This window comes from Vulpes lagopus, chromosome 10, assembly GCF_018345385.1.
Source record: "Vulpes lagopus strain Blue_001 chromosome 10, ASM1834538v1, whole genome shotgun sequence".
Classification (NCBI taxonomy): Eukaryota; Metazoa; Chordata; class Mammalia; order Carnivora; family Canidae; genus Vulpes; species Vulpes lagopus.
Window position 1 is genome coordinate 841,467 of NC_054833.1, and position 72,089 is coordinate 913,555.

At 38.4% G+C, this 72,089-nt stretch overlaps 3 protein-coding genes and 2 pseudogenes across 3 annotated transcripts; 1 reads left to right on the plus strand and 4 right to left on the minus strand.

Moving 5' to 3' along the window:
• Window positions 1-1,591: 1,591 nt before the first annotated feature.
• Window positions 1,592-4,702, minus strand: LOC121499859 (olfactory receptor 1F12). The gene is given in 8 exon segments (XM_041771075.1): window positions 1,592-1,709; window positions 2,148-2,221; window positions 2,223-2,377; window positions 2,380-2,609; window positions 2,611-2,673; window positions 2,675-2,974; window positions 3,351-3,468; window positions 4,687-4,702. Coding segments are annotated over 8 exon segments (1,074 nt in total).
• Window positions 4,703-23,223: 18,521 nt separating this feature from the next.
• On the plus strand, window positions 23,224-24,183 carry LOC121499860 (putative olfactory receptor 2B8). The gene has a single exon (XM_041771076.1). The coding sequence runs from the start codon at window positions 23,224-23,226 to the stop codon at window positions 24,181-24,183; it is 960 nt and encodes a 319-aa protein (XP_041627010.1).
• Window positions 24,184-24,795: 612 nt separating this feature from the next.
• Window positions 24,796-25,759, minus strand: LOC121499861 (annotated as a pseudogene).
• Window positions 25,760-44,304: 18,545 nt separating this feature from the next.
• Window positions 44,305-45,282, minus strand: LOC121499862 (putative olfactory receptor 2B8). Its single transcript, XM_041771078.1, has one exon. The coding sequence runs from the start codon at window positions 45,280-45,282 to the stop codon at window positions 44,305-44,307; it is 978 nt and encodes a 325-aa protein (XP_041627012.1).
• Window positions 45,283-56,674: 11,392 nt separating this feature from the next.
• Window positions 56,675-57,572, minus strand: LOC121500080 (annotated as a pseudogene).
• Window positions 57,573-72,089: the final 14,517 nt, after the last annotated feature.

The following is a 72,089-nucleotide window of genomic DNA, read 5'->3' on the forward strand; positions in this document are numbered from 1 at the left end:
TCTCTTAAATAAAATATCCATTTTTTGGATTTATTTTTTAAAGTTTCCTTCCTGTTATCCGATTCATTAATTTCTGTCGGAGTCCTTCAGTTTATTTTGCTATCCTTTTCTAATTTTTCAGGTGGATCTTTAATTATGAGATTTCTCTACATTCCATTTATTAATTTTTTCTTTATTCTACATTCCATTTAGATGTTTATGACTGAGAATTCTCCTCACACATTGCTGTTCCCATGCTTGCTTACACATGGTGCTTTGGTTATCTATCTTTGATTATTCCAGATATTCTCAAATATTTACATTTCCTCTGTGAACTCTAGGAGGACAGGCCTGTGGGGGTTCTCTATTCTGTACTCCCCATGGTATGTTTTTGTGCGATCTGAGCCATCTGGGAGTTCTTAACACTGCATTCAAATGTTGATTTCATATTTTTACTATGATTTTCAGGCCTGTGATTAAGTTACCTAAGAGAATGAAAACATTTCAAGTGGAGGACTCTAGGTTTGACCAGTCAGATACAGCTTCTCTGCAGTTTGAATCAAGGATAGTGATACACAAACAGTAGCTGTGGACCAGGCCAGCTTAGGCATCCAGTGTCTGTGAAGGCAGCATCAGTGAGTCAAGTTGAACACAGACTGTTTAATGACAGTGATGTTGGTCAACTCATAGGATCTTTACACATGTTGATTTGATTGTGGTCTGGATGGGAGTCTTGGAGGCTGGTTCTCCAATGCTGCAGCAATTTTATGAACTATCCAACTTTTACTAAATTCTTTTATAATTAAGCAGCATTTATTTCTTTTTCTTTGCAACTAAGATATCTGATGCATACAAATATCTTTAAAGAGATAACCAATTTGGATTTCATTGTTCCATTATTGCCATTGCTTCTCTATCCCACCACGTGTTACTTACATTGGTCCTTAGAAGCTCCCAGAAAAGTTTTCTGATCTGTCTCCTAAGAAAAAAGTAAAAAAAAAACCACAAGGGTAACTTGTAATCATAAACAAAACAAACAAACATATTTATAGCAGGATGTTTTAAAAAAATATCTTTTTATCTCTATTTCTGCCTGTCAGTTACTACCTATAAGAAAATGAGCAGGGCACCTGGGTGGCTCAGTGGTTGAGCATCTGCCTTTGGCTTAGGTCGTGATCCCGGGGTCCGGGGATTGAATCCTATACCAGGCTTCCCTCAAGGAGCCTGCTTCTCCCTCTGCCTATGTCTCTGCCTTCCTCTCTCTGTCTCTCATATCCTCTCTCACTGTTTTTCATGCATGACAACATGGTTATGTCACTCCTGTCTACTCTAGGAGGACAGGCCTGCAAGGGTTCTCTATTCTGTACTCCCTATGGTATGTTTCTGTGTTGATCTGAGCCACCTGGGAGTTCTTAACAATGCACTCAAATGTTGATTTCGTTTTTTTTACTATGATTTTCAGGCCTGTGACTAAGTAGCAAATTTAGGTTATCACCAAGTTTATTTAGGTATTTTGTGACATCTATGTAACATCTTTGTAACTGTGGCTAGAATGAAAATGATGAGCTAATAAGAATTTGCCTCCTGTTGAACTCCTTTCAGTCAGTACAAATCACTGGGAGAAGGTTTTGGTCTGGCACACAGCCTTCTTTAATGCCCCCGTCAGCTCACTGTTCGTTAGACTGTATATGAAGGGATTCAACATAGGGGCTATGACCATGAAGACCATGTTGTGCCCAAGATCGCGAATCCGAGAAACCGCCAAGGAGCTGACACCGATGCAATCACACGAGGGTTTATTACAAGCTGGAGCCTGGGACCAAGTATACCTGACGCAGCGAAGCAGGGACTTGGACCCCGAGACTAAGAGGCTTAGCAACTTTATAGGGGCCAGTGGCCAATGGGATACACAGAAAGTTGCACAGTCATGCTGGTCCGCTGAGCCGGATTTCCAGTTACGGTTTGCCCTGGTCTCTGACCAGGGCGGGGCAGTGTCCCTGAGCCGGATTTCCGATTAGGGTGTGTCCTGGTCTTTGATTAGGGCCGGGCAGTGCCCTAAGTAATAAGCAAGTCAGCACAGGCAAGTGCAGCCCAAAATATAGTCAGTCCTGCTCTGCTTGTCCAGGGGTAGGGGATTTTGTTAAATTTCCCGGGTCCCACAGACCAGTGATGTGGCTGAGTCTTTTTCAGATGAATGGTTGGATGAGGGGCTCATATAGACTCCTGTGATTGCTCCGTAGAAAAAGAATGACCAAGGCAAGGTGAGATCCACAGGTGAAAAAAGCCCTGAGTTTTCCTTGGGCAGAAGGGATTTTCATCACAGAGGAGATGATGAAGCTATAGGATGTCAGGACACACCCTGAAGGTACCACAAAGATCAATCCCACTGCAGCCAGAACATGAACTGATTGACACTGGTGTTAGAACAGGAGAGGGGGAGGAGAGAGTTGATATCACAGAAGGAATGGTGGGTGATGTTAGAGCAGAAGTGCAGACAGGTGAGCATAAGGGTGTGTAAGAAGGGATACAAAGTGGCAAAGAACCCAGGCACAGCCACCAGAGAGGCACAAAGGTGCTGAGTCATAATGGTGGAGTAACACAAAGGGTGACAGATGGCCACATAAGGGTCAGGCTGTCACTGTGAGAAGGAATTTGTCCATGTTAGCAAACATTATACAGAAATACATCTGGATAGCCAGGATAGGAGATGGTCTGAGTCTGTGCTTGGATGTTCAGCAGCATCTTGGGGACTGTAGATGAAGGAAGGCAGAGGTCTACCACAGACAGATTGGCAAGGAAGAAATACATGGGTGTGTGGAGGTGGCAGTCTGAGACAATAGCTAGCAAGATGAACAAGTTTCCAGACAGCCCTGTTAAGTAGAGACACAGGAAAAGTATGAAAAGGAGAGCCTGTCACTCTGGCCAGCTTGAGAAGCCCAAGAGAAGAAAGTCAGAGACACTGATTTGATTTCCTTTTTCTATTGCTTGGAAATACCTGCATGAAAACGAAGAGTTGAAATATTTTTGACAGAAAAAAATTTTTCCTTTTTATTTTTTTGTCCATTCACCTAATCTTGTCCCAATTACTAAATATTTTCTTTTCTTAAAGACTTTATTTATTCATGAGAGACACAAAGAGAGAGAGAGAGGCAGAGACACAAGCAGGCTCCATGCAGGGATCCTGATGTGGGACTCGGTCCTGGGTCTCCAGGATCAGGCCTTGGGCTAAGAGTGGTGCTAACCCACTGAACCACCCAGGCTGCCCTTCCTTTAGGCCATCCTACCTCCTCCTGATACTCTCTTGTAAGCTTCACTGACTGTGGGTATGTCTTTCCGTTTCATCAGCTGATTTTTTATTTATCCTCCCTTACTGGAACAGCACCTCACCAGGACTTTCAAGGGACCTCCAAACCTCTCCCCTCTTCCTACCAGTGATATCAATAGTGGCTCTTATACATTCTGCACTTTGTGTGGCTGCCTGGCTGCCAGCTGTGCATTGGAACACATCTGTGAGTCTGACATACTAACTGACTCTAAGCCAAACTATGAGATTTATTTTTACTTTTTAAAAATATTTTATTTATTTGAGAGACCGCAAGAGCAGGGGGCAGGGGGAATGCAAGAAACAGACTTCCTGATGAGCAGGGAGCCTGACTCCAGACTCAATCCCAGGACCATGACCTGACCTGAAGGCAGATACTTAACTGACTGAGTCACCCAGGTGTCCCAAATCTTACTTGAGATTTAAGTGAGAAAATTACTCCAGATGTTTATCTAATATCCTATGAAGCATCCTTCTTGGAAACTGGTCAGACATTTGCCATTTTGGATTTATAAGAAGAAGATAAACCATCTTAGCTTTTTATGATTCAAAAGAAAAATACAGTAACACGCCTGACAAGTGTAAAAAGTTAAGCATCCCCCAAATAGTTTACACGAAGACTATGAGCAACATAGGAAAATACTTACAAATAAGTCAAAAAGTTATATAACAGGTGTAATTATATAATAATACATGTAGATAAAACTAAAAGAACTCAGAGAAAATTATGTCAAAGTAGGGGCAAATTTACAAAATTCCCTTTTAATGGTTTTGTATTATTTTAACCATAACTACAAAAAAAGGGGTTCATGTTTATAAGGTATCATGATTACTTTGGGTGCTGCATATCTTGGAGTTGTAGAAAACACAATGCAATGAAGAGTTCCTGAAACTTGGATTAGGATGTGTATGAAAAATACTATCATGGAAAACAATGAAGAGGACAAAATTCACATACACAGAAGAGATAGTTGCTCATGAATGAAAGGCTCCCTGAGAGATAGAAAAGGTCTTGGAGAATGTGGGCTCTGGTTGGCCCAGTTGGAACCAGACTCTATCACTTGTGGGCTGGGTGACCAAGGCACTTAATCACCCTGAATCTTAGTTCTCCCTTGTAGGATGATGGCATTTGCCTTAAAAGTTGTTGTGAAAGTGAAACGAGTCAACATGTGCAAAACTCTCAGCAAATAATGATTACTTAATAAATGCCAATTGCTGGTGGTAGGTCAGGTTTCTTTCGCAGTCTCCACAGCAGCTGTTTTAAATCTTCCCTTCTCAAACCTCAAGCATGTGCCTTCACATTACTTCTCTTATGTTCACAGAGAAAACAGAACCATGGTCAGATGGATGTGTTCAACTTCCTGCCACCAATGCGGGAAACTTACCTGCGCCTCCACTCATCCTTCCTTCTTTCCTTTCCTCCTGTTCCACGTCTCCAGAGCTTTAGCTACTCCTTTTTATTTTCCCAAATAGGTAAATTCTACCCCCAATGTGGGGCTCAAACTCACAACTCTAAGATCAAGAGTCACCTACTCTACTGACTGAGCCAGCCAGATACCCCCACTCTTCTTTCTGTAACCTAAATGTTCTCCTGTTGTGTAGGACCCTGACTTTCAGCTAAAGTCTCTCTCACCTTTGGCTCCCCTTCCCTATCTGTGTTTACTTCTGGGTATCCCCCTGATTTTCTCCCCACTGCACAACCCCTCACAGACTTCATTTCCTCATACCCATATGCCAATCTGCTGTTGCCCCTGCTGCCCCCAATGAATTGCTTTTTGAAGTCTTGAAAAACCCTATGTTCACTTCTTAGACCTTATATTTTTAGACCTCCTAGAATTTTTTCCTTGAGAAACCCTTTCTTGGATTTATTTTCAGATTTCCTCAAATCTATCTGGCCATTCTTTTTCAGCTGCTTTAGCAAAATTCACTTCTTTTGACAGCCTGTAAAATGCAGGCATTCTGCTGTTTTGTTTTTGTTTGTTTGTGTCTCATGGTTGCTTTTCTTTTCATCCTACACATATTCTTGTATGATGCTATTCACTCCCATGGCTTTTATTCTATTCTGTTCATATGCCAGTCTCACCTAAATTATTTCTGTAGTACAATTCTCTCTCTTCAGACTCATATTTCCAGTGCTCTTTAGATATTTCTACTTGGAAGTCACAGACATCCTATGTCTAATACTTTGCAAACTGATATTCTCCCTGCTCACAGACTGTTCCTCCCTCCATGTGCCCTTTATCAATGAAGAGCGCCACAATTTGTCCAGTCATTCAAGAAAAGGAAACTTGTGAGTCAGCCCAGGACTTCTCTCTCCCCTTTACGTGTACATCCAATCAATTGTTAAGCCCTACTGATGTTATTTTTTGAGACTCAGAATATTATTACTAAACAAATAGGTTTTTAACATCTACCACAACTAAAACACTGTTTTAGGCATTGGGAAATAGCAATGAATAAGAGAGGCATGGTCTCTACCCTTGAGGAGCTTTAAATCAAAGCCAGAAACTTCAGAGTTATCCTAGATTCATCCAGTTTATGACCAAGCCATATTGATATTCTGAATTTTCTCAACCTATACTGATTTTCTTTGTTCTTAATTATACTATGTCAGACTCTCATTATCTCTCGTGCAGATACTTGCAATAATCTTCATAATGGTCTTCCTTCGTACAGTCTTCCCCCTTCAATCCTCCTTCATACTTACTAAAGAATGATTCTTCTAAAACAAGAATTTCCCTCCTTCCCTTCTTAAAAATTTCCAATAGTTTTCAATTGCCTGCAACCCAAATTCCCAGTGCTTTATCATGGCACACAAGGTTCTTCATTACCTCTTTCTTACCTGTCTAGTCTTATCTCTTGCTGTGACTAATTTCCCACCCTTAGAATTTCATGACACACACTGAAACTTTGTCTCTCTAGCTTTTCTCACTTTGAAATCCTCTGACCACCTTACTTAAAGCTTCCCTCAAGACATTCTCTGTTGCATAGTCCTGCTTTTTGTCTTCATATTACTTACCACCTGGAATTTTCTTGTTTCCTATAAAGTAATTTATTTGTATTCTAAAATGCATCAATAAAGCATAAGGCCTACAAGAGCAGGAAACTTGTCTTTTTTTTTTAAGCCACTGTATGTGTGGAATATGCCTGACAATACAGCAGACATACTGATCAACATGTATTTGTTGAATAAATGAACATACCTCTAAGAGACTCAGGAAGCTTTTTCTTAGATAGCAGTGTCTTCAATGTATACTTTATAGTGATGTTTATTCTAGGCTATATAGCATTTGAGAATACATATATAAATATGTGTAAATATTTATATATTTACTTTTGTTTTGCTTTCATGATTCTTCCTTGCTTGCAAAGTTATTTTGGAGAACACATAGACTGAATCTTATTCATCTTTGCATAGGGAAACCCAGTTTTCCAAACAATGATTTATATATGCCTATGAAGACAGACTGATTTTTTGAATGGAGTGAGCTTCATGCCAGAGTATTCAAGGCAACACCATCTGGGATTCTATTCTTGGTTCTCCACCTAGCCCCTTGTCTTGTATCTTAGCCAAGGCAGTGGAGAGTCTGGTGACAGAAACTAAAGGAAATAGAGGTAGTCTGTTGGGCTATTTTTTCAGTGATTGAATAACAGAAGTGTGAAAGGCATTCTACACACTAATGTGAATGAGCCCTGGGTTCTTTGGATGCAAAATGCCATGCCTTTCTCCACCCTTCGCATATGTGGTACGATGCCTCTCTGCCTTAACAATTGCTGAAACCCCCAAGAGAAAATAGCCCCTGTAGCCTTCTCTCTTCATCCATCAGAGTCCTGCCCTGTCACTCCAGGAGCTTTGCAGATGGTTGGGGAGTGGCTAGGTGAAGCAGCTTAGTTTTTCAACAGAGGAGAAAGAAAAATTTAGAATTTGGGCTATTGCCATGTTCTCCTACATGGACTGAATAACGGAGGAAACCAGCTTGCAGAGAGGGAAGAATAATATAGATGCTTTTTCAGGAAAAGGGGGGAGTCACATAGTGCTCTACTTCAACTCTGACTCATTTTTTAATTGCTTTGTCCATCTAAAAGGATATCCTCTATTTATTTTCCTTCTCACCTTTGCACCTTGAACCTTCCTGACCTAGCAACTCTTCTAAACTTAATTCTGAAGACACAGATTCCTTCTCTTTTTTCCTAGCTTGAGCCAAGTTCATACCAATTAACATTTCGGTCCTAATTTACCCAACTCTTTCAACTACAGATACATATCTTTCGAGTATTCTTTCATTTTGACCCATCCCTATTGTTTTTTTAAGATTTTATTTTTTAAAGATTTTACTTATCTTTTTGAGAGAGAGAGAGAGAGAGAACATGAGCAGGGGAAGGGGCAGAGGGAGAAGCAGCCTCCCCGCTGAGCAGGGATTCCCCGACGCGGGGCTTGATTCCATGACCCAGAGATCATGACCTGAGACCCATGAGTCTCAGGCAGATGCTTAACCAACTTAGCCACACAGGTGCCCCAATCCAAGCCTATCGTTAACTGTTATCCTAAGCTTTTTGTATGATTCTGTTAAAGAACTGATCTGAATATTGAAACATTCATTTACAGAGAATGTACAATTCCAGAAAACAAATATTCTGGAGGCAGCAGAGTTTTTCAATAATCTATAGGAGATTATCCTCAGCTATCTATCAATCACTTTTCACTATTGGAAACTTGATAAAACAGTGGAAAGTAGGTGAAATCAGCTGAGTAAATTCTGTAATTGTGTAAAAATAATCAAATTTTCACCAAGGTAGGAAAAACTATAAATACAAGGCTTACCACTATCAAGTATTCTATGCCACACTAAATGTTCTCATAATTTTCTATTTCTTATAACACCTCTGTAGTATAGGTCACATATCCTCATTATATAGACACTGAGTGTTAGCAGAGCCAGGACCTGAATTAATTGATTTTAAATCTAGTCCACTTTTCACTAAGCCACAACGGAATCTATAAATTTTACACCTTCACAGAGAGGGCTCCCGTTTATTAATCAAATCGTTCAGCCCACAGCTGGTATTAGGCACCTACCATATGTTAGACAATGCCTGATGGCCTTGAGTAGAACCTGAATTTGTCTTATTTATCTAAATAGACTTGCTTCCTCCATTTTTCTCAAATCTGCTCACTTTCTACCACACTTACCAGATGCTCATATCAGGAATCTTCTGAGAAGAGACTTTAGCTTCTAAGTCTCAAAGGTAATGGGGAAAAAAAAAAAAAAAGGAATATTGCTCCTCCTCCAGGATGTACAAGGATGGCAGTTGGAATGCTTCTTGGGGCAGGTATAAGTGGTACAATGAGAGCTAGAATGGTATAGTGAGAGCTAGAGTGACCTCAGGACTCCCCAGTGCTAGAGTTTATAGCTTCTTTGCAGTGCTTGGGAACCAAATCTTATCAGGCTCTCTCAATTCCAGTAACAATTACTTTATCCCCTTTGTGGGTTTACCAATTGTAAACCTAGGGATGATGTACCTGGCAGATAATCCTCCAGAGAGATTCAAAGAATTAAAATATCTGGAAATTGTTCCCACAGGTTCACAGGAAGAGTTGTAACATATCTCCCCCTTCACCTTCCAAGAAGTCCCAAAACAACAAATATCAAACATTATACCAAAAACATATAACCTTTTCCAGCATGGGTTGACTTATTCTTTGTCTTCCTTTATTGCAGCACTCTCAACACCACCATCCTTGGGCTTCTGTATGCTTGATTTATCAATGTTGCCTGAGATAAGAGGGCCCATTTTTTTGGCAAAGGAGATGAGACAATTGGCGCATGATCAGGATTTGCTAGTTTTAACATGTACTCCATCCCACAAAACACTCAGCCCAATATAGCAGTGAAATGGCCTTGTAAAGCCTCAGCTAATATGTCAGGTTGGGGATAACACCCAGAAGTTTGGGGATGCTATATTCCAGGATGTTGTATACACATGGAAAAATGACCATATATGGTAGTAAGTCCTCAGTGCTACAACCTATCTGTCTAGATGCCAAAGAGTGTGTGTCTGTTAACATTTTTCTATATAACAAAACTTAGAACTTAAAGTTTTAAAACTTAGAAGCTTAAAACTTAGAAGCTTAAAACATCATTATTTATCTCACAATTATGTGGGTCCACAGTTTGGGCTAGGCTCAGCTGGGCAAGTTATTCTGATCTTGGTTAAACTCACTCAAATGCCTGCAGTTATCAACTGGGTTCATTTAGGGCTCATTTAGTGTTCTAGCATGGCCACAGCTGGGATGACCCCTGTCTGTTCGATGTGATCTCTCATCCTCCAGAAGTGTGGCCTGGGTTATTCGTTCATATGGTAGGGGCAGATTTCCAAGAAAGTAGAACCGTGAAAGGCGTCTTAAAGTCTAGGCTTGAAACTGGCACAGTGTTATTTCTACTGCATACTGTTAGCCAGTGAAAGTCACAAGACCAACCCAGTTTCAAAGGATGGGTAAAGACTCTACATACTGGTGGAGGAGCTTCAAAGTCACATTGCAAAAAGACATAGATTCGGGGAGAAGGGCAAAATTGTGGGCAGTTTTGCAATCAACCAAGGATGGAAGTAGGAAATATATATATTTTACCATTTCCATATCATTTCAAATGATATACTTTTATTTTCATTTATTTATTTTAAAAAAGATTTTTATTTATTTATGAGAGAGAGAGAGAATGAGCAGACAGAGAGAGGCAGGTGGAGAGGGGGAAGCAGACTCCCTTCTGAGCAGTGACTTGGAGGTCCATCCCAGGATCCTGAGATCATGACCTGACCTGAGCCAAAGGTAGGCTTAACCAACTAAGGCACCCAGACGCCCCCACAAGGCATTTAATTAGACATCAGTCAAGCTTTTGATATATATTTCCTAGCATGTGCCTCCTTATTGTTACTTCACTTTTTATATTGAAAAAAGCCATTCCAATTAACAATTTTATTTCATATATACAAACACTTATTTGTATCCCTGATGAAACCCTTCATTTCTTCTTTAGTATTTACATTACCTTCTATCTTCTTCTGGAATAAATAGCTATCAATTTTTGATTTTTTATTATCTAATTAATTAATCACTCAAAGAAATATGTGTTGGATATCCATTATGTGCAGAGCACTGAGGGAAGGTCTGGGAAGATAAAGATAACCTACCTCTCTTTCCTCCTTCCAGTAAAATCCAGAACTTCTCTTTGGGTTGAATTTGTCACCAGTAATTATTGTTATTGTTATTTTACATTTAAACATTTTTAAATTCAATTTGCCTACATATAGTATAACACCAAGTGCTCATCCCATCATGTACCCTCCTCAGTGCCTGTCACCTAATTACCCCATCCCCCCACCCACCTCCTCTTCTGAAACTCTTTGTTTCCCAGAATTAGGAGTCTCTCATTATTTGTCTCCCTCTAATTTTTCCCACTCAGTTCCCCTCCTCTTCCTTATAATCCCTTTCACTATTTCTTATATTCCATGTATGAGTAAAACCATATGATGATTATCCTCTGATTGACTTATTTCACTCAGCATAATACCCTCCAGTTCAACCATCCACATTGAAGCAAATGGTGGGTATTTGTCTCTTCTGATAGCTGAGTAATATTCCATTGTATGTATGTATGTATGTATGTATGTATCTATCTATCTATCTATCTATCATCTATCTATATATCTATACCACATCTTTATCCATTCATCTGTAGAAGGATATCATGGCTCCTTCCACAGTTTGGCTGTTGTGGACATTGCTGCTATGAACATTGGGGTGGCATTTCACTACGTCAGTATCTTTGGGGTAAATACCCAGGAGTGTAATTGCTGAGTTGTAGGGTAGCTCTATTTTTAGAGGAAAAATAGAACCTCCACACTTTTCCAGAATGGCTGTACCAGTTTGCATTCCCAACAGTGCAAGAAGATTCTCCCTTCTCCACATCCTGTCCAACATTTGTTGTTTCCTATCTTGTTAATTTTCCCCATTCTCACTGGTGTGAGGTGGTATCTCATTGTGGTTTTGATTGGTATTTCCCTGGTGGCAAGTGATGTGGAGCATTTTTTCATGTGCTTGTTGGCGACATGTATGTCTTCTTTGATGAAATTTCTGTTCATATCTTCTGCCCATTTCATGATCAGATTTTTTTGTTTCTTTGGTGTTTAGTTTGATAAGTTCTTTATAGGTCTTGGGTACTAGCCCTTTGTCTGATATGTCATTTGCAAATATCTTCTCCCATTCTGTAGGTTGTCTTTTAGTTTTGTTGACTGCTTTCTTTTACTGTGCTGAAGCTTTTTATCTTGATTAAGTCCCAATAGTTCATTTTTGCTTTTGTTTCACTTGCCTTCATAGATGTATCTTGCAAGAAGTTGCTCTAGCCTGTGTTCTTCTCTAGAATTTTGATGGATTCTTGTCTCAGATATAGACTCTCAACCATTTTCAGCTTATCTTGTGTATGGTGTCAGAGTATGGTCTAGTTTTATTCTTCCTCATGTGGCTGTCCAATTTTCCCAGCACCATTTATTGAAGAGACTGTCCTTTTTCCAGTGGCTATTCTTTCCTGCTTTGTCGAATATTAGTTGACCATAGATTTGAGGGCCCATTTCTGGGTTCTGTATTCTGTTCCATTGATCTATGTGTCTGTTTTTGTGCCAGTACCATTGTCACCAGTAATTATTCAGTTTTTGTTTGTTTCAAGTAATCTCTGTGTTCACTGTAGGGCTTGAACTCATGACCCTGAAATCAGGAGTTGCATGCTTTACCAGCTGAGCCAGCCAGGTGCCCCAGTTTTGTTTTTTTTTTTTTAACCCTTGTTGTCTTTATGGTGGTTTAGCAATTCCAGTCCAACATACCACATGGAACCAGGCTGACTGGTTCAAATTTGTTCCTTTTAATGAGACTTTGTTCTGTTTGACTTTTGACAGTCATTTTGTGTTTTATTTTTTTCATTTTTATCTTTTAAAGATTTTATTTATTTGAGAGAGAGAGAGACAGTGAGAGTCAGCATATGTAGGGGGAAATGGCAAAGGCAAAGGGGGAAGCAGACTCTCTGCTGAGCCTGAAATCTGATGCAGTCTTGATCTCGGGACCTGGAGATCATGATGTGAGTCTAAGGTGGATGCTTAATTGGCCGAGACACCCAGATGCCTCGAAATGCACAGTTTTAAATGATAGTGCCAAAATGTGGACTTAGACATACGGACTCCAAAATTATGTTCTTTCTATGGGACTTTGGAATATATTTTTTTAAAGATTTATTTATTTATTTATTCAGAGAGAGCAAGAGAGAGGCAGAGACACAAGCAGGCTCCATGCAGGAAGCCCGACGTGGGACTTGATCCCAGGTCTCCAGGGTCACACCCCGGGCTGCACGCAGTGCTAAACCACTGCGCCACTGGGGCTGCCCACTTTGGAATATTTTTAATTGCTTTAATAAGCCCTAGTCTTACCAGGTGGAGACTAAAGTCACCAAAAGACAGTGACCAACTGCTCTTACTGTCTTAGCTTGCTGAGTGTTCAAAGATCTCCTTATTGTGATTAACAAGCTTAATGTTTATAATTTATAAGATTAAGGTGTTAATAATGAGAATTTAATTACACAAGAATTATAGGGTTGGTCCCTAAATGACCAAAGGTAAAAGAATTTTAATATATGAAAATAGAAATTGGTTCAAAGTATTTTTTCTTGTCAACATTCAGCAGCCTGAACAGGAATTTGTTCATGTCAAAAATATTCAAAGAAGACATTGTAAACCAAATTTTGGAAGCTTCCTAATGCACGTATTTTGTGTGCATGAACATGATTATGTGTTTGGGAGTGGGAGGGCATGGATGAAGGAAATGTAGCAAGTGTTCTTTGACTTCTTTCCGCACATTTGGACTTACAGTGCTGTCAGTTATATCCTCATCACAGTCACTATACCTAGTTGGCTTAGGTTCCATAAAATTCCCACAAAGATGAAATAGTTTGGGAGGATCCTTCAGGAACCCCACAGGTGCAGTGGATTGTCCAGCTTTAGGCTTGGAGAATGTTTCCATGAAAGCCTCAGAGTTACACCTTGTGCAGAAGAGGGTGAAGGGCTGTGTGGTGTGTTGAAAAAGGAATGAGCAGGTTTGTTACAACTGACTCTGGGTGGAAATGGAGATGAACATATGCAAGATGTCCTACCTTTTGTGTAAGATGAGCATGTGTGTGAAAGTCCTTTCTAGATGAGAACTCTCAATATGGAATAATTACACAAGATGCTTGCTCTGTGGTCTGGCACTATGTTTTACTTCATATGTAATGACTTCAACCCATTCTGAGCTTTTTGAACTTTGAGGTTTGTATTGCTCATCATTTTATTGTATTTTCTCATTTTCCTTCTGTTTTCACTTTTAGGGAGTATTCTCTGTTCTCTGTGTCACTGGCATCTTTGTATGTATGTCCTGTCTCCTTCAGCTTCTCTTATTTGTCCTTCTAGATTTGTCTTCTCTGTCTTTTCCCACTTAGTCTCTTTATCCATTTATCTAGTGGTAACCACAGATACCGACCCAGGGCCAGGGTAGGGGCGGTACTGTCTCTTAGTAGGAAGGCTGGGCTGTTCCCACTGTTTCCCTCAGATGGAGGACAAGTAGTCAGGAAGAGGATCAGACTGCTGGGAGCAATTCAGAGACCAGAAATAGCCCCTTGGAGGATATGCTGAGCAAGTTGGCAAGGTGGCAAGTTGGATCTTTCAGATGAAAGACTTTCCTCACAATTCCAGCTTTGCAGAAAGGATGGTATCCAGGCTCCTGCTGGAGAAGCATTACTGCTCCTACTTTTTACAATTATGTTACTTTTCTATAATATCTTATTTCAACTGGTATTCCTTTTAGTCCACCTGTCTGATTCCTTACAAATCCCTAGTAATATTTCTTTTTTGCCTAAACTTAGCTTTTCCAGATATGTTTGTTTGTTTATTTATTTATTTATTTGACAGAGAGAAAGAGAGAGAGAGAGAGATAGAGCATGAGTGGAGAGAGGGAGAAGCACACTCCCTGCTAAGCAGGGAACCCCATGTGAGGCTTGTTCCCAGGACGCTGAGATCATGACCTGAGCTGAAGGCAGATGCTTCACCAACTGAGCCACTCTGGTGTCCCCAAAAGTGATTTTATCAGCTTTCATTCTTTCAAAAAATACTACTCATAATTAATATTATTTTTATATAGTCTCTTTATTTTCTGCTTTCCTATTGTTATATGTATAACACGGGGTACAACGCTATCATATAAAAATATGTTCAGTTTGATAAAAAATGGAAAAGTGAATGGTCCTGATATTAATACCCTTGTCAACTACAACCTGGATAGAACCTCAGACTCTACTCAGCTGCATACCTTCCTCTCTATTTTGATCTTGACTTTGTTATAATCAGCCTTTGATACCATTTTTAGTTTTTAATATAACTTTTTTTTACTGTAACTATAGTCTTAACACCCATATTTGAATTCATAAAAAATAGTTTGTCTTACCTGTTTTTGAGTTTTATGTAAAGGGAAAGATTACTTTGTAACTTTGCATCATTTGCTCAGTACTTTGTGTGAAAAGCAGTTTCTACCCCTTAGCTGAAATTGTTTGTTGTTGTTTTTAAGTAGGCATCACACCCCAGGGTGGAGCCCAACACAGGGCTTGAACTCATGACCCTGAGATCAAGAACTGAGCTGAGTTTAAGAGTCAGATGCTAAACAAAATGAGCCACCCAGGTGCCCCTGTTTAGCTGTAGTTTTATTCATATTGTTATAGAGTGTTCTTTTGTAAGAACAGGCCACAGTTTATCCAGTTTACTGTTGATGAGCGTTTAGATTGTTTCTAGTTTCCATAAATACAAGCAGTGCTATGGTGGAGCATTCTTATATGTGTATCTTGGTGTAGGTGGTAGAGCAGTATCCTAGATAATATTGCATCTAGGAATTTAAGTGGGGGTCAGCATCGCTAGATAATGCCTCACTATTATCAAAATGATTTAAGCATGTAAGTCTGCCAGTGAGCATGGCCTGGGATGCAAAGCATTAATAGCAGGTCTGTGATTTCCTCCCTCTTTAGGACACCCAGAGTGTACTGTCTTTGCCAGTTCTCCCTGTAATTATGAGGATGGGATCTACCTGGTATGGGAATAACTGAGAAAATTCAAATATAAGAATGTTATTTTTTAAAAAGAATTTATTTACTTATTCATGAGAGACAGAGAGAGGCAGAGACATAGGCAGAGGGAGAAGCAGATCCTTCCCTGCAAGGATCCTGATGTAGGACTCGATCCCAGGACCCTGGGGTCATGACCTGAGCCAAAGGCAGATGTTCAACCACTGGGCCACCCAGGTGCCCCCAGAATTTTTTAACAGGAAGTAGTTTATCTCTTTTGGCTAAACATGAGATAACTGAAACTGTTACTTACAGAACTAGGAGAAACAGCCACAAACAACTCAACAACTTCTTTCCATTTTTCAGTAGTAATTATTTTAACCATCCTGGTAAAGTCAAAATGATTTGGAACTTAATACAAAGACGGTTGAAATTAAATAAACCATGCATGATTTAATAAAAATGTGGATAATTTTAAAAATTTATTTGAGTACATCATTAAAACCTGTGGATAGGGGATGCCTGGGTGGCTCAACGGTTTGGCACCTGCCTTTGGCCAATGGTGTCATCCTGGAGACCTGGGATAGAATCCCACATCGGGCTCCCTGCATGGAGCCTGCTTCTCTCTGCCTGTGTCTCTGCCTCTCTCTCTGTATCTCTCATGAGTAAATAAGTAAAATCTTTAAAAAAAAATAAAAATAAAACCTGTGGATATAAACTGAAGAGTGTTTTAAAGGATTTGAGATTTTTTTTCCTTTGCTGCATTAGAAGTTCGGTAGAATTTGGTTGTCCTCCTTTATATTCATAAAGATAGAATGAATATAGATATATTCTAAAGATTAGAATGTGCCTACTAGCTCCGTGATCCCATATAAATTGGTTATGACTGAAATTAAGAATTTGTTTTCATATTTACATTAAAAATTAAGTAACTTGGGATGCCCGGGTGGCTCAGCAGTTGAGCGTTTGCCTTTGGCTCAGGGTGTGATCCTGGAGTCCCGGGATCGAGTCCCACATCGGGCTTCCCGCATGGACACTGCTTCTCCCTCTGCCTATGTCTCTGACTCTCTCTCTCTGGGTCTCTCATGAATAAATAAATATAATTTAAAAATTAAGTAACTGAATGGATACTTACTTATATATTTATATGCAAATATTTTAGGCAAATGTGACCAAAAAGTCTTAAGTATTTTAAAAAACATGTAGGTAATTCACAGATGAGAGCTAAGGTAGCTGGAGATGTCTCCCTCTAGCTGGAGGGAGGTATTTGTCCTCTGTCAAATTTATGAAATAACAGAAGAGATAGATGGCATTGTCCTTGATTATCTTCCTCCTTGAGGATTGCCATCTCTGGACAAGCTCAGTGACGGGCTCATTAACTCTGTGGGGCATCTGTTCCTCAGAGATCTCAGCCAGGGAAACACATTGGGTTCTGTGCCAGCCCAGCCACAGCTGAGTGTCACAGCACCCTCTCCTGTGCTCAGAAGGCACTGTCATCAGGCAGGTCTTGTATTTAGGAAACCACCTTAGAGTTTGCAGTTGGCTCCATCTCCTACCTTCTAGAGGCAAATGCAGATCTCTGGTATCACATGAAGACATGTGAGGTCATCATGAGAAAGCATCCTTTTGCTTAGGAATAATGTATGGATAACCCAGTGCTGGTATAGTCAACCTTTGCATTTACTGCATACAACTGATCCTGTATGTCCAAGTGCCAATCCTCAGTACTGTCTTTAGATAGTGACTTGGAATGAAGGTAGAGAAATTGCTTAGAATCTTCAGAGAAGGGATCCCTGGGTGGCGCAGCGGTTTAGCGCCTGCCTTTGGCCCAGGGCACGATCCTGGAGACCCGGGATCGAATCCCACGTCGGGCTCCCAGTGCATGGAGCCTGCTTCTCCCTCAGCCTGTGTCTCTGCCCCTCTCTCTCTCTCTCTCTCTCTCTGTGTGACTATCATAAATAAATTAAAAAAAAAAAGAATCTTCAGAGAAGGCGAATAAAGGTGAGTGAAATGCAATTTGGAAGTTAGTTTCTTATCAGTTGGGATTATTCTTGAAAAGCTGTATTGGTTTGCATATATGGTCCATTTTCTGGAGAAACAGACTACGGAAGTTCATTAAATATAAGAACTAAATTTAATTGTACATTATAGACTCCACCAAGTCATTCTCAGACATTTTATTCTACCGTAGTATATTCATTATACCTGTGTATGCACATGTGGAAAATAGTTTAATTATGCATATTTAATGGTAATAAAATATGGCCTTCGGTAATAGAATGAGAGAGTATGCGTATCCTTCCATGCTTTCCCACTGGTTTTTATTGTTGTGAAATTAGACAATGTTTATTCTCTATACTTAAAACTCATTGTCAGTATTCATAGTTTCTAAATGATCATTTTTTTTCCTTATAAGTTACCAAAATACCTAAATGTACAGAATACCTAAAATGTACAGAATTTTAATACCTAAATACCTAAATGTTTAATGTAATGTAAATACCTAATTGTTTAAATACCTAAATGTTTTTATTTAATTTAAATTTATTTAATTTAAAATTAAATACATTTTAATACCTAAATTTAATACCTAAAATGTACAGAAATTTAATACCTAAAATGTACAGAATTTTAAAAAGGCTATGTCAGAAATAGAAGACGGTAGTTCGGGGATCCCTGGGTGGCTCAGCGGTTTCGCGCCTGCCTTTGGTCTAGGGCGCAGTCCTGGAGTCCGGGGATGGAGTCCCATGTCAGGCTCCCGGCATGGAGCCTGCTTCTCCCTCTGCCTGTGTCTCTGCCTCTCTCTCTCTATGTCTATCATAAATAAATAAAAATTAAAATTAAAAAAAAAAGAGGGTAGTTCCACTTTGTGAATATTGTGTCAATGCATCTTTATTTTGACATTAGTGTTAATAAGAAATGATATTTTGTGTGAGTATAAATATCAATCTGAAGAAGACAAGGTAGGAAGAAACCTGAATGTTTAATTTTTCTTAAAGATTTTTTTTAAAATTTATTTATTCATGAGACAGAGAGAGAGGGAGAGGCAGAGACACAGGCAGAGGGAGAGGCAGGCTCCATGCAGGGAGCCTGATGTGGGACTCGATCCCGGGACTCCAGGATCATGCCCTGGGCCAAAGGCAGACGCTAAACGGGTGAGCCACCCAGGGATTACCACCTGAATGTTTAATTAATGATAATTTAGGCAACTGACAAGTTGTGTGTGTGTGTGTGTGTGTGTGTGTGTGTGTGTGTGTGTGTGTGTGTGACTGCCCCGAAGTGATGTGTAAAGTACACTGGGTTCCATCCTTCTATCCTTGCACAAGATCATGAAGAACTCTTGTATGAATGCTGTTGGGGCCCTGCACAGATGCTCTTTATCTGGCTGGTGCTCTGATACTCACCCTATTTGTTAGGAATATGGGCTGCAAGGTTCATAGCCAATCTTTCTTCAGAGATTTGCCCTCAGCTGAAAGGGAGCCACTTTGCCAGGGGGTCTCAGGAGCGGGGTGGAGGCAGCTCACACCAGTGACAGACTGATGGGGTAGACAAAAGGCTGCCAATGCCAACGCAGGACTAAATCTGATGCAATTCATGCTCCTCTTGTGCTGTCCATACAAGCATAAGTAGCCAGAGGAAGTCACTTAAATTTAATTAATTAAAATTAAATCAAATGTAAAATTCTGTTTCTCACCTAATATATCTTAAGTATTCAGGTAGAGACATGTGGAAAGTGGCTATTATATCAGTGAGGACAGAGTATTTCTACCAGCACAGATGGATACTTGCACTGGAGAGTCTGCTCCAGCTTCTTATGGGATCAGGCTCAGGCCATAGTCCACTTGAGACCACATCCTTGCTTAGCAACACTCTCTGCTCTGTTTTGCTTCCCTCATCCCCTTTATCCTGAGAGCATTCCCTGAACAAACAACATGCAGTGGAATTCCTACTTGATCGCCTTCTCCCGTAGAACCTGGTCAAAAGACTGTCCAAGTTCATTAGATCTGCCATTTCCAGTGTTGTGATAGCTGTATTCCCCCTCATTAGCTCATCCTGCATTGTCCCTGGGGACCTGTTCTGATATATCTGGGGTCAGCTCAGACCTAGGAGACAGAAACATTATTAAAGCAATAGGGATTCATTCCTACCAACAACATTATTTCAGGATTCATTCAGGAACTGGATAGGGCAGAGTTTGTATATCAAATATGTGAGTGAATGTTATATATTTGAAATATCTTCAATACAGATGTTATCTTGAGATCTCTGGTCTTTGTAGTTTGCATGTGTAGTTTGCATACTGAAAATCTGGTTTTATTGAAATATGTATTCTTCCATTAAAATTTTTAGACTTATATGTGAGCATTGAGCACTTAGTTAATTGCTTTATTACCTCATGTATGCCACTACTAAGCATTTTTACCTCTTTCATTTGATGTCTCTTTTCTTTCTTTTTTTATTTATTAAGATTTTATTTATTTTTTATTTATTAAGATTTTATTTATTTGAGAGAGCAAGTGAGAGAGCATGAGAGAGGGGGAGAGGTAGAGGGAGAGCAAGAAGCAGTCTGCTCTCTGAGCAGTGAGCCCGATGTGGGGCTTGATCCTAGGACCCCTAGATTGTGACCTGAGCTGAAGGCAGATGCTTAACTGACCGAGCCACCCAGGTGTCCATGATGCCCCTTCTCTTGATTATTGTATAAATGTATTTTTGAGAGATGTCATTTCCCATTATATTCTTTTTTGATGGTAAATATTACATAGAATACCATCTTCTTTAGTTTGTAGAATCTACTTATTGTTATTTTACCTAATAACATATTTTCTCTTTCTATGTATAACTTGTAGTTTTTTCAAGTATTTATTTTTTTGTATGCAAAGTAATAATTTATGTGTGGATTTTTAACTGGATTTTCTATACCATATCATATCATGATAGTTACTAGGGACACCATGCTGTGTTCCTGTACCTAGGATGGATGTGTCCAATATTTCCAGCCAGAATCATTTCCACAGTTTGTTTAAGAAGCATTAATCTCTCTTACTGGATTCAGTGGTTTGGTGTTTACCTACACATAGATGATGGTTATTAGTCTAATTACACAATCCTTTAAATTTGATAAGAAAATGAAACAAAATTTCTTATTAACCTTAGTCTAAACATATTCTTTCTCTTGGAAGATTGTGTTCTGTGGTGGTGCGCACAGATTAGAGAGGGATGGATGCTGAGTAGGGGATGAGGAAGAGAATAGAGTGACCCAGATCAGCAGAACATGCTCTTGAGAATCGATGGGATAATACAATGCATGGCCTATTGTTTCCCATATCCAGTGTTACTAAAGGATAATAATTTTCCTGAATGGAATGAGAAAAAAAAAAAAGTAAGATGGTGGACTATGAAATGAGTATTCTAGTTCCCTCCCAGTGTGCTCTGCAGGATGGTACTGGGAGCAATTGTAACATTTGGAGACAATCACATTCCTTTTTCTCTTTTGGCATGCATCTCCTTTGCCTGTTATTTTATTTTTCAACTTAAAATCTTATTGATTATTATACCTGTAAGATAGGTAGTCATTTAGCAGTCTTTTATATATATATATGTACACACACACACACACACACACACACACACACACATATAATCCTGTAAAGCAGCAAAATCATTTGTAGAGGTTCGTGTCCAGGGTTTTATCTTATCTCATCTGCTTTCTTAGTCCTTATTGAGTTGTTAATGTTAAAATATACCATTATTTTATTCTAATGGTCCATTATTATATTGGTGTTTTCCTTGGATGAGTTAGCATTTTATGTTTGCTCTCCTTCACTTTGGTAAGTACATCCTTTATAAGGCACATTTAAAAAGTTGCCAGCAATTTATTTCAAATCATTTATCTGTATTTGTGCATGTGTGCAGGAGATTGAATCATGGTTTGTTTTTGTTTGCTCCTATGAGCAGGTGTGAGTCAGGGGATGCTCTTCTGTTGCACATTTACACTGTCTCAAATACCTTTATAATTAATTCTTTTTTTAAAATATTTTATTTTTTCATGAGAGACACAGAAAGAGAGAGAGGCAGAGACATAGGCAAAGGGAGAGGCAGACTCCATGCTAGGAGCCTGATGTGGGACTCCATTCTGGGACTCCAGGATCATGCTCTGAGCCAAAGGCAGGCACTCAATTGCTGAGCCATCCAGGCATCCCACCTTTATATTTAATTCTATCAAGGAAATACTTGTGTATAAATGTTTTTTCTTGTGGGTATCACTGATCACAACCTTATAGAAAGGTTGTAGAATACAGAATATATAATTTCTCTATTCAGATTTTATTACATTTATTTATGCCAGGTTTGTACCAGTTTCTTTCATACATCCATGGGTTTACATCCAAACCCGATATTCAGATTTTAAAAGTCTTAGAAGAATTAAAAATATACTGTATGCCTAACCATTTGAACAAGAGAGAACTGAAATGCTCATTTTCTGATGCCTCTTTGGTTGGTGTATAACTATGCTTCTTTAGTACTAAGCAGCTGGATGATGATGGTCATCAGACTCGCCTGTGTTTGAATTAGTTATAACTAGTTCATACTATCTCTGCAAGATAGCTCTAGGGAGGTGATAGGCTAATGTTGATAGATGAGATTCTGTATAATATGAAAATATCCTTTTCTTTATGCATTTCCTTGTAGTACTTTAAGGTTTCCATTACAGTGCTTTGACTTGTCTTTGCTTTAAGAATGTTTCTTACTCTCTATGTATTTATCTATTTAATTATTTTATGATAGAGAGTGATGTAAAGCATTGCACATTGTACATAGATTATACAACTGGATTACTTTTTAAGTGTTTATTCTGACTAGAATGTTGATAGTGAATAATCCTTCCTCTTTCAGGATTTCATGAGCTCTACGTGGTAATGTGTGAAACAGAAATCTGCAGAAGGAAGAGGAAAGTCTTGGCCACTGGATTTTAAGGTTCTGAATCCAGCAGATATGAAGGACCAATGAATTTTTGGAGTTTCTGTTAAATTAGTATGGTAATTTTAAGCATCTTTAGGGAAAAGTTAAGCACTATAATTGGATGGTGATGTTTTTGATTCACTGTGATTATTTATTGTTTTGCTACCATACCAGAAAAACCCACCAAAAACCTAACAGTGCAGCTTTCATAAATATACTTGCTAGCTAGAGTCAATTATGCTAGATTTTTATATGAAGAACTAGTAGTGATATTTTGAATGTAATTGAATTCTTTGTATAAGTACATTCTAAGTCATAAATTCCAATCTCTGAATGCATTTTCAAGTTTATGTTGTATTCTATTCTATTCTGTGTGAGGTGTGTCAAATTTAGTTGTGTAGAATCATGAGATACATATTTACAATTACTTCTCTCCCTTTGTCTGCATCCCTTTCGGATTCATTCTTATTGCTCTCCCTCTTTTTCCCTCATCACCATTTCTCTCTAAAATGTATGTAAATACTTACACTACTTTAAGTCTTATTAAGCTCAGACTGAAAGACCTTTTGTACTTATGACTAATACAAACACAAGGCCCATATTTCATTTTTCTTACATTAAATATCAGTGGTATACTTTTTGTGATAATGTGGAACTGTATTGGTATAAGCTACGTCAGTTTCAATAATTTATTGAAATAGTTACTGATAAAATCCCATGGCCATGTCTTATAACATGATAGATCCATCCCCTGCCAACTGTCTTTTTTTTTTTTTTTGAAGATTTCTTTTAAAAATTGCTAAATGCTTGGTCCTGACAGGAAACATGTGCTACCAGAGGATGGAACAGAACAATGGTAGTTCTTTCACTGGGTTTATCCTGCTGGGTTTCTCTGAGCGGCCTCAACTGGAGCTAGTCCTCTTTGTGGTTCTTCTGATCTTCTATATGTTTACTCTGCTGGGAAACACAACCATCATTGCCTTGTCCCACCTGGACCCACTTCTTCAGACTCCCATGTACTTTTTCCTCTCCAACCTAAGCTTTCTGGACTTGTGTTACACGACCAGCACTGTCCCTCAGCTCCTGGTTCATCTCAGGAGAGCAGACAAGTCTATCTCCTTTGGTGGCTGTGTAGTTCAGCTCTTCATATCCCTAGGGCTGGGATCCACAGAATGCATTCTCCTAGGGGTCATGGCATTTGACCGCTTTGCAGCTGTCTGCAGGCCCCTGCACTACACAGTGATCATGCATTCCCGTCTCTGTGTCCTGATGGCTTCTGCATCATGGTTCATTGGTTTTGCCAACTCCTCATTGCAGACAGTGCTCATCTTCCTTGTACCACTTTGTGGGAGAAATAAAATAGATCATTTCTTTTGTGAGATCCCCCCACTGCTCAATCTTGCCTGCGTTGACACCACTATATATGAGTCTGAGATCTTCTTTGTCAGTGTGATCATTCTCCTCATACCTGTGACATTAATCATCTTCTCCTATGGTTGGATTGTCAGGGCAATCTTTAGAATAAAATCATCTGCAGGGCAAAGGAAAGCATTTGGGACATGTGGGTCCCACCTCACAGTGGTCTCCCTGTTCTATGGTACAGCCATCTACGCTTACCTCCAGCCCAGCAACAACTATTCCCAGGATCAGGGCAAGTTCATTTCTCTCTTCTACACCATCATCACCCCCATGGTCAATCCTGTCATATATACACTGAGGAACAAGGATGTGACTGGAGCAATGAAGAAGGTGCTTTGGCGAGTCCTAACTCCAGATGACTGGGTGGGAAAGACCCTTTGATGGGAGACTTTGAATGCCAAAGTTTTTAATATGTTTGTGTCCTGCATGTGTCATGGAAAATTTCTCCTGAAAATTCTCAAGGAAATTTCCTTTTTTTGCCCTACAGCAGCTTTTATCTTTCCCTAAAATGTTCTGTTTTCCCAAATTTACTCCTTTAGCTGAGATACAAATCAGGTGTCTTTTATTTATTTTTATTTTTTTAAAAGTAGTCTCCACACCCAAGGTGGGGCTCAAACTCACAAACTGGGATCAAGATTCAGATGCTCTACCAAGTGAACCAACGAGGTGCCTCTACACGTCAGGTGTCTTTTACAGTGCCCAAACTCATACCATTCTCATAAGTGCAGATGCGAATTATAATGAGCTGAAGAATGCATCAACTTAAAAGTGAAGGTCACTCAAATCCTAGTGCTCCTGTTTGCTGAGAAAGGGGAAGGATTTTGCTAGTAAATTTTTGAACTAAGTCCAGGCAAATATGGTCTACGTCCTCATTTTGTGGTGGTTAATTATTTAAAATATTACAAGATGGCTTATTCAAATCTAATTTGTAGCAACGAGACCCTAGTGTTTTGTAAAAGTTTGTTGTTAAGATTCCTAGATCAACTTCATTCCCTAATTTCCTATTCTACTGTCTACACTTTTCTTTGCTTTATCCATCTTCTTTTCTTTCTAGAAATTCCCCAGGACAATCCCTAACAAAACTATTAGTCCTAGTGTTGGATTGGAGGTAAATTTATCCAAAAATCCTTAGGTCTGTGAATGTCTAGAGTGTAAATCTAGTGTGCTAGATGGGCTCCTGAGCAGTGGAGTGGGTGTGGTTTGACCACCTTTCACTCCCACCAGGCTCAGTGCCCCCAGCATTACCATATCAGAGCCAGTGAGCCACCGCTTGGTATTTTCCTGGAACTGTAGCACCCTGGACCAGGGACCAATCAGAGCATCATCTCTTTTGTCCCAGTGGGCGTAGATAGTATCATATATCAGACTCCACATAATTCCAGAAAATAAAGAGGCAGGCAAAGAGATGGATCACAGGAGCCCTTGGTAGCTGACCATCCAGTAATGCCCCCCAATTAAAAGTCAACCTCAAGGCTAATTGAGGTCAATATGTAATTCTTTTCATTAGTGGGTAGGGGATGAAGGGAAGTAGGATGCTGCTCCCAGAGCTATAGAATTCCTACGAATTCAGACAGAGAACCCAGTGCCAAAGTCAGCTGTTCCCAGAGGAAAAGAAAGGATTGAAAAATTGAACTGTCTTCAGAAGCTATTGGGCCATTTGTTGATATAACTGATGGACTTGTCCTACCATATGAGGCGCAAGTAGATTATGCAGAGGGTAGGATGCAAGTTCACAACCCCCACCAATAGGCTAAGCCAATGCATCCCGTCCTGGACCAAAAGAAGGCCACAAGTGCCCAGCGGGTGGAGTCGCTCAGCCCGTTGACCGCTTCTTGACCTGCAGGCCCCCTGGAGGCCCTCGGGCCACAGAGTGTGGCTCTTGAGAGCTCTCAAGGGAATTTTCTGAACCGATCCTTTTATGCAAGCGAGTGCTGAAAATATAAGTCCATGGATGCATGCATCCTCCAGAGATGCTGCCTTAGTATTCCTAGAGCACCTGCATCATATTATTATTTTTAAAAGAACCACAGGTTTTCTTTATCCCCCCCCCCCCCATTTGGGAACACTTCCATTTTTACTTGCAAGGAGACATTTAGGCACATACCATAAAGTCAGGTAAGAATACGAACCACAAAACAGTATAAGAAATAGTAACATTTTAGCATTTTCAAGCAATTGTTGGAGGCATATCAAATGTTCTTGCATTTTGATCATGGCTCTATGACAAGGTCCATAGGTTGATGTATTGCAGCTTTTTCCAGAAGCAGGTTGGAAAAACCTACTTTTACTTTAAGGAAACACCTGCTAACATCAATCTTGGAAAAGCCATTCAGGTATTAGGCCCTAGTGTGATGTCACCAGTGTGACAGTGGTTTTAGGTAGCATTCATATTATAGAAGGTGGAGGGCATGGTGCATACCTGCCAGTGATAATGGGAGCATGAGATGATAACTACAGGTGCTTACCTGTAATTTTGTGCATAGTCACAGAAGTGCCAACGTGAGGTATGCAAATTGTTTATTTAGCTTGTGAGCCATGGTGTTGGTTAAAAATGACATTTGAAGACTATCATATCTGAACAGTACATGACTCAGATCCTATTTAATATTATACCCATTCTACCTACATAATACAGCAAGAGTTTCAAGCATAAGATACATTTAGATACTGTTTTCATGTCCTTTTACAAATTCTTTGATCCGAGTATCATCTGATCAATGCTTTTGTGTCTCACAACAGCCAAGGGCCCCATACAATTTGAATTCAGGAACATATTATAAAAATATGGGAAATAACCTCTTATTCCCAGGAAATCCCATGTTCTGTGGAGCTTACCAGATGCACCAGTGAAAATTTAAGGAAAAAAAATCAAATGTATATTAATTACTAAGCATCTAAATATGTCTAAACTTTACAAATATCTTAGTATGAACTGTTACTGAATTCTGAATTAATATAAACAAATATAAACATCTCAAAACAATTAAATCTGACATTTGAGCCCTTAGATCTTACCTGAAGCTCAGTTTGCACATAAATATGTTTTGGGTTATGGATCTGGGTTTTTGTATTTATGTATTGCCACAGACAGTGTATTTTCCCGTAGAGGTTGGACCTTTGGCAATGCTATCATCATAGAAATGTTTATGATTTTGGTAGGTTTTCCCAACATATAGCCCAGTGTAGGTAAATGTATTTGTGTCTTGGACCACACACATACCCATAACAACTGTACTCTTCCCTATTTGGACAACTAACCAGCATCCTCTAGTGCCTTGAACCCCTGAGATGGTCATGCTCATGACAAATGATCTTGCTACAGAGACAGCATTTGGAGGCTGGAAATGACAACCAGGAGAGATCATGCACATGGTCAGGTTCTACCTGTGTCACTGACAACATCACAGTATTCTCACTTGAGACCAACACCTGGGATATATCTTGATACCATAGTGATGCTTCATGTAAACCAGTAGGAAAACAGTTTTGTAATACGGTTTATATCCAATGGTGACAAATTTACATTCTCCATTGTATTTCTTTTTTGTTTGTTTGTTTTAAAGATTTAATTAATTAATTAATTAAGAGAGAGAGAGAGAGAGAGACCAGGCAGAATAGGGAGACTCTGCACTGAGCATGAAGCCCGATGTAGGGCTCGATCTTATGAAATCAGGATCATGAGCTATGATCTGATTGAAATCAAGAGTTGGATATTTAACTTACTGAGCCATGCAGGCGCCCCTCCACTGTCCATTATGTTTCTTTTTTTTTTTTTTTTAAGATTTATTTATTTATTTATTTATTTATTTATTTATTCATAGACACAGAGAGAGAGGCAGAGACACAGGCAGAGGGAGAGGGAGGAGCAGGCTTCATGCAGGGAGCCTGATGTGGGACTCGATCCCAGGTCTCCAGGATCACACCCCAGGCTGCAGGCGGCGCCAAACCACTGCGCCACCAGGGCTGTCCATTATGTTTCAACCACATCCTAACAGTTATATCCAAATGGTTACCCCAAAATCCCTCAAATGAACTGTCTTTGATGCAAAAACCCTCAAGGTCTCATGAAGTTACAACCTATTGTTCTGGGTGAGCAACTACTTCTCTACTTTTACAGATATACAGAGCCCTGGGGTGAAACAGATTTATTTCCTTTAAGTGAATGTTTGAATGGCATTTGCATGTTTGTGTTATATGGCAATAAATTATGACTACTAAAAATCTGTGGAATCCATGCTGAAAGAAATCACCAAACGCAAGTTCAGAATTGTTCTGTAACATTTTTCTAATGTTAAGAATCTGTTTCACACGTTCTCAATGCTTTGTAACAGACTCCATAGTTGTGTAAATTGTCACCAATATTATTTGGATTATTTCCTTTTAAATTTTCACCAATAACTCTGCATGGCTGTAGGAGTTGTACCCAAGACTTGGCTAAATTATTTTATTCCATCTTTAGCACCTGCAGGTCATGACGACCATTATACTCTAGAGCAATTCATGGATTCTTCCAGCTTTTTTGCTTTCTGAAGAACATAGGGGGCACATCATCAGCTCAGGTAGTGAGTGATGTAGACCCCAAAATGTCAGTCATTCATGTGAAACACAGTTCTTTTTTTGTTTGTTTGTTTTAAATATTTTTATTTATTTGAGAGAGAGAGAGAGAGAGAGAAAGCACAGGAAGGAGCAGAGGGAGAGGGAGAAGCAGACGCCCCCCTGAGCAGGAAGCCCAATGTGAGACTTAATCCCAGGACTGTGGGATCATGACCTGAGCCAAAGGCAGACGTTTAACTGACTGAGCCACCCAGATGCCCCTGAAACACAATTCTTAACCAGCAGAAGACTTATTACCAATTAGCAAAGGATACCAAATAGCAAGAGCAGGAGGCCTCTGACCCTTCAAACACAGCTTTGGAGTTCCCTTCACTGCAATGGAATGTGAGCACTAACTTGTGTGGTACAAGTCAGCAGAAAGACGCTTGGGGGATTCTCGATTTATGTGTTCCTACCTTCATAGCCCTGTTCTGGCTCTAGGACTGTCATTTATTAGCATATCTGCAGTGTGTATAATGTAGGTTTCCTGCGTTCTCTCCAGACCCTCTGCATCGTGCTGAACATTTTGGGATTTGCCCTGGGCACCTATACTTGCTCTGTTAAAAAAATGTAATTGTATTGATTTCCATTGTTGTATGGATTTATTTTAACCATTTGAACTGAATGAAATCTCTGATCTTTAAGAAGTATAAAGATTCTTGTGATTAGTCAACCATTTCTGAGGACAGTTTTAATCTCTTTTTGAGAGTGAAATTGTTCAGTATTGTATCTATTTCTTTAGTCTCAGTGGAGCATCCTGGACATTTCTAATGATTGAGTTATTTTGGATCCTTGTGATCTATAGGATGCCATGTTCAGTTGTCAAAGCCTTGCTCAGGAGCTCCCCTGATTTTGTGGTGGCAGATTGCAAATAGTGCTTTATATGTATTTTTAAATTCCTTTTTCAAGTATTTATAAACAGTGAAACAGTTTTGCAAGATTTTGGAAAACTTCTTTATTAATTTATCTATGGAAATGAGAACTCTGTTTTAATGTATTTATTTATTTTTAAAATTTATTTATTTATTATTTTTTTGTTTTAATGTATTTAAAGGAAATATGGCTATAATCTGTCATTTTAGCATGAATTCAAACTCTCTCTTGATTCACTGCTTTTTTTGGGAAAGACCATTTTATACTGAAAAATGTTTCTCAAATTCTACAGAACATGTCATTTTGGCTTGCATTTAGATTGAAGTAACATATATAGTAGTATAATATTACACATATATAAGATATGCACATGCACAAATAATGTACTCCTCCTGCAATCTCTCATAGTTCTTCAGACTTCTTATCCCATTTATGAAGATGAATAGTAGAAGAAAATATGTTTCCTTTAGCTTATCCTACTTTGAAGTGACAGAATTATAAATGATGTGATTATAAATTATAAATGATTTCAAAATTTTTGAAATGTGTACAAGTATACCCAAGTGTGTATGGTAACAGTTTATTTCTGCAGGTCACATTGAATAGAAAAAAACAAACTCTTAACCAGGAGGTGGTGGAGGTATCTGCTCTTGGTAGAATCTTACATCACTAAAGAGTTTTTTTTTTTTTTTTTTTTTTTTTTTTTTTACTAAAGAGTTGAATAAAACAAACTATAACCCTTTTGCTGTCATAGTAGATACACATATGTTGAAGAAATGCTATTTCTTCAAAGTTTGGAAATGCTATTCTTTCATTCTCTGGATTGAAATTTGGATCAGAAAGTGGGCTGTGTTTATATATAGGGCATTCCTACAACATTCTCATTTAGTAAGTTTGTAAAGAGAATTTTGTATTAAACAGCAGTAAAAATATGGTCTCAGGAGAGGAAGAATAGTGGGATGAAAGAAATGAATGATATCTTTAGTTTTTATTTATTTTTGCCAGATATACTGAGATGTAATTGACATATAACATTGAGCAAGTTGTAGGAGTACAAATATGAATATATGCATAATGAAACGATTGCCATTGTAGCGTCAGCCAACACCTCAATCATGTGACATAATTACCATTTCTTCTTTGTGGTGAGAACATTTAAGATCTGCTTCCTTAGCAACTTTCAAGTCTGTAATATTATAATATGAACTATAACTACCATACTATACATTAGGTCTTCAGGACCTATAATTTTATGACTGGTAGTTGGTGCCTTTTGCCCTACATCTCCCACTTCTCCTACTCCTTAGTCCCTGGTAATCACCATTCTACTGTCTGTATCTACAGGTTCAGGTTTTCTGGACTCCACAGTTACATGAGATCACATAGTATTTGTCTTTCTCTTCTGACTTATTTCGCCTAGCATAATGTCCTCAAGGTCCATTCATGTTGTCCTAAAAGGCAGGATTTCCTTTCTTCTCCTGGCGGAATAATATTCCTTTAGATATGTATGCCACATCCTCTTTATCCATTCATCTGTTTGGATACTTAGGTCATTTCCATATCTTGGCTATTGTGAACAATGCTGCAGTGAATATGGGAGGGTATATATCTCTTCAATATCCTGATTTCATTTCCTTTGGATGTATACCTAGAAGTTGGTTGCTGGGTATCCAAGTAGTAGTTCTATCATTAATTTTTTGAGAAACCTCCATACTGCTTTCCATAGAGGCTATACCAGTTTACATTCCACAGTCAGTGTCCCCTCACCGACTCTTGTTATCTTTTGTCATTTTGATGATAGCCAGTCTAACAGGTGGGAGGTGATATCTGATTGTGGTTTTGGTTTGCATTTTCCTGATGACTAGTGATGTCAAATACCTTTCATATATCTATTGGCCCTTTGTATGTCTTCTCTGTGAAAATATCTATTCAGTTCCTCTGTCCTTTTGAAAACAATGGAATTATTGGTTTTTCTGCTCCTGCATTGCATGAATTCCTTATATATTTTGGATATTAGCCCCTTATCAGGTAGAAAATGTGTATTTTCTTACATTCTATAGGTTGATCTTTCATTTTGTTGATTGCTGCTTTTGCTGTACAGAAGCTTTTTGTTCAATGTAGTCCCACTTCTTGATTTTTTGCTTTTGTTGCTGGTGCGTTTGGTGACATATTCTGGCTTTGGATTAAAATTTGGATTATAGGGGATCCCTGGGTGGCGCAGCGGTTTGGCGCCTGCCTTTGGCCCAGGGCGCGATCCTGGAGACCCGGGATCGAATCCCACATCAGGCTCCCGGCGCATGGAGCCTGCTTCTCCCTCCGCCTGTGTCTCTGCCTCTCTCTTTCTCTCTGTATGACTATCATAAATAAATAAAATTAAAAAAAAATAAATAAATAAATAAAATTTGGATTATAAAGACTAGGCTGTATTAGTAGATAGGATAATGCTTAGACCACCCTCATTTGGTAGGTAGCTGTTCAACGTGTCCAATGTCATGAATCTTTTCCTCTCTGTTGCTTTCTAGGAGTTGTAAAGTTTCAGGTCTTATATTTACAACTCAATCCATTTCAAGTTATTTTTTGTGAGATGTGTAATAACTCCAATTTCACTTCCCTGCATGTACTTACCCAGTTTTCTTGGGACTATTTATTAAAAAGACTGTGTTTCCCCATGAATATTCTGAACTCTTGTCAAATATTAGTTGTCTATATATGGGTGGGTTTATGTTTGGGCTCTTCATTCAATTCCTTTGGTGTGTGTGTCTTCAGCCAGTAGTATATTGTTTTGATTACTTCTTTATAATGTAGCTTGAATCAGGAAGTGGGATGCCTCAGGCTTTGTTCTTCTTTATCAGATTGACTTTTATAATTGGAGACTTTTGTCCATACATATAGATTTTAGGATTGCTTTTTTTTCTATCTGTAAAAAATAATACTCAAATTTGATAGTGATTGCATTGAATCAATGGTTGAGTGGTGTGGACATCTTAGCAGAATTAACTCTTTTGACTCATGAAAATAAGATATCTTAATTCTTCAAATTCTTTCATAAATACATTATAGTTTAAAGTATAGTGAACATTTGGCTCCTTTGTTCAATTTATTCTTAAGTGTTTTGGTTTTGATGCTATTGTGGATGGGATTTAAAAAGTCTTTTCACATGTTTTTTCTTATGGTATAGAAAGGCAACTAATTTCTTTATGTTGATTTTCTGTTTTGTAATTTTACTTTGTTGATGGCTTCTAATAGATTTTGGTGGCACCTAGGATAAATAATCATATATATAATTTCTAAGCAAAGACAATTATACTTCTTTTTTTTTTTTTAATGTTTGGATGCCATTTATTTCTTTTCTTACCTCATTACTCTGGCTGGGACTTGCAGTTCTGTGTTCTGTATGAGTAGTGAAGGCATGCATCATTGTCTTGTTTCTAATCTTAGAAGAAAAGCTTTCAACATTTTGTCATTGAATGTTAGCCATGGGTTTCTCATATATGGCCTCTATTATGTTGAGGTACATTCCTTCTACATCTATGTTGTTGAGTATGTTTACCATAAAAAGATGTCATATTTTGTTAACTGCCCTTCTGCATCTATTGAGATAATTGTATGATTTTTATCTTTCATTCTACTGTGTGGTGTATCATATATGCTGATTTGTGTACTTGTCTCTTCCTGTATCCCTGCTATATATTCCTTTTGATCATGGTGTGTGAACCTTTTAATGTGTTTTTGAATTTGGTTTGCTGATACTTTGCTGAGAAATTTTGCATCTATATTCACCAGGGATATAAGTCTATAGATTTCATTTATTCTTTTTTTCTTTGTAGTATTTATCAGTGTTTAGTGTCAGGATAATGATAATCTTGTAAAATGAGTTTGGAATGTCCTTCTTCTTAATTTTTTGAAGGATTTAAGAAGAATTGGTGCTGATTTTTTTGGTAAATGTTTGAGAGTGGAGGGGTAGCTAAACATAAATTAGACAAAATAGATCTTAAAACAAAAATGATAACAAGAGAAAAAATACATCATTATATAAAGGGGTCAATTAATCAAGAAGATATAACTGGTAAATATTTAGAACTCAAGATTCAATCACATAAACTTATTAAGCAAATGCTAACAGATATGAAGGGGGAACAGACAAACAATATAATAATCATAGCAACTTCAATATTCTCATATTAACAGTGGATAAATCATTCTGACAAAATCAATAGGAAAATACTGGATTTGAGTCATACTTTAGACTAAAAAATTTAATAAAGATATGTAGATCATTTCATCCAACAGCAGCAGGATACACATTCTTGCCAAGCACATTATCTGGGATAGATCACAAGATAATTTACAAAACAAGTCTTAGCAAATGTTTTTTAAAGATTTATTTATTTATTCATTAGAGAGAGAGAGAGGCAGAGACACAGGCAGAGAGAGAAGCAGGCTCCTGCAGGGGGCCTAATGTGGAACTTGATCCCCCAACCTGGGGTCACACCCTGAGCAGAAGGCAGATGCTCAACCACTGAGCCACTCAGGCGTCTCAAGTCTTTTTTTTTTTTTTATTTTTTTATTCATGAGAGACAGAGAGAGAGAGAGAGGCAGAGACACGGAGAAGCAGGCTCCATGCAGGGAGCCTGACGTGGGACTCGATCCTGGGTCTCCAGGATCAGGCCCTGAACTGAAGGAGGCGCTAAACCCCTGAGCCACCTCGGCTTCCCCAGGCGTCCCAAGTCTTAGCAAATTTAAGAAGATTGAACTCATCTTTTTGTGAACAGTGATACAAGATGAAGAAGCATAACAAAACAAAAGCTGAAAAACTTCCAAATACATGAAAATTAAATAAAATCCTCCACCCCAAAACCAGTGGATCAAAGAACATCAAAGAGAAATCAAAATATCTTTAAAAATTGTGTATACAACACCAAGAACTAAAATTTATGGGATACTGCAATCTCAGGGGGAAGTATACCACAATAAAACCCAAATTAGGAAAAAATTCTCAAATAAATAACCTACCTTCACTCCTGTAGGAACTAGTTAAAAAAAAAAAAAGCTTCAAGTTATCAGAAGGAAGGAAAGAACAATGATCAGAATGGAAATAAATGAGATCAGAAAAACAATAGCGAATCAACCTGGAAGGAAGAAGAGACCAGAACTCACTGAACAAATGATCTTTGAGGTTTTCAAAGGAAAGCCAGGTAAAGTTCATTCTCATTGGTTAAATATTATGGATATCAAACAGTTTCGATTCTATTAGTTCAGCACATTGGAAAGAAATCAGATGGATCATTTGGAATAGAAAGCAAGATCGAGTGTGAAAGGAACACAAATCTTACTGTGAGTGTTTAGTATCATAATATATATTAATATCTAGTTTATTTCAAATGTTTTAAAAGTAAATGATTTGACATACAACATACAGAGAGTGGAACTAGAGTCAGTGTCAAGTTTGATGAATTTTCCAGTATTGTATACCTTCCATAAACAGTGACCAGACCCAGAATCGAATATAAGCAGAACCCCAGAGTTTCCCTCCCTCATTTCTCCTTCTAATAAAAAAAATCCCTTGTGATTCCACTATTCTGACTCCCAATACCACAGGTTCTTTGTGCCTGGTTTTGAGTTTTACACAAATAAGGGGTAAATTTTATACAATTAAATGTGAACAGTATTGATAGCCCAAGATGGTGGAGGAGTAGGAGACTTAGTTTTGTCTGGTGCCAGGAATTCAGATAGATAGCTATTAACTTATTCTGAACACTTGTGAACTCAACTGGAGATCTAAGAAAATAGATGCAACTCTACAAATAGAAAAGTAACCACCTTCTGCAATAATGACAAGATGAAAAAACCTTAAAGAATGAACAAGAGTCGATCTGACTACAAGGGATCTAATTTGTATGGATATAAGTAAGATGTCAGAACTAGAGTTCAGAATAATAATTATAAAGATACTAGCTGGGCTTGAAAAAAAGCATAGAAGACACTAGGGAATCCCTTTCTGGAGAAATAAAGGAACTAAAATCTAGTCAAGTAAACATAAAAAAGGCTATTAATGAGATGCAAAAAAAAATGGAGGCTCTAACTGCTAGGATAAATGATACAGAAGAGGGAATTAGTGATATAGAAGACAAAATTATGGAGGTTAAAGAAGCTGAGAAGAAGAGAGATAACTACTGAATCATGAAGAGGAGAATTTGAGAGATAAGTGATCTCATAAAGTGAAACAATATTAAAGTAATTAGAATTCCAGAAGAAAAGTAAAGAAGGGGGCAGAAAGTATATCAGAGCAAATTATAGCAGAGAACTTCTCTAATGTAGGGAAGGAATCAGGCATCCAAGTATAGGAGGCACAGAAAACCTCCCTCAAAATCAATAAAAATAGGTCAACACCTTGACATATAATAGTGAAACTTGCGAATCTCAAAGAGAAAATTGTGAAAGCAGCTAGGGGGTGGGGGAGGTGGAGGGGTGGGAAGAGGCCCATAACCTACAAAGGTAGAAACAGTAGACTAGCAGCAGACCTATCTGCAGAGATCTGGCAGGCCAGAAAAGACTGGCGTGATATATTCAGGGTGTTAAATGAGAAAAAAATATGCAGTTAAAAACACTTTATCCAGCTAGGATGTCATTCAAAATAGAAGGAGAGATGAAAAGCTTCCAGGACAAACAGAAATGAAAAGAATTTGTGATCACTAAAGCAGCCCTGCAAGAAATATTGAAGTGGAACTTTAAAAGAAAAAAGACCCCAAAACTAACATAGACCAGAAAAGAATGGAGACAATTTACAGAAACAGTGACTTTACAGGTAATACAATGGCACTAAGTTCATATTTTTCAATAGTTACTCTGAATGCAAGTGGGCTAAATGCCCGATCAAAAGACAGGGAGTATGAGACTGAATATAAAAGCAAGACCCAACCATATGCTGTCTATAAGAGACTTATTTTAGACCGAAGTCACCTGCAGACTGAAAATGAGGGGGTGGAGAACAATTTACCATGCAAATTGACCTCAAAAGAAAACTGGAGTAACAATCCTCATGTCAGATAAATTAGATTTTAAACCATGACTGTAATAAGATATGAGGAAGGACACTATATCATAATTAAAGGGTCTGTCCAATGGGAAGATCTAACAACTGTAAATATTTATGCTCCTAACTTGGGAACAGCCAATTCTATAAACCAACCAATAACCAAATTAAAGAAATGCATTGATAATAATATAATAATGGTAGGGGACTTTAACATCCCACTCACTGCAATGGACAGGTTATCGAAGCAGCAGATCAACAAGGAAGCAAGGGCTTTGCATGACACATTGGACCAGATGGACTTCATAGATATATTCAGATATTCCATCCTAAAGCAATAGAATACACCTTTTTCTCAAGTGCACATGGAACAGTCTCCAAAATAGATCATATACTCGGTCACAAAACAGGTCTCAACCAGCATCAAAGATTAGGATCATTCCCTGCCTATTTTGAGACTACAATGTATTGAAACTTGAACTCAGTCACAGGAGGAAATTTGGAAAGAACTCAAATACATGGAAGCTAAAGAGCATCCTACTAAAGAATGAATGGGTCAACCAGGAAATTAAGAATTTTAAAAATTCATGAAGGGGAAGAGAGGCAAGATGGCAGAAGAGTAGAGGTTCTGGTTTCATCTGGCCCCCTAAATTTGTCTCAATAACTGTCAAGCCATCCTGAACACATATGAATTCAACCTGAGATTTAAAGAAAAAAGGCTGGAACTCTGCAAATAGAAAAATGACCACTTTTTGCAAGGTAGAAGTGTGGAGAAGAGAAATAGAGGGGGATATATCAGAAGATAAACAGCAGGGAGAGGGAGCATTTGTAAGCTGGCTGCAGGAAAATGATACAGCCCTGAATTCAAAATTGGGACCTTTAGAAATCTGCTCCTATGAGAGACCTCCCTGCCTGAATGCTCAATGATGAAGCAGGGCAAAATCCCAAGAGGGTGGGGTGGTGGTGTGGTCTCAATATTCCCAGAGGCATAGAAAGAAGAGGGGCGCCTGAGCCCCCAAAGTTCCCAAGCATTGGAGCAAGGGAAACAGGTTTAGGTCAGTGAGCCTGGAAGGAGGCTCAGTTTGTCATGCTATAAACCACAAACCTCAGCAGGATCTGGTGACCACTCTCTGTGGTGGGTCCCTACAAAGGACTAGAATGGAGTAAATTTCCACCTTTCTCTGGGAAAGATGAGCAGGTGGGCACTCCACCAGGCGACCACTCTCTGCGCCAGGGTTCTGTAAGGGACACAAATGGGGCAATGCTCTGCCTCCTCCAGGAAGGGTGAAGTGGGTGGACCAGCAGGCAAAGGCTCTTCCTGTCAAAATCCTACAAATTACACAAATCAGTGTCCTCCTCGCCTGCCCCTGGAGGGTTCTGAGTGGGCATGTACCATAGGAGTCTGCAGAGTTTGGCAAATACCACCATCTCTCAGCTCTGGGGATTGAGATCTGGGCACAGCCATCACAGCCATTCCTCCCCCCCCCCCTCAAAAGAGGTGCAGAAAGCCTTCAGGAAACAAAGACCTCACACAGCAAACAGCTTACACTGAACCCTGCCCCCTGGCAAGGGGCGGTACAATTCCCCCCAGGCAGAGACATACAAGAATCAGCACAGCAGTCCCCTTCTCCAGATCAGCTGGAATAACAGGGGGACTGCAAGTTTACTTACCAAACAGGACTGCATAACTCCAGGACTGAGAGTAAATAGTATATAGAACCCAAGTTTTCTCTCTTATGATTTATCTTTCAGGTTAAAATATTCCAATATCGGGGATCCCTGGGTGGCTCAGTGGTTAGGCATCTGTCTTTGGCTCAGGGCGTGATACTGGAGTCCTGGGATGGAGTCCTGGGATCGAGTCCCACTCAGGTTCCCTGCATGGAGCCTGCTTCTCCCTCTGCCTGTGTCTCTGCCTCTCTCCCCCCGACCCCCTCTCTCTCTGTGCTTCTCATGAATAAATAAATAAAATCTTAAAAAAATCCAATATCATATCAACTAGCAGAGTTCTTTATTCCCATACCAACTAGTTTATTTTATCAACTCCTCATTTTTAAGTTTTTTCTTAACTTTCATTTTTTTACAATTACATGTATTAGATACATTCTTCAGTTATGGCTTCCTTTCACTGTACTGAATTTTATTTTTGTATATATGTAAGTTTTGCTATTTTATAATTTTGGAATTTGGTATCTTCTAACACACAGCCCAAAATACACTCAGAACCAAATGGATCACCCTGTTTTGTCCAGTCTTTGAGATTATATTCTCTCTCCTATCCCATTGCCCCCCCCCTTTTTTTTGTTTCTATTTTTTAAATTTGTTTTCCTTTTTTTTCTTTTATTTTCTGGTTTCTGACATCTCTGGAATTTTTCTAGTGTGTATTTTGCATGGTCATGTTTGATATTTTTGACTCTGCTCACTCATACAGCCATTTTGCACTCAACAAAATGACTAGAAGGACAAATTCAACACAAAAGAATAAACAGAGGTAACACTCTACCACAGATCTAATGGAAATGGATTTAAGTAAAATGTTGGAATTCAGGACTACAATTAAAAAGTTACTAGTTCGGCTTGAAAAAAAACATAAAAGACTCTAGAGAATCTCTTCCTGCAGAAATGAGATCTAATCAGGCCAAAATTAAAAATACTCTGAGATACAGTCTAAACTGAATGCTCTAACAAGTAGGGTAAATGAGACAGAAGAGAGAAAGAATAAGTGAGACAGAAGACAAGCTGATGGAAAGGAAAGAAGCTGAAGAAAAGAGAAAAACAACTAAGAGCCCATGAGGAGTCTCTGAGAATTAAGTGATAGTTTGAAAAAAGAAAAAAAAGTAACAGCTATATAGTATTAGAACTCCTGAGGATGGAGAGAGAGAGAGAGAGAAAGAGAGAAAGAGAGAGAGAGAGAACCAGGAGGTATATTTGAGCAAATCATAGCTGAGAACCTCCCTAATCTGGGGAAGAAAACAGGCATTCATATCCAAGAAATAGAGAGGATCCCTCCCATAGTCAACAAAAACAGTTAAACTCAAACATATAATAGTGAAGTTTGCAAATATCAGAGATAAAGAGAAAATCCTGAAAGCAGTGAGAGACAAAAGATTCCTGGCATACAATGGAAGAAATATCAGACTAACAGCAGACCTATCCACAGAGACTTTGCAGGATAGAAAGGGTTGGCATGATATATTCAGGGTACTAAATGAGAAAAACATGCAGCCAGTAATACTTTATCCAGCAAGGCTGTCATTTAGAATGGAGGGAGAGATAAAGAACTTCCAGGATAGACACAAACTAAAAGAATATGTGACTATCAAACCAGTTCTGCAAGAAATATTAAGGAGGATCCTGTAAGCAAAGAGAGAGCCCAAAGAAACAGAGACAATATACAGAAACAGGGACCATACAAGTAATACAGTAACACTAAATTCATATTTTTCAATAGTTACTCTGAAAGTGAATGGGCTAAATGCTCCAATCAAAAGACACAGGGTATCAGACTGGATAAAAAAGCAAGACCCAACCATATGTTGTCTACAAGAGACTCATTTTAGAACTAAGACACCTTCAGACTGAAAGTGAGGTGGTGGAGAACAATTTACTATGTAAATCGACCTCAAAAGAAAGCTGGGGTAGTGATCCTCATATCAGATAAATTAGATTTTGAACCAAACACCGAGAGAAGAAGAACACTATATCATACTTAGAGGATTTATCCAACAAGAAGATCTAACAATTATGAATATTTTTTGCCCTTAATGTTGGAGCAGCCAATTATATCAATCAATTAATAACCAAGGTAAAGAAACATATAGATAATAATACGTTAATAGGAGGAGACTTCAATACTCCACTCTCAGGGCAACCCGGGTGGCTCAGCGGTTTAGTGCCACCTTCAGTCCAGGACCCGATCCTGGAGACCCAGGATCAAGTCCCACGTCGGGCTCCTTGCACGGAGCCTGCTTCTCCCTCTGCCTTTGTCTCTGCCTCTTCTCTCTCTGTGTCTCTCATGAATAAGTAAATAAAATCTTAAAAAAAAAATCCACTCTCAGCAAAAGACAGATCTTCTAAGCAGAAGATCAACAAAGAAACAAGGGCTTGAATGACACACTGGACCAGATGGACGTCATAGATATATTAAGAACATTCCATCCTAATGCAAGGGAATATGTTCTTCTCAACTTCCCATAGAACTTTCTCTGGATTAGACCACATACTGGGTCACAAATCAGGTCTCAACTGATACCAAAAGATTGGGATTATTCCCTGCATATTTTTAGACCACAATACTTTGAAAGACCTCAATCACAAGAAGAAATTTGGAAGGAACTCAAACACTTGGAGATGAAAAAACATCCTACTAAAAGATGAATACATCAAACAGGAAATTAGAGAAGAATTTAAAAGACTCATGCAAACTATAAAAATGAAAGCACAACTGTTCAAAACCTTTGGATTACAGAAAAGGTTGTCCTAGGAGGGAAGTACCAACTATAGAAATGATTCCTGAAAGTATAGTCTTTAGGAGGGAAGTACATTGCAATACAAGCCTCCCACAAAAAACTAGAAAAATCTCAAATACATAAGCTAACCTTACACCTAAAGGAGCTGGAGAAAGAACAGCGAATAAAACCTACACCAATCAGGAGAAAAGAAATAAAAAATATTACAGCAGAAATCAATGAAATAGAGACCAGAAGAATAGTAGGACAGGTAAACAAAATGAGGACCTGGTTCTTTGAAAGAATTAATACAATAGATAAACCCCTAGTCAGACTTATTAAAAGAAAAATGACTCAAATTAATAAAATCAAGAATTAAGGAGAAGAGATCATACCAATACTAAGGAAATTAGAATGATTCTAAGAACATATTATATGCCAACAAATTAGGTAAGCTGGAAGAATGGACACATTCCTGGAAATTACCAAAACTAAAACAGGAAGAAATAGAAAATGTGAACAGATCAAAACCAAGAAGGAAATTGAAGCTGTCATCAAAAACTTCCCAAGAAACAAGAGTCCAGGGCTAGATGGCTTTCCATTGTATCAAACATTAAAAAAAGAAAGAATACTTATTCTACTGAAGTGGTTTAAAAAAAAATAGAAAGGGAAATAAAACTTTCAAATTATTTCTATGAGGCCAGCATTACCTTGACCCCCAAACTGAACAAAACCCCATGAAAAGAGAATTATAGGCCAACATCCCTGATAAACATGGATGTCAAAATACTGACCAAGATACTTTGTTAATGGAATCCAAAAGGATTATTCACCATGACCAAGTGGAATTTATTCCTGGGATGCAAGGATGGTTCAACATCCAGAAAACAATCAACATTAATAAAACAAAGGATAAGAACCATATGATCCTCTCAATTGATGAAGAAAAAGCATTTAACAAAATAGAGCATCCTTTCTTGCCTAAAACTCTGCATAGCGTAGGGATAGAGGGAACATACTTCAATATTATAAAAGGTATCTATGAAAAGCCTGCAGCAAATATCATTCTCAATGGGGAAAAACTGAGAGCTTTTCCCCTAAGGTCAGGAGCAAGCAGGGATGTCCTCTTCCGTCATTGTTGTTCAACATAGTACTAAAAGTCCTAGCCTCAGCAATCAGACAACAAATGAAATAAAAAGAATTCATATTGCCAAAGAAGTAGTCAAACTCTCACTCTTTGCAGATGACATGATACTCTCTCTAAAGAATCCAGAGACTCCACCCCAAAATGCTAGAACTCATAAGGAAATTCAGCAATGTGGCAAGATGCAAAGTCAATGCACAGAAATTAATTGTATTTCTATACGCTAACAGTGAGGCTGGAGAAAGAGAAATTAAAGAGTCAATCCCATTTACAATTGCATCAAAATCCATAAGATACCTAGGAATACACCTAACCAAAGATGCAAAAGATCTGTGCTCTAAAAAATACAGAACACTTATGAAAGAAATTGAGGAAGACACAAGAAATGGAAAAATATTCCATGCACATGGATTGGAAGAACAAATATTGTGAAAATGTCTATGCTACCCAGAGCTATTTGCACATTCAATGCAACCCCTATCTAAATACCATGCCCTTTCTTCACAAGGTTGGAACAAATAATCCTAAGATTTGTTTGGAGCCAGAAAAGACCCCAAATAGCCAGAGGAATGTTGAAAAAGAAAACTAAATATGGGAGTATCATAATGCCTGACTTTCAAGCTGTATTGCAAAGCTGTGATCATAAAGACAGTATGGTTCTGGCACAAAAAAAGACACATAGATCAATGGAACAAAAAAACCTAGAAATAGACCCTCAACTCTATAGTCAACTATCTTTGGCAAAGCAGGGACGAATATCCAATGGAAAAAAAAGACAAAGCAGGAAAGACAATCCAATGAGAAAAAAGACAATAAATGATGTTGAGAAAATTGGACAATCACATGCAGAAGAATGAAACTAGACCATTTCCCACACCACACACAAAAATAAACTCAAATGGATTTGAGACCTAAATGGGAGGCAAGAATCCATAAAAATTTTAGAGAAGAACACAGGCAGCCACCTTAGTGACCTTGGCCACAGCAACTTCTTGCTAGACAAGTCTCCAAAGGCACGGGAAACAAAGGTTAAAATGAACTATGGGAACTTCATCATGATGCAAAGCTTTTGCATAGCCAAAGAAACAATTGACAAAACCAAAAGACACCTGACTGAATGAGAGAAGATATTTGCAAATGACAGATCAGATAAAGGGCTAGTATCCAAGATCTATAAAGAACTGGTCAAACTCACACCCAGAGAACAAATAATCCAGTCAATAAATGGGCAGAAGACATGAACAGACACTTCTCCAAAGAAGACATACAGATGGCCAACAGATGAGAAAAAATGCTCAGCATCTCTTGGCATCAGGGAAATACAATCAAAACCACAATAAGATACCACCTCAAACTGGTCAGAATGGCTAAAATGAAAAAGTCAGGAAATGAAAGATGTTTGCAAGGATGTAGAGAAAGGGGAACCCTCTTACACTGTTGGTGGGAATGTAAGGTGGTGCAGCCACTCTGGAAGACAGTATGGGCATTCCCCAAAAAGTTGAAAATAGAGCTACCATACAACCCAGCAATTGCATTACTATTTACCCCAAAGATACAAATGTAGTGATCCAAAGGGGCACCTGCACCCCAATGTTTATAGCAGCAATGTCCACAATGGCCAAACTATAGAAAGAGCCCAAGTGTTTACCAAAAGATGAATGAATAAAGAAGATGTGATGCACGTGCACGCACACACACAAAATGGAATATTACCATAAAAATGAAATCTTGCTATTTGCAACAACTTGGAAGGAACTCCAAGGGAATTATACTAAGTTAAATAAGTCAATCAGAAAAGACAATTTTCATATGACTTCACTCATATGTGAAATTCAAGAAACAGAGGATCCTAGGGGAACAGAGGGAAAAATAAAGGAAGCTGAAATCAGAGAGGGAGACCATTTTATATCTTATTTCTTTCAACATTGTGTTTTTGAGAATCATTCATGTTGTTGTTTGTACTTATAATTTGTGTATTCTCATTTTTGTAAAGTTTTCCAAGACATGATATTCTCGTGGTTTTCTGTCTTCTTTTTTTCCTCTTTCTTTCTTTCTTTCTTTCTTTCTTTCTTTCTTTCTTTTTCTTTCTTTTCTTTTCTTTTCTTTCTTTTCTTTCTTTCTTTCTTCTCTCTCTCTCTCTCTCTTTCTCTTTCTTTCTTTCTCTTTCCTTTCTTTCCTTTCTTCTTTCTTCCTTTCTTTTTCTACATAATCTTAAAACCCATATTCTTTCCACTGGAAGATTTAGCTCCATGGGGACAGTGGTGTTTGCTGTGGTTGCTGATACATCTCAGGTCCTAGATTACCACCTCATCCAGAACAGATGCTGTATGAAGATCTGCTGAATTATGTGAGAACCCACTTGGAGTCACCCAGAAGTCCCCTCGAGCACCAACTGTCAAGCCTGCGAGCCTGCATTAGCTCCTTCTGGAGTCCATGGTCACCCTCAGCAGTCTCCTCAGTGCCCCTTTGACCTCTTTGTTTCTCAGAGTGTAAATGAGGGGATTAAGCAGGGGAGTGACCAGTGTGTAGAAGAGTGCAATGCTCTTGTTCACATCCTGTGAATAACTGGAGGGAGGCTGGAGGTACATTGAGATGAGTGTGCCAAAGAAGATGACCACCACCATGAGGTGGGAACCACAGGTTCCGAAGGCCTTCTGCCTCCCCTGGGCTGACTTTATCTTCAGGACTGCCCGGGTGATGTGGCCATAGGACAGTAAGATGAGAGACAGGGGCACAACGAGGAAGAAGACGCTGACCGTGAAGAGTTCAGCCTGATTGATGGAGGTGTCGGCACAGGACAGCTTCAGCATCACCGGAACTTCACAGAAGAAATGGTCCAGCTGGTTTCTCCCACACAGGGGAAGAATCATGGTCAGAGCCGTTTGTAGCACAGAGTTGCCGAACCCTGTGAACCAAGCAGTTAGCACCAGCCGCAGGCAAAGCTGCGGGTGCACGATGGCCAGGTAGTGCAGTGGGCGGCACACAGCGGCATAGCGGTCATAGGCCATGACGGCCAGGAGCACACACTCCACGCCCCCAAGTCCCAGGGCGATGAAGAGCTGGGTCACACAGCCACCATACGTGATGGTCTTGACCCGCCCCTGGAGGTTGGCCAGCGTCTGAGGCACTGTGCAGGTGGTCAAACAAAGATCCATGAAAGAGAGGTTGGACAGGAAGAAATACATGGGGGTGTGCAGGCGAGGGTCCATCCAAGACAGAAGGATGATGGTGCCATTGCCAAGAAAGCTCAAGAAGTAAACGATCAGGATGAGCACAAAGAGAGGCGTCTCCAACTGAGGCCTGTTGGAGAATCCTAGGAGAAGGAATCCTGAGAAGGTGCTGTCATTAGCTCTTTCTCTTGCACTCTGCCTGTGCAAGAAGGAGGACTCCATTGTTTTATCTTGTGTGTTCCAGCCACCTCTGTTTTCCTACAGCAGGTGGCTGGAGTCTGGTTGGGAGCCTAAGTTTGCACAGTGCTTTCCTTGTGGGTGAGGAAGGGGGTGATAAATAGCCACTGGACAGAATCATCTTCCATGTTTCAGGCTCTTCTCTCAGCGAGTCGGTGAGGTTGGCATGTACATGATCTCCGTTGAATAGATGAGGGAATGGAGGATGAAGGAGATTCAATCATTTTCCAAGGGAGACTCACCAGGGTTCAGACAGCGCTCTCCACTCCATGAGCTCTTAACCACTAGGGATATTGTCTTTTCATCATTGTATGAATTCTGAGGCTCACTGTAGTTTCTCCAAAAATTAAATCAATTTGTTCTGAATCAGTTGCCTGTTTGTACTGCCTCTATTCCTTTCTCTATTTTCCATCAAGAATTGAAATACATCAGACTGGCTCCCCTACTTCTGCTTTGTGTAGAGAAAAATACATTTTTTCTGTAAATGCATAGATAGCAAACTTTTCCATTACTAATTTTATTCAAAGAGAACAATGTATTTTTATGTATAATCTAATGAAACATTTGGGAATGGAGACTGAAATTATAATTATTCACTGGGAAGTGCCTATTGGAAATGATTGAAGAATTCATTCTGTCCAAACTTTGTGTTACAGGAGGACTAATGCAGAGTAATCATTACTGACACTAATTTCAGTAAAATCTGAGGAAATCACCAATCCAATGTTTAGTCTTTCCTTCTCTCTCACATTACAATTCCATTTAAAATTTTTTCAATGTAGGGTGCCTGGATGGCTTAGTAGGTTAAGTGGCTCAGTTCATGATCTCAGGTTCTGGGATTGTCATGGCTCCACAATCAGCATGGAGTCTTCTTCAGCATTATCTCTCTCCCTCTCCCTGGGCCTTCCCCTGCTCTCTCACTCTCTCTGTAAAATAAATAAATAAATAAATAAATAAATAAATAAATAAATAAATCTAAATACAAAACAAAAAATAAAATTTCTGTATTAGATGTAATGGCGCAAAATATTTTTTCAAAATCCCAATCTCTACTTCTATAAATACCAGCCTCACAGAAATCATTTTGTTTTCTATAAAACATCAGGCTTGTTCTTAGAAATAACCTCCTTCTCATCCCCACAACCTATGATATAAGTGTGATAGTGAATACAACTTAAGAGTAATATCTCATAGTATCACCATAGCCTGGAAAAGAGTCTGGCATGTAGTAGAATCACAAAAAAATCTTTGTGGAATAAATGAAAATATGGAAGATTAAGACCTGTAACACGTTATTGAAAGTGAGCCTAAGGGGTATCAGAAATTCAGAGAGAATACCAAAGCAAAGGAAATCTTGAACAATAGATAATAAATAGCTTTGACTATTCAAACTGTGCGTGTGTTTTTTTTAAACCTGTGTTGTCTGGAACTTTGCAGGACTTGGTCTATCTTCTGTAAATGTCACTTTTCTATCAGCAAAATCCATGACCCAGCAAGAGGATATTCGACCACCTCTCTATTCTGCCTTTTCTGTTGGATTGTCAGTCCCCTTCTCCTTTTATTCCTAAATCCTTTCGGTGATTATTTTGTTGGCTGTTGTTACGGTGTTGCCAAAGTGTAGAATTAATTTGGAATAATATGTTTCAAAATGCAATTAATGGGAATCAGAATACTTGGATTTTAAGTACAAATCTACCCCTATTAATAAGCTTTGACATATTGAAGGCTGCTCCTCAACTCTTCCTGCCTGGCCTTTCCTCCTTCCAAATAAATGAGGTGATATTACTAGCTTTTAGTAAGAAATGTAAGATATAATGTTTTTAGCTCCTTACTGAAACCTAGTAGATTTATGGTTCAATAGATCCGTTGTCTGTTTCAAAAAAGCACCTGTCACTCCTTGCATGCTCTTAAGCGAAAACATGGGTTTTAAATTTCTGTATCTTCCACATTATCAGGCCTTGATCCGAAATATCCAGAATCAAACAACAGTCATTAGTCAGTGGAATTTGTCTTACCAGATGTTATTGAGGCTTAGCTCTGGTACTTCCCTCTCTCTTTGTGCTTTAAGAGTCAGAGAAGGGTATCTCCAGTCCATCATGGTCTCCAGTGGAAGTCTCTTACAGGGCTTTCAAGTCAGTTGTTTTTTCTCAGGAATCACTGACATATCTCATAACTCAGTCGAGAATACGATTTTAAAAGATTTTGTTCTTGTCAGTGATGCACAGAAAGTGATTGGAACCAAGAAAGCATATATTCTGATAAGGAACATCTAAAATTCATTGTAACTAGAAAAGGAGAATTAAATGGCCATGGAAATTTTAGTATAAATTTCAATATGTAGTATTATTTTCCTAGACTTCCATAACAGAGTCCCACAAAGTAGGTGGTTTGAGAGAACAAGCCTTACTGTCTCATAGCTCAGGAGAATAGAAATCCTAAATGAAGACATTAACAGGGCCTCTTAGGCCATATGGAGAATACATCCTTGGGCCTTTGTAGCTTCTGGAGGTTTGTTTACTGGCAGTTTTGGGGGTTCATTGGCTAGCAGCTATAGCACTTCATCTACTGCCTCCATAGGCATATGACAGTCTCTCCTGCCTGTCATCTCTTGTTCTTATAAGAAATACCAGTTGTATTGGATTAGAGCACACCCTATTGAGTGTACCATCATCCTAATTTGAATCCATCTGTAAAAATTCTGTTTTCACATAAAATCCAGTTAACCTAAACTGGGATTAGTATCTCAACATACTTTTTTAGGGGGGCAGGGAGGTTGTGGGTGGACACAATTCAACCCTATAGCAATAGTATAATGCAATTATGCCCTTCAAATGACAACCAATCTTTATTATAAATAAATGCCTGCATGCAATGGTAAGACCAAGATGCAGGTATTAGTTCTATCCTATTCCAAGTTCTCTTATTCTCTTATTCACATTGCAGAAGCCTACAGTAATAGGAAAAACAGATCTGCCTTGCGTGATGTGAATAATCAATGAAGACTTTTCTCCTATACACCCATTTGTTACACTTTACAGATTTGAAACAAAAACACAGATTGCATGCTTATAAGTCCTACCACCTAGCGTTTGGTTTGAGCTGGAAGAGAAACTACATTCTATCATTTCACTAGTGAAGTGGTATTCAGCTAATCTAGAGTTCAGATTTCTCTTCTGTCTGCAAGTGACTCTAAGGAAACAGCAAACTCACCCATAGACACTACTTCTGCAGGTAACATCACCACCTTTTTGGGTCTAAGTTCTTAGGAGCAAAAGGAACAACTTCATCTCATTGTAGGAGCATTTGAATGGATGTGAGGATAAGAATATAACATCTTCTTCCTAGGAAGAATAACAAAGATTACGGATGTCCAACTGCCTCTTGGAAGAAGAAAGATGATCTTTGAAGGATCAGTACAGTTGAATGAAATGAGGAGATTAGCATATTGATGGCAAAGTGAATGTCTGCAGATGAAAGTGCATGACTGCTGGTCCCCCAGGATTGCTAATGCATACAGTGATTGCCAAGATGTTTATGGTCATGGAGTTGTAGAAATGTGTTAGGGGATGAAAGAGAACAGAATTCTTAGAATAAATACAGATTCATGTATTTAAAGTATGCCATCCTTGGAGAGGATAATCTTTGAAAATGGTGAATCTAAAAGTCAAGGGAAGTAAATATTACTTCTCCCTCAAATTCTGTTAATGGTAGTACCAAATCTCTTTACAACTAATGTTAGCATAAATTGTCTCATCCTCAGGGTTTACCCAGGAAGACTGTCCATTCATTTCAGTGTTTCAGCATAGAAGAGGAAAAACAAATTAGAGTGGACAAATGAGTCACAGCAAAACAGAAATTGGAATCTGTGAATTCTATGGAATCTGCCCTTGAATAGAAGGGCTACTATGATGTCTGAAGGATATTTTTTATAAGTCATCAAAGTCAAAGTATGTGCTTTAGGGACTGAGGATGTGTTTATTTTTAGTAGCCCCAGGAGTGTCCTGCTCCGTACAACTCATTAGCCTCAGTTGAAATAGTCAGAGTTTGGTTCCCCAGAGGCAGCCAAAGAAGAAGGCTCTGGAGAGGTGACATCAACAGGTAGTCTATGTCTTCCTGCCAAATTGACTGGAGTGAAACTATCTTAACTTCCATTTACCAATCCTATTTAATAGTATTAGAATATTTTTTGCTAGTCTCAAATTCCTTTTTAATATTGAGATACAATTGTCATCATATAACATTGTGTTAGTTTTAATCATACAATGTAAGGATTCAATTCTTGTATATATTGTGAAGTGATCAACACTGTAAGTCTAGTTACGATTTATGCTGCACATTCTTCCCATTATTTTCTTGTGAGGAGAACTTTTAGGATCTATTGTCTCAGCAATCTTCAAACATACAATATAGTGTTATTAAGTATAGTTCCCATGCTGTAAGTTACATCCCCTGGGCCGGTCTCTAGATTTTCCATCCTTATTTTCAGAACTGTCATCTTTTCCTACTTGAAAAAGGACATTTCTATGCCTTTCCCCTCTCCTGTTAGTCATATCCTTTCTTTGTTAAAGCACACCTTTAATATATAAAGCTGTGTTTATTTTATGGACCCTGTAGGTGTGGGAACAACACGATACACTGGAAATCAACTCTATTGAAACTTCCAACTTTTTTGAGAACTTATTACTCAGTTATCTTTAATCTGTTCTTTCTTCAGCTTTTTATAGCCCATTATCTGTTTGTTCATAGTCTAAATATACGCTCCTTTCTCTTATCAGAAAAATAAAGTTAGAATGAGACTCTCCTTCTGCCCCAGTGTTTTCTAGATATCCCCTTTGTTAATTTCATCTTTTTGACTATTCATGTTCTTTCTTCTCCCATCAACACTTCCAAATGCTCTTTTGACATCTTCCCCTACCACTCTGGTGAGGCTGCTTTCTGTAAAACATTTGATAGTCTTCCATTACACAAAGTAGATGGGCTCATCATTATCTTAGTTGGTGTAATATGGCATTGATGATGTTTCCCTCCTTCACGAAATTATGCTATCGATCAGCTTTTCTCTGTTTTCTATTATTTCCTGGGTTATTGATTCTCAGTTCTTTCTTCTTTCTCTTTGGGCACAAACTTCAATGTTCCAATTTCCCAAGATTCCATCCTTGGCTCTTCTCTCTCCAGTGAGATACTTTGTCATTTCTTGGTATGAATTGCCATCTATCTATCAGGTAAATCTCTAAACCACATCCATAATTTAGACCCTTCTTGAGTTCCATACTAAAAGCAAATGGAATCTTGGCTACGTATGAGGATTATTTGTGAACTCTAAAATTTCCATGGTTTTACAACCTGATGTATCATATTCTAAAAGCAGCTGCTGTTTTGCATGTCAGACTTTCAGAATCTCAATACCAAACCCTCAACAACCTCAGTAAGACTCCCCTGAATTATTCCTGATTCTTCCCTCTGTTTTTGTTCAACCACTGAACCTATGCCTTGCTGATTCTCTCTGACATAGTTTTAGAATAGATTCACTGTGCAGTGCACATTTTCTATTTGTTATCAAGGTTTACTTAAGCTCTTTTTACCCTTGTCTAACCCATTAAATTAATCTCCTAAGAGTTCCTCCAACCACACCAACCCTAAGCTTCTATAGCATTATCTGAATTATTTTTTCTAAAACTGACAAAACCACATCATTGCTTTCTAAAAATAGTCTTGGTAACCACTGTCTACAAGATTAAATAAAAAGCACACCTTCAATATATAAAGCTGTGTTTATTCCATGGACCCTGTATGTGTGAGAACAACACTGGAGCAAACATTCCATTACGCATTTATTATTCTACTATTTTGCTTCATTTGAAAGGTATTATCTTATTCTATTTTCCCATACACCATATTCCATTACTAATTCAAGATTTCGCTCAAAGATTATAGTCCTTTTTTAAATTTTATTTTTGAATTAGTGGTTTTTATTATGCAAAAAATTTCACATACCCAGTATATAAATTTTTGTTATAATAGTTCTTAAACATGGGGACTACATTCACTCTTTGTTAATAAAAACTTCATTTTCAGGTGTCCCAATGCAATCCTTTCTGCCCCCTCAACTTTATTGAGGTACAGTTGACAAATAAAACTAAGATTTTTTTTAAAAAACTAAGATTTTTAAAGTGTTCAACATGATGTTATACATATACCTTATGAAAGGATTTCCCCAAGGAGTTAACACATCTGTCATCTCGCATATTTATCTTTGTGTGTGTGTGAACATTTAAGTTCTGTTCTCTTAACAAATTTCAATTATACAATAGTGTTATTAATGATAGTCACTGTGCTATATGTTAGATACTCAGAACTTACATAATAACAGAAAGTTTGTACCCTTTTACCAAATTCTCTTCATTTCCACCTCACTCCCCACTAGCAATTCTCCAATCCCTGGCAAACCCTTTTTTACTCTGTTTTTATGAATTGTACTCCCCCCTGGCCACCTGTGAGGGATACCATGCAGTATTTGCCTTTCTTGGTCTGGCTTATTTCTCTTAGCATAACATCCTCCAGGTATACCCATGTTGTCATAAATGTCATAAAAAGGATTCCCTCCTTTTTAAAGGCTGAATAATATTCCATTGTATGTATATACCACAATTTCTGTTTTTAAAATGGTTTATTTATTTATTTTAGAGGGGAGAGGGGCAGAAGAAGAGGGATAAAGGAATATCAAACAGACTCCTCACCAAGTAGGGAGCCCAACACAGAGCTCAATCTCACAGTCTTGAGATCATGACATGAGCTGAAACCAAGAGTCAGATGCTTAACTCACAAGCCACCCAGGCGCCCTATACCACAATTTTTTTATGCATTCGTCCATTGGTGAACACTTAGATTGTTTCCATACCTTGGGACTGTGAATAATACTACCATGAACATGGGAGTACAGATATCTCTTTGAAATAATGAGTCAATTCCTTTGGATAAATACCCAGAAGTGGGATTTCTAGATCATAAAGTAGTTATATTTTTAATTTTTTGAGGAACTTCCATACTATTTCCCATAGTGTCTGTACCAATTTATGTTCCCACCAACAGGGCACAAGGGTTTCCTTTCTCCACATCCTGGTCACTAGTTACTGTCTCTTGTCTTTTTGAGAATAGCCATTCTAACAGGTATGTCCATTGATGCATGAATAGATAAAGAAGCTGTGGTATGCATATATAATGGGATATTATTTAGCCATAAGAAAGGAAATTTTGCCATCTACAACACCATGGATAAACTTTAAAGGTATTTTGCTAAGTGGAAAAAGACAGGGAAAGACAGGCAAATACTGTATGATCTCACTTATATGAAGAACTTAAAAACAAACAAAAATGAGCTCATAGATATGGAAAACAGATTTAACAGATTGGTGGTTGCCAGGTGGGGAGGGTAGGGGGTGGGTGAAAGGGGTCAAAAGATACAAACTTCCAGTTATAAAATAAATGTCACAAGCGTCTAATGTACAGCAGGATGACAATAGTTTATAATACTTTATTGGATATTTCGAAGTTGATAAGAGAATAAATGTTAAAATTTCTCATCACAAAAATAATTTATTAACTATATATATATGTTAACTAGATTTAATGTGATGATCATTTCACAATATATACAAACATCAAATCATTTTTGTACTCCTAAAACTAATACAATGTTATGCCAATTATATCTCAATAAAAAAACCAAGACAATTATTTTTAAAAAGCTATCAGAGACAGAGAAAATTATAAAATCACTCTGAGAGAAAGAGCAATTCTCAAGTTTTCCCAGACCACAGCATGGATTTTGGTTGCAGATATACACATTGGCACTCTTGAAGTTATAAATTTTCAGGATAAAGCCTTTTCCTCACCCACCAGCCACTCTGTTATTCTTCAAAGTCAAGAGGAGCAAGTTTCTTTTCTGTCTTCTGCAATATGGATGCATTTCTTATGCACCCTTTCCCCAAGGTGGTAGGCTTTGAGGCCCCAGCTCTGTGTGATGGTCTCTTGTCATAATTCCCCTACCTTTGTGGGCCAAGTAGGTATAGAGGGATTTCTAGAAGGAGATACATGTCATATTACTTACACATTACATGATCATTTTCTTTTTTTTTTTTTAAGATTTTATTTAATTAATCATGAGAGACACACAGAGAGAGGCAGAGAGAAGCAGGCTCCATGCAGGGAGCCCGACGTGGGACTCGATCCCAGGTCTCCAGGATCAGGCCCTGGGCTGAAGGCAGCGCTAAACCCCTGAGCCACCTGGGCTGCCCCATGATCATTTTCATAAGAAAAATACAGGGTAATAAACTTTTTTATTCATTCAATCAGCAAATATTTATATAATGTCTTTTACATGCTAAGACCAGAGTGATTTTGATCACTGAGGATTTCAAATGAAGGCAGAGATAGAAGCCAAGGATGTGGCTTATGTTTTTAATCTTTGTAAACATTCTGTCTGTTGGAGGAAAGAGATGAATTGAGACAAAGAAATATTTTGCTTTATGAAGGATGAGTTTGATTTATAAAAGTTAAATTTGTTCACACAGGTATGATTTAGGCCAGAAAATAATTGGAAATATAATGGCTGGTGTTTGGAATCAACTTTTATTTTTATTTTTAAAAAATATTTTATTTATTTATTCATGAAAGACAGAGAGAATGAGAGAGAGAGAGGCAGAGACACAGGCAGAGGGAGAAGCAGGCTCCATGCAGGGAGCCCGACGTGGGACTCGATCCTGGGTATCCAGGATCAAGCCCTGGGCTGAAGGCGGCCCTAAACTGCTGAGCCACCCGGGCTGCCCTGGAATCAACCTTTAGCATGGAATTCGGATTTGTGTGTTGTTGGCCTAAGAGGGAAAAATGAAGCAATGTGAACTGTCTGGTGGGAGTGACTGTGGACAGGTCTCCAGTGACAGAAACCCCTTCTTAATTGAAAGGTAAAGTTGTCTTTATCTGGTTTTACTCCAGGAAAAGTCTCCTTTGGCATTTTTTTAAAATGACCTTTACTATTTTTCTGCATGGATACAAAAGGATGCTACTTAATGTGGTATCTAGCCCATAATCCTACTTAATATACTTTTTAAGAAAATTGATATAAATGAACATCTCCAGTAAAAAGAAAACAAAACAATACAATTATTTGGTTAACTTTTATTTTATGCTTGCTCCAAAGCTATGTCTAGCACTGACTACTTGAAATTTTTAATTCACAAAGTACCTATTTAAAGGGCTCCCTAGGATAAGACCCTTATTCTTAAGCTGAATCAGAGTGAGAAGACACTTTTGAATTTCTTTCTTTTTTAAAAAAGATATTTATTTATTTATTTATTTATTTATTTATTTATTTATTTATTTTAGAGAGAGAGAGAGAGAGTGCTAGTGAGGTGAAGGAGTGGAAGCAGAGAGAGAGGGAGAATCTCAACCAGACACCAGGCTGAGCATGGATCCTGGCCCAGGGGCTCGATCTCAGAGCCCTGAGATCATGACCTGAGCTGAAACCGAGAGTTGAATGCTCAACCAACAGTGCCACCCAGGTGCCCCTTGAATTTATTTCTAAGGAAAAATTAGTAACTTATAACTTTGTAAAACCTTCCTAAGCCTTGTGTGTGTATAAAGATCTAAACGTGTGGTAGCACATACATGGTTTCCATATTTGTTTTTATCATCGTGACTTTTAATAAGCCTTTCAATAAAATTTGGATTTAAAAAGTGTGGACATTTATACTCATTCTGATAATTCAGACTCTTATGTTAAAATCTTAGCTCTACTATATTTCTCAGCCATAAAAAAGAATGAGAACTTTTTAAAAAATATTTTTAAATGTAAGTATAGTTGACACATGATGTTATATTAGTTTCAGATGTACAACAGTGATTCAATTTATCTGCACATTATGCTATGCTCACCACAAGTGTAGCTACCATCTGTCACCATACAACGTTATTACAATATCATTGACTACATTCCCTATGCTGTACCTTTCATTCTTGTGACTTAAAAAAGAATGAGAACTTGCCATTTACAGCAACATGGATGGACCTTCGAGGGTATCATGCTAAGTAAAATAAATCAGACATAGAGAGACAAATACCATATGATTTCACATTAATGTGGAATCTAAAAGACAAAACAAATGAACAAACAAACTAGAAACAGACTTATAAATACAGACAACTAGTGGTTACCACAGGGGAAGAGGGTGGGAGCATGGGCCAAATAGGTGAAGGGTATTAAGAGATACAAACTTCCAGTCATAAAATAAATAAGTCACAAAAATGGGAAGTACAGCATAGGGAATATAATTAGCAATATTATAATAATGTTGTATGGTGACTATACTTATGGTGAAAGCATTGAGTAATGTATAGAATTGTTGAATCCTAATGTTTTACACCTGAAATTAATACAACATTGTATGCCAACTATACTTCTAATATAATAATAAAAATATGTCACATAACAATAAAAAATTTTGGCTCCATTATTCATGTGTCTGTTTGATTATAAATATGTTTCACCATGCCTCAGTTTCCTAATCTGTCAAATGGAAGGAACTGGAATGGATTATTTGTTTTCAAACTTAAATCCATGTTAAAACAAGACAGTTTTCAACACAAATATTTCTAGACTTACTAAAATGAGAGCTTCAGTGACTGAGCCTTGAGAATCTGTATTTAAATCAAACAAAATATCTGTCAGTGAAACAAAGCTGAGTTCAAATAATTTAAATATCAGGGGCTGTGTTTAGGGTAATGGTGTTATCTTCTCCAGACAGTGAAATTTAAAGCTATTAGAATACAAAAAGTATTGTATTTTGGCACTACATTGGCCTAATTCTGTGATAAAAATGATAATTACACAAAGTACCAATGAGAGGAAAGATCCTTATACAATTTTATTTGGGTATAACTTAAGCCAGTCCACTGTCAGCCCACAGTACTAAAGCATTGATTCATAGTTTTGTTGAATTTTAATTAGATGTGACCACTTGGAAAGGAGGAGGAAAAATGATTTGAAGGGTAGACATAAGATATTATGCAAATTAAAATTTATGTCCAACCTAGTTTATCATCAGCATCATATTGGAGCTTTATAATATATATTCCCAAACTCCATCTCTGGAAATTTTTATTGGGTAGGTTGAGGGTTTGTTTTTTATTTAATTTTATTTAAATTCAATTAACCAATGTATTACTATACTTAGTTTCAGATGTAGTGTTCAGTAACTTATCATTTGCATATAACACTCAATGAGGTTGGAAGGTTTAAACGAACTCTAGAATTATACTTCAAGCATTATTTATTTCTGGTAACTAAGTAAAAGAAGGAGACTTAGAAAAAGTCATGGTCAGCTCACTTTCTGGACATGAGCCTCCTCAGGGTACCCTTTACATCCTTGTTTCTCAGTGTGTAGATGACAGGGTTCAACATGGGGGTGACCAAGTTGTAGAAGAGGGTAAGGAATTTCTGATAAATTTCTTTGGTTCTGAGAAGAATTATTTTCTGGCTGCATATACATATAGATAATATTCCCATAAAACAAGATCACAGTGAAGTGGGACCCACATGTGTTGAAAGTTTTCCTTCTTCCTGTAGCTGACTTCATGCTCAGCACCACCAGGCCAATGTAGCCATAAAAGACCAGGATGAGTGCCAGGGGCTGCAGGACAATCATTACTGATAAGATGAAAACAGTGCTTTCCACAGCCACGGTGTCCACACAGGCAATTTCACATAGGAAATGTTTCACCTTACTATTTCCCACATCGTGGCCACTGGAGACATCACCAGGGAGTTGAGGAGCCTGACACCCCAGGCCACAGACACCAGCTTCCAAGAGAGCTGAGGATGCACAATGATGGAATAGTGAAGGGGCTTACAGATTGCGTGAAGTGATCATAAGCCATGACTGCCAGGAGGACACATTCTGTGCCACCCAGCCCCAGGAACATGAATAACTGGATGGCACAACCAGTGTAACTGATGGTCTTTTCTGGGCCACCCAAGTTGAAGAGCAGCTGGGGGATGGAACTGGTGGTAAAGCAGAGGTCTAGGAAGGACAATTTGGTAAGGAATAACTACATGGGTGTGTGGAGGCAGGGGTCCAGGTGGGACACCAAGATTATGACTATGTTGCCCACCAAAGTCAGAAGGTAGAAGAGCAGCACAAAGACAAAAAAGGTCTACTCTAGCTGGGGTCTGTCTGAGAAACCCAAAAAATGAACTGTTTCTGGCAGCTCTGGTTGGTCATGACAGTGGACCATTAGTACAGGCCTACAAGGAAGCAGATAGGAGCACAATACACCCTTAGTGAAGTAGGCTAAGGGACTGAGACCAGAGAAATAACAAGTACAAATAATTACATAAAATTTCAATATTCTGTACAGATAGGGATTGTATATTTTAAGAACAATCTTTTATTGACTTCATTTGTTTCTTTTTGGACTCCAAAAAGAGTAGGGGTCATTGTAGAATTTTTGGAAAATACAGACATCTATAAAAGATAGAAAAAGATTACCTATACTCCGGAAACAACCACTATTGCAATATTGATTTATTTCTTTTCAATATTTTCTTGAACACAACCTAAATCACAGCATGTTTATAAATTTTATATTCTGGTTATCTTTCACTCAATTTTATATTGTGAAAATTTGCCTTGGTTTTAAAATTTTACAAAAAATAATCATGAATGTATGCATAATATTCCTATAGCTGTAAGATATTCTACACATTTCTCTGTAGGTAGTCATTAAGGATATTTCCAATATTGTAAGGTCTTGAGAGAGATTTTGTTTTACTGCACTCTAGCATGTTCTTCCTTAAATCTTTGGCAATCGTTTGATCCCCCCAAATCTGAAGTTGGTAGCCATGGAATTGATTCAATTTTTTTTCCTTTGTCTTATTCAATTTTTTATGCTTATTAAGCTTTTCACATTTGGGAAAACATTTCTCTGTCACTGAGCTACGTTGTCACAAATCATAGAAAAGTCTTCCAACACAACTCAGAAACGACCTTTTGTATATCATTGAAAACAGGAGTAAAGGCTGATTTTCTTTTCTTTTTTTTTTTTTTTTTTTTTAAGATTTATATACTTGAGAGAGAAAGTGTGAGTGTGATAGGGAGAACAGAGGGAGAAGGAAATAGAAACTCCACTCAGTGAGGAGGCTGATGTGGGGCTTGATCTCATGATTCTGAGATCATGACCTGAGCCAAAATCAAGAGTTGGATGCTTAATGGACTGGGGCACCCAGGTGCTCCATGGTGGATTTTCTTTTATTCATTTAAATCCAAAGCACATTTTTCCATTTGCCTTCAACAGCTGTACCTATAACAACATATAACTTCTTTTATAAATGATGAGATCCCTACTTCTACTTTATCCTCTTCATGTCCTTGTTTTCCTCACCTACAAATATATTCATGTATTTCATAAAGTTTTGATGTTATGAAAGACACAATTATGTAAAATTTTCAAAGAATATTGTGTTTTAACAATTTCTTCCTTTTTATGAATGATGTTCATAATTATATTTTTAATTGGATATAACTGAGGCAGACTTCTAGTTATTAATCACATCAAATTCTAAAATGCCATAAATTAGAAAACGACTAATCACTTATTATAAATATAAAACTTACCTTTATATAAAAATAAAATTATATGATAAAATTATAAATGACATAAATACAAAATGATATAATTCTATTTATATCCTTCAGAAATTTATATATGTACTTATTTATATGATTTAGAAATTTTAATAGATTGACAGAGAATGCTATCATGTTGCTTTAAAAAAAGTATGTTTTTACTATAAGAGGCGGGCACTTGCGATGCGGGAAGCTCACTGCAAACCAAGGTCCGATCTTCATAAAGGGCTAGAGCACCGCAGCCGTCCAGTGCATTTGGGAAAAGCCAGTTGGTTAAACAGGCGGGCTCAAGAGCTCCCTTTACCCTAGAGCCTGGCTCTGAATGGAGGTGGCTGTGCCCTGTTCCCTTCAGGAGAGGCAGCCCCCGGGAGCACGGAGCCCGGGAGCACCGGTCCCGTGGCACAAGGTCCGGGATTCTAGGGTGCCCAAGCAGACAAAGCCGGGGATCCTCCGTGCCCCCTGGGACAGGCGGAAGCAGGGAGGGCACAGAGCACCAAGAACTCTCCTGCCGCTGGGCTCCCCCAAGCTGTGAAGATCAGTGGACCCACGTGGGTCTGGGAACATCTAGGCCAGTGTGGACTGGGAGACTACAGTTAGTTATTCAAGGGAGCTCCACTCCAGAGCTGGAAATCTGGCGGGTACCATTGTTGTTTATTCTCTTTGTTTCTCTGTGTGCCTAGGAGAGGCGGGGCCCCCAGGGGGAATAAACAGCTCACAGGATAAACAGCTCACACTGAACCCTGGCCCCTGGCAAGGGACAGTACAATTCCCCTCCTCTCCCCACCCCCCACCCCCCACAGCCCTGAGAATCAGCACAGCAGTCCCCTCCCCAAGATGACCAGCTGGAAGAACAGGGGAAGAGCAAGTTCACTGACCAAGCAGCACTTGGAAAGCTCCAGGACTGAGAGAAAATACAGAACTAGAGGGTCCTTTTTTTTCTTTTTCTTTTTTCCATTATGACTTACTTGTTTTTATATCAGACTAAAAATTTCCATTATTTTTTCTCCTTTCCCATCCTACAATATTCTACCAGCTCTTCATTTTTAAGTTTTTTCCTTTTTGACTTTCATATTTCTACAATTACATGTCTTAGATATATTTTCCACTTCTGGATTCCCTTCAACGGATTCAATTTAATTTTGGTAGATGTACGAGATATGGGTTTTTGGTTTTTATGTTTTGTTTTTCCTGCCTCATTTTGTTTTACAACGGTGGAAGTTAGTACCTTCTAAAACACGACCAACATACACCCAGAACCAAGTGGAATACTGTGCTGGTTCATTCTGTGAGATTATATTCTTTCTTCCTTTCCATTCTGCCTGCCTCTTTTATCTTGTTTATGTTTTGGTGGTCAATGTTGGGGCCTTCTATAAGTATTGCTGGTTTATATAAATTTGGGACTGAGCATCTTCTAACATACAGAATAAAATACACTCAGAACCAAGAGGATCACCCTCTAGGACCCCTCAGGGAGACCACATTCTCTCTCCACTACCACTTCTTCACCACCACCATCATCCCCCTTTTTTCTCTTTTTCCTCTTTTCTTTACTTTTTTCCCCTTTTTCTTTTTTCTTCTTGGTTTTTTGCTTTTTATTTTTACTACTTTGTTTTAAAATTTGTTTTTCACTCTAGTGGCCCTTTTGTTTTATTTTGTTCTGTTCTTCTTTTTCTTTTTCTTTTTTTTTTCTTTTATTTTCTGATTTCTGACCTCTTCAAAATCATCTAGGGTGTATTTTACTTAGGTCATGGTTGGTACTTTTGTCTCAGCCTGCTCATACAGCCACTCTGCACTGGACAAAATGACTAGAAGGAAGAATTCACCACAAAAGGAAGAACCAGAAACAGTAGTCTCTGCCACAGAGTTACAGAATTTGTATTTCAATACAATGTCAGAAATTAAAGCTACTGGTGGCTTTGGAAAAAAGCATAAAGGACTCTGCAGACTTCATTACTGCAGAATTGAGATCTAATTGGGCTGAAATTAAAAGTAGATTAAATGAGATGCAATCCAAACTGGATGTTCTAACTGCTAGGATTAATGAGTTGGAAGAGAAAGTGAGTGACATAGAAGACAGGTTGATGCTAAAGAAGGAAGCTGAGGAAAAAAGAGAATAACAATTAAGAGCCCATGAGGAAAGGCTTAGAGAAATAAAAGATAGCTTGAGAAGGAAGAATATTTGGGATCCCAGAAGGGGCTAAGAGAGAGGACCACAAAATATATTTGAACAAATCATAGCTGAGAACTTCCCAAATCTAGGGAAGAAAACAGGCATTCAGATCTAAGCGATAGAGAGGAGCCCTCCCCAATCAATAAATACTGCTCAACACCTTGACATTTAACAGTGAAACTTGCAAATTTTAAAGATAAAGAGAAAATTCTTAAAGCAGCATAAGACAAGAGATTTTTAAACTATATAGGGAGAAATATCAGATTAACAGCAGACCTCTCCACAGAGATCTTGCAGGCCAGAAAGGGCTGACATGATATATACAGGGAACTAAATGAGAAGAACATGCAGCCAAGAATACTTTATCCAGCAAGGCTGTCATTCAGAATAGAAGGAGAGACAAAGAGTTTCCAGGATAGGCAGAAATTGAAAGATTATGTGACCACCAAACTAGCTCAGCAAGAAACTTTACGGAGGACTCTGTAAAAAAGAGGAAGCCCAAAGAAACAATCCACAAAAACAGAGACGGAATAAGTATTATGATGACGCTAAATTCATATCTTTCTATAGTTACTCTGAACGTGAATGGGCTAAATGAGCCTATAAAGTGATGCAGGGTATCAGACTGGATAAGCAAGACTCATCTATATGCTCTCTAAAAGAGACTATTTTAGACCTAAGAACACCTCCAGCCTGAAAATGAAGGAGGTGGAGAGCCATTTACCATTCAAATGGACCTCAGAAGAAAGCTGGGATAGCAATTCTCATATCAGATAAATTAAAGGATACAACCGTTCAAAATCTTTGGAATAGAGCAAAAGCAGTCCTAAGAGGGTAATACATCCCAATACAAGCCTCCCTCAAAAAATTGAAAACAACAACAACAACAACAAAAAAAACCTCAAATACACAAACTAACCTTGCACCTAAAGGAACTGGGGAAAGAATATCCAGTAAAACCTACACCAAGCAGAAGAGAGATAAATATTCGAGCAGAACTCAATAAAATAGAGACTGGAAGTAATGCAAAACAGATCAACAAAACCAGGAGTTGGTCCTTTGAAAGAATTGATAAGATAGATAAACACCCAGCCAGCCTTATTAAAAAGAAAAAAAGACTCAAATTAATAAAATCATGAATGAAAGAGGAGATCACAACCAACACCAAGGAAATACAAATGATTTTAAAAACATATTATGAGCAGCTATACACCAACAAATTAGGCAATCTAGAAGAAATGGATGCACTTCTGGAAAACCACAAATTACCAAAACTGGAACAGGAAGAAATAGAAAACCTGAACAGGCCAATAACCAGCAAGGACATTGAAGCAGTCATCGAAAACCTCTCAAGACACTAAATTCCAGGGCCTGGTGTCTTCCCAGGGCAAGTCTATCAAACGTTTAAAAAAGAAATAATACCTATTCTACTAAAGCTGTGCCGAAGGATAGAAAGGGAGGGAATACTTCCAAACTCATTTTATGAGGCCAGCATTACCTTGATTCCAAAAACGGACACAGACCCCACCAAAAAGGAGACTTATAGACCAATATCCCTGATGAACATGGATGCAAAAATTCTCACCAAGATACTAGCCCATAGGCTCAAACAGTACATTAAGAAGATTATTCACCATGACCAAGTGGGATTTATCCCTGGGATGCAAGGTTGATTCAACACTTATAAAACAATGTGATAGACCACATAAACAAGAGGAAAAACAAGAACAATATGATCCTCTCAATAGATGCAGAGAAAGCATTTGACAAAATATAGCATCATTCCTGATTAAAACTCTTCAAAGTGTAGGAATAGAGGGAACATTCCTCAGCATCTTAAAAGCCATCTATGAAAAGCCCACAGCAAATATCATTCTCAATGGGGAAAAACTGAGAGAGAGCCTTTCCCCTAAGATCAGGTACATGACAGGGATGTCCACTCTCACTACTGTTATTCAACATAGCACTAGAAGTCCTGGTCTTAGTAATCAGACAACAAAAATAAATAAAAGGCATTCAAATTGTCAAAAAAGAGGTCAAACTCTTCCTCTTCTCAGATGACATGATACTGTATATAGAAAACCCAAAAGACTCCACCCCGAGACAGCTAGAACTCATACAGCAATTCAGCAATGTGGCAGGATACAAAATCAATGACCAGAAATCAGTTGCATTTCTATACACTAACAATGAGACTGATGAAAATGAAATGAAGGAATCAATCCCATTCACAATTGCACCCAAAAGCATAAGATACCTAGGAATAAGCCTAACCAAAGAGGTAAAGGATCTATACCCCAAAACTACAGAACATTTCTGAAAGAAATTGAGGAAAAAGACACAAAGAGATGGAAAAATATTCCATGCTCATGGATTGGAAGAATAAATATTATGAAAATGTCTATGCTACCCAGGGCAATTTACACGTTCAATGCAATCCCTATAAAAATGCCATGGATTTTCTTCACAGAGTTGTAACAAATAATCCTAAGATTTGTATGGAATCAGAAAAGACCCCAAATAGCCAGGGGAATATTGGAAAAGAAAATCAAAGCCAAGGGCATCACAATGCCAGATTTCAAGCTGTATTACAAAGCTGTGATCATCAAGACAATACGGTACTGGCACAAAAACAGACATATAGATCAATGGAAGAGAATAGAGAACCCAGAAATGGGCACTCAACTAATATTTGACAAAGCAGGAAAGAATAGCCACTGGATAAAGGACAGTCTCTTCAATAAATGGTGTTGGGAAAATTGGACAGCCACATGCAGAAGAATGAAACTAGACCATTCTCTTACACCATACACAAAGATAAACTCAAAATGGTTGAAAAATCTAAATATGAGACAAGAATACATCAAAATCCTAGAGGAGAACCGAGGCAACACCCTTTTTGAACTTGGGCACAGTAACATCGTGCAAGTTACACCTATGAAGGCAAAGGACACAAAAGCAAAAATGAACTATTAGGACTTAATCCAGATAAAAAGCTTCTGCACAGCAAAAGAAACAGTCAACAAAACTAAAAGACAACCTATAGAATGGGAGAAGATATATGCAAATGACATATCAGATAAAGGGCTAATATCTAAGATCTATAAAGAACTTATTAAACTCAACACCCAAGAAACCAAAAATCCAATCATGAAATGGGCAGAAGAAATGAACAGAAATTTCACCAAAGAAGACATACACATGGCCAACAAGCACAGGAGAAAATGCTCTGCATCACTTGCCATCAGGGAAATACAAATCAAAGCCACAATGAGATATCACCTCACACCAGTGAGAATGGGGAAAATTAACAAGGCAGGAAACAACAAATGTTGGAGAGGATGTGGAGAAGGGGGAACCCTCTTGCACTGTTGGTGGGAATGCAAACTGGTGCGGCCACTCTGGAAAACTGTGTGGAGGTTCCTCAAAGAGTTAAAAATAGAGCTACCCTATGACCCAGCAATTGCACTGTTGGGGATTTACCCCAAAGATACAGATGTAGTGAAATGCTGAGACAACTGAACCCCAATGATCATAGCAGCAATGTTCCCAATAATGAAACTGTGGAAGAAGACATGAAGTCCTTCAAGAGATAAATGGATAAAGAAGATGTGGTGTATGTATACAGTGGAATATTACTCAGCCATCAGAAAGGACGAATATTCACCATTAGCTTTGACATGGATGGAAATGGAGGGTATTATGCTGAGTGAAGTAAGTCAATCAGAGAAGGACATCATAATATGGTTTCACTCATACGGGGAATATAAAAAATAGTAAAAGGGAAAGGAGGGGAACCAAGTGGGAAAAATTAGAGAGGGAGACAGACCACGAGAAACTCCTAACCCTGGGAAAGGAACAAAGGGCTGTGGATGGGGTAGTTGGCATGGGGTGGGGTAACTGGGTGACAGGCTCTGAGGAGGGCACTTGATGGGATGAGCACTGGGTGTTAGACTATATATTGGCAAATCGAACTACAATAAAAACAAATTAAAAAAGAAAATAAATAAAAAGTATGCTTTTTTTATACCTAAGAAAGAATAAATGCCAAATAAGAAAGAAATCTAGGTAAATTAATTTTTTATATTTCAACCTGATTGATCAATTCAAAAGTCATAAATGTGTTCTTTATAAAAATATTTCTATGCATAAGAAAAATATCAAAATCCTTTCAATACTTCCTGGAACCAGATTTCCTTGATTGCATTATGTACTTAAAGAAGTAAAAGTTTTAACATTTGTTCTGAGTTATATCTTCTTTATATTTGACTCAAATATCATTCATATGCTGATGTTTACTAAATCCAAAGCTCTTAAATTTTTGTTAAATATTTTGTTTTAAATATAGATCTATACATTCAACTTCTGATATCTTGACTTGAGTAACCAACAGATAGTTGAGAGCCAACATAGTGGTAAAGAGCCCAGACTTGAGCATGGTTTCATATTCTAGTAATGCTATTTAGTATAAGAAAACTTGGACAAGGGAATCCCTGGGTGGCTCAGCGGTTTAGTGCCCACCTTTGGCCCAGGGCGTGATCCTGGAGACCCGGGATCGAGTCCCACATCAGGCTCCCTGCATGGAGCCTGCTTCTTCCTCTGCCTGTGTCTCTGCCTCTCACTCTGTGTGTGTGTGTGTGTCTCTCATGAATAAATAAATAAAGTCCTTAAAAGAAAAGAAACCTTGGGTAAGTTATTTAAACATGCTGTGCCTCAGCTTTATCATCTGTAAAATGGGCATAATAATAGTTCCTACTTCGGAGAGTTGTTTGAAGGATAAAATGATTAACATGTTTATATTTGGTTAAGAATACAGACACCAAATGATATAAATGTATACTTTTAATTCATTTGTTTAGTTATTTACTAGGACTTTTTTAGTCTATCAGGCACACTGACTCTAAACATGCACAGATATATCACAATTACAGGTCCAATACAGCTGCAATTCTCCTGCAGAATGACAAGGCTATGGGAAATTGTCAGGCTCAGAACATGTGACAAATTTCAAAGGATTACTATGAAAATCTGGAGGTGAAATATGTTCTGAAATTTGGGAGTGTAGGATGGATTATGCTGTCTGAATGATGCTATCCTACCATTAATGTGTCTCTATGTTCTCAGTTCTTGGGAAGGTAGCAAAGAGCTATGGGTGAGTCCACTTTGGTCAGAGCAATGCTAGTTTGAAGGCTCAGCTTGGTGTGTAGCTATATGGCCTCAGGCAAGTTCCATTCACATAAGTGAGTATTTTTATTTGTCCAGTGGGATGATAACAATAGCAACAACATCCCTTATACTGGTGTAAAGATAAAGAAGCTAACTTATGAAATGTTTATAATGGTGACTAATAACATCATTCACCCAAAGGCTTATTATTATCATAATAGTTTTTTTTTTAAGATTTTATTTACCTATTCATGAGACACACACACACACACACACACACACACACACACACACACACACACAGGCAGAGACACAGGCAGAGGGAGAAGCAGGCTCCATGCAGGGAGCCTAACATGGGACTCGATCCTGGGTCTCCAGGATCAGGCCCTGGGCTGATGGCAGCACTAAACCACTGAGCCACCTGGATGCCCGTATCACAATAGTTATATTCCCTGTAAGTGCTCCTGGTCATATGTGGTTCAGGAACTGCTGAGCTTTATTTATTTATTTTTTAAACCCTTTATTTATTATTATTATTTTTTTAATAATAACTTTATTTTTTATTGGTGTTCAATTTACCAACATACAGAATAACACCCAGTGCTCATCCTGTCAAGTGCCCTCCTCAGTGCCCATCACTCATTCACCTCCACCCCCCGCCCTCCTCCCCTTCCACCACCCCTAGTTCGTTTCCCAGAGTTAGGAGTCTTTATGTTCTGTCTCCCTTTCTGATATTTCCCACACATTTCTTCTCCCTTCCCTTATATTCCCTTTCACTATTATTTATATTCCCCAAATGAATGAGAACATACAATGTTTGTCCTCCGATTGACTTACTTCACTCAGCATAATACCCTCCAGTTCCATCCACATTGAAGCAAATGGTGGGTATTTGTGGTTTCTAATGGCTGAGTAATATTCCATTGTATACATAAACCACATCTTCTTTATCCATTCATCTTTCAATGGACACCGAGGCTCCTTCCACAGTTTGGCTACTGTGGATATTGCTGCTAGAAACATCGGGGTGCAGGTGTCCCGGCGTTTCATTGCATCTGAATCTTTGGGGTAAATCCCCAACAGTGCAATTGCTGGGTCGTAGGGCAGGTCTATTTTTAACTCTTTGAGGAACCTCCACACAGTTTTCCAGAGTGGCTGCATCAGTTCCCATTCCTACCAACAGTGTAAGAGGGTTCCCTTTTCTCCACATCCTCTCCAACATTTGTGGTTTCCTGCCTTGTTAATTTTCCCCATTCTCACTGGTGTGAGGTGGTATCTCATTGTGGTTTTGATTTGTATTTCCCTGATGGCGAGTGATGCAGAGCATTTTCTCATGTGCATGTTGGCCATGTCTATGTCTTCCTCTGTGAGATTTCTGTTCATGTCTTTTGCCCATTTCATGATTGGATTGTTTGTTTCTTTGGTGTTGAGTTTAATAAGTTCTTTATAGATCTTGGAAACTAGCCCTTTATCTGATACGTCATTTGCAAATATCTTCTCCCATTCTGCAGGTTGTCTTTTAGTTTTGTTGACTGTATCCTTTGCTGTGCAAAAGCTTCTTATCTTGATGAAGTCCCAATAGTTCATTTTTGCTTTCTTTCTTTTGCATTCGTGGATGTGTCTTGCAAGAAGCTACTGTGGCTGAGTTCAAAAAGGGTGTTGCCTGTGTTCTCCTCTAGGATTTTGATGGACTCTTGTCTCACATTTAGATCTTTCATCCATTTTGAGTTTATCTTTGTGTATGGTGCAAGGGAGTGGTCTAGTTTCATTCTTCTGCATGTGGATGTCCAATTTTCCCAGCACCATCTATTGAAGAGACTGTCTTTCTTCCAGTGGATAGTCTTTCCTCCTTTATCGAATATTAGTTGACCATAAAGTTCAGGGTCCACTTCTGGGTTCTCTATTCTGTTCCATTGATCTATGTGTCTGTTTTTGTGCCAGTACCACACTGTCTTGATGACCACAGCTTTGTAGTACAACCTGAAATCTCGCATTGTGATGCCCCCAGATATGGTTTTCTTTTTTAAAATTCCCCTGGCTATTTGGGGTCTTTTCTGATTCCACACAAGTCTTAATATGATTTGTTCCAACTCTGAAGAAAGTCCATGGTATTCTGAAAGGGATTGCATTAAATGTGTAAATTGCCCTGGGTAACATTGACATTTTCACAATATTATTTCTGCCAATCCATGAGCATGGAATATTTTTCCATCTCTTTGTGTCTTCCTCAATTTCTTTCAGAAGTGTTCTATAGTTTTTAGGGTATAGATCCTTTACCTCTTTGGTTAGCTTTATTCCTAGGTATCTTATGCTTTTGGGTGCAATTGTAAATGGGATTGACTCCTTAATTTCTCTTTCTTCAGTCTCATTGTTAGTGTTTAGAAATGCCATTGATTTCTGGGCATTGATTTTGTATCCTACCACGCTACCAAATTGCTGTATGAGTTCTAGCAATCTTGGGGTGGAGGCTTTTGGGTTTTCTATGTAGAGTATCATGTCATCGGCGAAGAGGGAGAGTTTGACTTCTTCTTTGCCAATTTGAATGCCTTTAATGTCTTTTTGTTGTCTGATTGCTGAGGCGAGGACTTCCAGTACTATGTTGAATAGCAGTGGTGAGAGTGGACATTCCTGTCTTGTTCCTGATCTTAGGAGAAAGGCTCCCAGTGCTTCCCCATTGAGAATGATATTTGCTGTGGGCTTTTCGTAGATGGCTTTTAAGATGTCGAGAAATGTTCCCTCTATCCCTACACTCTGAAGAGTTTTGATCAGGAATGGATGCTGTATTTTGTCAAATGCTTTCTCTGCATCTAATGAGAGGATCATATGGTTCTTGGTTTTTCTCTTGCTGATATGATGAATCACATTGATTGTTTTACGAGTGTTGAACCAGCCTTGTGTCCCGGAGATAAATCCTACTTGGTCATGGTGAATAATTTTCTTAATGTATTGTTGGATCCTATTGCCTAGTATCTTGTTGAGAATTTTTGCATCCATGTTCATCAGGGATATTGGTCTGTAATTCTGCTTTTTGGTGGGGTCTTTGTCTGGTTTTGGAATTAAGGTGATGCTGGCCTCATGGAACGAATTTGGAAGTACTCCATCTCTTTCTTCCTTTCCAAACAGCTTTAGTAGAATAGGTATGGTTTCTTCTTTAAATGTTTGATAGAATTCCCCTGGGAAGCCATCTGGCCCTGGACTCTTGTGTCTCGGGAGGTTTTTGATGACTGCTTCAATTTCCTCCCTGGTTATTGGCCTGTTCAGGTTTTCTATTTCTTCCTGCTCCAGTTTTGGTAGTTTGTGGCTTTCCAGGAATGCGTCCATTTCTTCTAGATTGCCTAATTTATTGGCATATAGCTGTTCATAATATGTTTTTAAAATCGTTTGTATTTCCTTGGTGTTGGTAGTGATCTCTCCTTTCTCATTCATGATTTTATTAATTTGGGTGTAGGATCTATTTGCTGTTTTTTCTCTAGCTCCTTTATGTGTAAGGTTAGCTTTTGAATTTGAGTTCTGTCCAGTTTTTGAATGGATGCTTGTATTGCGATGTATTTTCCCCTCAGGACTGCTTTTGCTGCATCCCAAAGATTTTGAATGGTTGTATCTTCATTCTCATTAGTTTCCATGAATCTTTTTAATTCTTCCTTAATTTCCTGGTTGACCCTTTCATCTTTTAGCAGGATGGTCCTTAACCTCCACGTGTTTGAGGTCCTTCCAAACTTCTTGTTGTGACTTAGTTCTAATTTCAAAGCATTATGATCTGAGAATATGCAGGGGATGATCCCAATCTTTTGGTATTGGTTCAGACCCGATTTGTGACCCAGTACGTGGTCTATTCTGGAGAAAGTTCCATGTGCACTTGAGAAGAATGTGCATTCAGTTGAGTTTGGATGTAAAGTTCTGTAGATATCTGTGAAATCCATCTGGTCCAGTGTATCATTTAAAGCTCTCGTTTCTTTGGAGATGTTGTGCTTAGAAGACCTATCTAGTATAGAAAGAGCTAGATTGAAGTCACCAAGTATAAGTGTATTATTATCTAAGTGTTTCTTCACTTTGGTTATTAATTGATTTAAATATTTGGGAGCTCCCACATTCGGGGCATATATATTGAGGATTGTTAAGTCCTCTTGTTGGATAGATCCTTTAAGTATGATATAGTGTCCCTCTTCATCTCTCACTACAGTCTTCGGGGTAAATTTTAGTTTATCTGATATAAGGATGGTTACCCCTGCTTTCTTTTGAGGACCATTTGAATGGTAAATGGTTCTCCAACCTTTTATTTTCAGGCTGTAGGTGTCCTTCTGTCTATAATGTGTCTCTTGTAGACAGCAAATAGATGGGTCCTGCTTTTTTATCCAGTCTGAAACCCTGCGCCTTCTGATGGGGTCATTAAGCCCGTTCACTTTCAGAGTTACTATTGACAGATATGAGTTTACTGTCATCATGATATCTATTCAGTCCTTGTTTTTTGTGGATTGTTCCACTGAACTTCTTCTTAAAGGGGAATTTTAAGAGTCCCCCTTAAAATTTCTTGCAGAGCTGGTTTGGAGGTCACATATTCTTTCAGTTCCTGCCTGTCTTGGAAGCTCTTTATCTCTCCTTCCATTTTGAATGAGAGCCTTGCTGGATAAAGTATTCTTGGTTGCATGTTCTTCTCATTTAGGACCCTGAATATATCCTGCCAGCCCTTTCTGGCCTGCCAGGTCTCTGTGGAGAGGTCTGCTGTTACCCTAATACTCCTCCCCATAAAGGTCAGGGATTTCTTGTCTCTTGCTGCTTTAAGGATCTTCTCTTTATGTTTGGAATTTGCAAGCTTAACTATTAGATGTGGAAGTGTTGAACGGTTTTTATTGATTTTAGGGGCAGATCTCTCTATTTCCTGGGTCTGAATGCCTGTTTCCCTTCCCAGATTAGGAAAGTTTTCAGCTAGGATTGTTCAAATATATATTCTGGCCCTTTCGGCGCCCTCAGGAACCCCTGTTAAACGTAGGTTTTTCTTCCTCAGGCTGTCGTTTATTTCCCTTAACCTATCTCATGGTCTTTTAATTGTTTGTCTCTTTTTTCCTCAGTTTCCCTCTTTACCATCAAGTTGTCTCCTATGTCACTCACTCTTTCTTCCACCTCGTTAACCCTCATCGTTAGGACTTCTAGTTTGGATTACATCTCATTCAATTGATTTTTAATTTCTGCCTGATTAGATCTAAATTCTGCAGTCATGAAGTCTCTTGAGTCCTTTATGCTTTTTTCTAGAGCCACCAGTAGCTGTATAATAGTGCTTCTGAATTGGCTTTCTGACATTGAATTGTATCCAGATTTTGTAACTCTGTGGGAGAGAGGAATGTTTCTTTCTTTTGAGGTGAGGTTTTCCTTCTAGTCATTTGCTCAGTGCAGAGTGGCCAAAAACAAGTTGTGTTGGGAAAAGGAGAAAAAGAGAGAGAAGGAAAGAAAACAGAAAAAGAAAAAAGAAAAAAAGGAAGAAAAAAAAAAAGAAAGAAGAGAAGAAAAAGGGAAAGAAAAAGAAAGAAAGAAAAAAAAAGGGTGGGGGAAGCAAACAGAAATCAAAAAGAAAACAAAAAAAGAAAAAGAAAAAACCACGGGGGAGTATCTTCTGATTCTGTACACTTTAAGTCCCTTGACTTCCCCTGGAACTGGTCCGTCTAGCTGGTTTTCTGGGGGAGGGGCCTGCTGTGCTGATTTTCAGGTGATAGCACTGGGGGAGCTGCTCTGCCCCTGCCTGGTGCAGGGCTCAGTGGGGGTTGTTTACCCCGTGAGGCCCCAGG

Bases quoted from the DNA above. Each gene is read 5' to 3' on its own strand.
- LOC121499860 (XM_041771076.1), top strand. From the start codon at position 23,224: ATGGAACAGAACAATGGTAGTTCTTTCACTGGGTTTATCCTGCTGGGT.
- LOC121499862 (XM_041771078.1), bottom strand. From the start codon at position 45,282: ATGGAGTCCTCCTTCTTGCACAGGCAGAGTGCAAGAGAAAGAGCTAAT.